Source organism: Heptranchias perlo, chromosome 26 (assembly GCF_035084215.1).
Source record: "Heptranchias perlo isolate sHepPer1 chromosome 26, sHepPer1.hap1, whole genome shotgun sequence".
Lineage (NCBI taxonomy): Eukaryota > Metazoa > Chordata > Chondrichthyes > Hexanchiformes > Hexanchidae > Heptranchias > Heptranchias perlo.
The window spans coordinates 16,089,537-16,161,625 of NC_090350.1; positions in this window are offsets into that span (position 1 = coordinate 16,089,537).

The following is a 72,089-nucleotide window of genomic DNA, read 5'->3' on the forward strand; positions in this document are numbered from 1 at the left end:
GGATAGGGTGGATGGAGAGAAACTATTTCCGCTGGTTGGGGATTCTCGGAGTAGGGGGCACAGTCTAAAAATTAGAGCCAGACCTTTCAGGAGCGAGATTAGAAAACATTTCTACACATAAAGGGTGGTAGAGGTTTGGAACTCTCTTCCGCAAACGGCAATTGATACTAGCTCAATTGCTAAATTTAAATGTGAGATAGATAGCTTTTTGGCAACCAAAGGTATTAAGGGATATGGGCCAAAGGCAGGTATATGGAGCTAGATCACAGATCAGCCATGATTTTATCGAATGGCGGAGCAGGCACGAGGGGCTGAATGGCCTACTCCTGTTCCTATGTTCCTATGCTGTTGCATCACATGTAATTTCACACAAGTGAATCAAAGTTGATTTTTAAAATTTTATATCTGCAATCAAAAATTCTATGAGTGCTAAAATTACCAACAAACCCTTGAGTAATTATTGTTATTTGCCAGGAGACGGAAATAGAAAACTGCCCCCAGTGTCCTTTGTTAAGAAATGGGTCCTTATGCAAGTATATGCGATTTTAAACAGTGTAGATAAGCACTGCAAGGTGAGTCAAGGTACTAGAACAGGCAACATAGGACAAGATTGGTGAAAGCACTGTTAGGAAGAACATCTTCATGTAAGGCGTGATCGAGACTCTTCTGGATAAGTACTGGAAGCAAAAATCCTCAATGAATTCATGATACAGTTAAATCGGGTGGTGGGGGAATGTAAGATTTTTATTCTGGATGATGAACCAAAATGGGCCAAATGACCTTCTTCCTCAGTGCCTATCTTATGTGATCTTGTGAGATATGGCAACTTCATATTGTCCAGAATCACCTCAAATGGAAGCATTTCTGCAAGTTTCAGGTCTATGGGGTGCAGCTGTTTAAAAATCCCACTGGGAGTCTCGTTTTCTGGCCCCAGACCTTCCCCGGTCTTGAAGCAATACCAACATCACACTGGTGGCCTGTACGGGTGGTCTGAATGCTCAGCCTGTGCATGGGTAAAATAAACTGGTAACATACGGAGTCCAGTGTCAGTGGCAGCAGCCAGTTATGATTGTGGCCAGTGGTCCAGTTCCTCTGGCAGTGTAGGGAAAAATTGCCATTTGAGAGGTTGCCCTGTGTAATTGGAAGTAGTACTAGTGCCTTATTTATAGTACAGAACTGCTGACAAAGTTGGAGAAGCTGAGGGTGGCAGCAGTGTAATATAAATGCAGCAATAACTGAGGCAAAAATCATGCAGAGACAAGGAGCCTTGTATCTTACTGAAGCATTTAGAAAAGCAGAGAGGATGGACTGAAAACATTGAGTGGGTGCTGATTTAATGTCAGCCTTGGCTCAGTGGGTAGCACTTGTGCTTCCTAGCCAGAAGTTCATGGGTTCAAACCCCACTCCAAATATTTGAGCACATAATCTAGGGTGGCACTTCACTGCAATTCTGAGGGAGTGCTGCACTATCTGAGTTGCCACTTTGGGAATGAGACGTTAAACCAAGGTTCTGTCTGCCCTCTCAGGTAGACATAAAAGATCCCATGGCACTTTTCGAAGAAGAGCAGGAGAAATCTCCCGGTGTTTGGCCAAAATTAATCCCTCAACCAACATCACCAAAAACAGATTATCTAGTCATTATCACATTGCTGTATGTGGGACGTTGCTGTGTGCAAATTGGCTGCAAATCCTACATTGCAACAGTGACTTCACTTCAAAAGTACTTCATTGGTTGTAAAGCACTTCAGGACATCCTGAAGTCATGAAAGGCGCTATTTAAATGCAAGTCTTTGTTTTTTTTCTTTTCAAGTTTAATTGATAAAATTTCCATATTCACGAGGGATGCAGAGGATTAGTGGGATCAGAACAATGACATGACTGAAAGTGTTATGCAATAAAAATCTACAAAGTAAGGGCCAATGTGGAACTGAGCACTGGGGAAAATGACTATTTCTGAATGAAAAGTAACTGTACCTGTTTTTTGCTTTATCATTACGTCATTCATCTTATAAAATTATCAACTGCGAATAATCTAGACTGATGAGAGAGAAACTAATACAGTGCACATAAACAAAAAGCTAAATAAAAATGAGCTCATTTATTGACATGCCATAAAGCTTTGTAAGTAAAAATATAGTTGATATCTTCTGCAGAACTTTCAAAAATCCTACCCTGATAATGCATCTTACAGTCATATGCTCATAATTCATACTTTTGTATCAAAGTACCAACATACCAGTTCAAAACATAATCCTCAGAAGCAATGGAAGAAGCATGTTGGATTAACACTTCATTTTTCATTACTTATGCGTTCCTCCCCTTTTTGCCAGAAAACCAATTAGAAAGTCAAATTGAAAACGGTGCAATCTGTTCAGTGAGGAGGTTGTGCACCCAACACTTCCACTTGTTGGAGTGTTCTTGGTCTTTATCCTACATGTCCTCGCTCCCATACTGCAAAGTGTGCCGAGTCACCCATGAACAGTTACATCAAGGGTGATTTTTTTTTAGAAGTTGATACTTTTCTACTCGATAATGTACTATAACCAATTCAGATAGTTTTCAAGACTGTACAATGCTAAAATCCCGTTGTGGTTGCAGCATAGTGAATGATCATGAATCTCACCAGTTCTCTGTAAATCACTGCAATTTGATATGTTGGAGAACAATGTATGCAACCTGTGGCTAAACTTTTGGGAAAAGATTGGGAAGTGTCAATATTAATTTTAAAGTGTCTTAAAATACATTTATTAGTGCAGAATAAGCATGGAAAATTGGCGTTTGGTTTATTTTGGTTAGGCTATCCCTAATTAGTATTTTAAGCAATGTATATTTGACCATTATAACCATATTTAACTAACCGCAAAAAGTGAGCTGATAGCAATTTCATCAAAAATAGGGGTCTTGTCAAATGAACTACATTACTAGAAATGGAAACCAAGTAGCAACATTACTCCAGACAGGATATTTGTGGTTAGGATGCTATGCTCATTTTTATTGTAAGGCATATAGTACAGAACCAATAAATGACTGTATATGTAGAGTTAACAGGTACATAAATCAGCAGGAAACAGTGCACACTGACAACAGAGCAAATTATCACAATGTAACTGTAGAGGCTTGTCGTTTATATATCGAGTTGTTGTGGACCTTAAATCAACAACATCTATCCTGCCAAGCAAAACCTAACAATCACATTTTCAAGAAGCTGTTTAAGCATCTATTAGAGGTAATTAGCATCTCTACAATTAAGGGCATATCTTTTCTATTCAGCTTCAGTAGCAAAGCCTTCCTTTAAAAAATAAGGGCTGAGACTTTATTCTCTTTTACACAAATGTTCTCGCTCTCAAGGCAAGAGATCTAGTGCCAAGGAACCCTATATTTTATCTTATTTTGTACACTGATCTACATACAGCTGTAAGTCTTTATGGTCATTATGAGATTATATAATATATATATATCAATAAGTACATTCTTCCAACATATGTTAATTCAACATCCCATTGTGGAAGAATTTCTCTTCAGCCCTGAAGTCAGGAACACGTGGAAGCCCAATTCACCATGTCTGAACCTCAAACTACCCATAATCTGTCGTCTTACAACATTTATTTTCTGTTGATTGGTAGATTTTGCAATATCAGGAAATAAATATTTGGTATACATAATTCAAAATCAAATGGTGAAAATAATAATGCTGTTTGGTAATTGTTTGCTCAGTTTTTAATTGCACCAACGAGATCCCACACATCTCTTGCATCAATGATTTAATCTCAGATGAAGTTTGGGCAGGTGGACTGTGTTGAAATTGGAAGCCACTAATGAAATGGGACGAGAGCATCCATGAGTGTGAGCAGAGATTACACAGCAATTTTTGAGAGAGGTAAGAAGAATAAAGGTATCAGGAATACAAGGGCAGGAGGAGGAATGAAGAAGTCTGCATGAATTTATATATCAGAGGGCATGTTGTACCCAGTTTCTTCATAGGACTACAGGTCCTTTGAGAGACTAATTAGATGAAGTAACAAAGTTCCCTAACTTCTGAAACAGGCCAAGACACAGTCTCTGTGATGTTTCTTTAAGGCTAAAGTGTCCCACAAACTCCTAACCCACAACAACCTCTTAATTTTTATATAAGTGTCAACTTTCTGAAAAAATCCTGAAAACTTAATAATAAATTAAATCACTCTGCTTCAGCAGCATTAGGCTACCAGCTACTATTGAGGCTCTTAAACTTAATTGAGAAGGCTCGTCTTCCCAGTTTGACTGTGAGGAGATCTTAATTGTGACAAGGGCACGTCTGCTCCTATTTAACGTGCCATAATTATGCTGCAATGAGTCGCGTTTGTGACAGGCAGATGAATCCAATACAGCACTGAAACTTCAATAACGAGATGGTGAAAACTCCTTTAAGTATGTCACTTTTAATAAGAAAAAAAGTTTGATACATTAGAGGTAGGTCTAAGATGAGAAGAAGGTTCGGATGGATGGCCATTTACTTGTACTTGAGTTTCAGACGCGCATTATTATAAATAAGTTAATTTTAATACCCAAGAGGGTCATTACTGACACCCATCCAGAACACAACAGCAGCTGCTAATAGTCAGTTTCAGTAATTACATTATTCCTGGACCGCGTTCGTGCTGGAAGGTTGTGAGAAACAATTAAAAGTGAACAAATTGAAAGCACTTTATTAAAACAGTGAAGCACTTTGGGGTTGAAATTACTCATGCATTATTTTTAACAAATTGGTTATCAACTTCATTATATTAACGGATATTGGAACTTTATCAAAACACACAAATTAATTTATTAAAAAATAATGCAGAGTTATTCAAATTATAATTTTACCCACATCATAATGTATAATCAATGAAAATACAACAGCACATTAAGAACCTCAAAGTCTAATTGAAACATGTAGTAATTTGTTATGTTGTAGCTGTGAATGAAGATGCAATTCTTTAGGTTTAAAAGGCCATGCCAGGTAAGGTTGAAAGCGCCACTATTGTTTGAAGTGTTCTGAAAATTGCATTCTAATGATTAGTTCTGTGTCAGTTTTGGATAGCAGCAATACAGCTGTAATCTTTTTTTCTAAGTAATGCCATTACATTATTTTACAATAATTAGCATTGTTTTTACACAACACAACATTTGCTTAAGATCATTGTGAGGTTACGGATGGAATACGATTATGAAATGAACTGACAAGTTGATCCAGGCAAATTGTTCACTAGAGTAAAGGATTCAAAATACCAATGGGCACATGGGGGTAAATTTTAACAGTGAGCCGGGAAGGGAGCGGGGGGGTGGTGGGGGAGGATTTCCAGGTGCGAAACCCAGAAGGTAAGTGGGGATCGCGACCTTAATGAGGCCAATCAATTGCACGTCCAGTTTCTCGCCCGGCAGCCAGCTTGATTCGGGGGTGGGGGGGGGGGGCCACAGGAACAGATCGGGAGGCTGAGGAACAGATCGGGGGACGAGAAACAGATCAGGGGCAGGGGAACAGATCAGGGGCAGGGGAACAGATCAGGGGCCGAGGAACAGATCGGGGGGCCAAGGAACAGATCAGGGGCAGGGGAACAGATCAGGGGGCAGAGGAACAGATTGGAGGGCAGAGGAACAGATCGGGGGGCCGAGGAAAAGATCAGGGGCAGGGGAACAGATTAGGGGGCAGAGGAACAGATCAGGGGGCAGAGGAACAGATTAGGGGGCAGAGGAACAGATTAGGGGGCCAAGGAACAGATTAGGGGGCAGAGGAACAGATTGAGGGGCCGAGGAACAGATCGGGGGCAGGGGAACAGATCGGGGGCAGAGGAACAGATTAGGGGGCCAAGGAACAGATTAGGGGGCAGAGGAACAGATTGAGGGGCCGAGGAACAGATCGGGGGCAGGGGAACAGATCGGGGGCAGAGGAACAGATTAGGGGGCAGAGGAACAGGTTGGAGGTTGCTGGAGGTCGGCTGAAGAGTCGGAGGTAGGTGGGGGTCCACCATGGGGCGGGGGGTAGGGTCCACCATTGGGATGGTGGGGGAGGGAGGGTAGGTCGATCTCAGGGGTCTTGTCAGTCAGGTGAGCTTGTTGGGCAGCACTCCTGCTCCTCCGGGCCCACAACCAGAGCAATAAAGGCAATTACGTTATGGATCTGGCCCTTCCCGCCTTCTATCACCTGACATGAATGGGAAGTGATGGGAAACCCGAACAGGTAAGGTTAAAATTGTTTATTATTCCCATGCACAAAATATTAAATACCTCAAGTATCTTGATGAGGGGCATTGCCCTTTTAAGTATTGGCCCGCCGGCTTTAAGTGGGGACGGGACTTCCTGGTGTCTGCTCTCCACACGCAGACAAACCTGCCTGGATTAAACCCAAAAGTGGGCGTATTGGAGCCGGGATGCGGTCCCACTCTGAAAATGGACGATTTTTACTCCCCACCCGCCCCGAACTCACCTGTTCTTGGAAGTTAAAATTTACTCCATGTTACAAAGTTAGGGAGCTCGGAGTAAGAGCAGAGAAGCAGAACTGTTCAACCAAAAGGTAATAAAACTGTGGAATAAATTACCACGTAAGGCCTTTGAAGTGGACAGTAAGCTCAAGAGACAATTAAATGTGTTTCTCGAGGAAGAAGGGAACGCGGGCTATGACGAAAAGGTGAGTTGGTAGAGTTGATCTATCCAAAAGGGACATGCTGTTTTAGCCTAATGGCTTCATCCAGTTCCTGAAAATTCTTTTGTTCTTAGGGAAGTCATCAATTTGTAAAATTGATTGTGGGATACCAATCATTGTCCATTTCCGTTTCTAATATCTCCAATCTGCCTTTGCTGTTTAAAATGTTAAAAGGATTTGCTAGGACAGATACGGAGAAACTATTTCCTCTGGTGGGGAAATCCAGAACAAGGGCGTACAATCTTAAAATTAGAGCTAAGTCATTCAGGAGTGAAATCAGGAAGCACTTTTTCATACAAAGGGTAGTAGAAATCTGGAGCCCTCTCCCCAAAAAGGCTGTGGATGCTGGGACAATTGGAGCTTTCAAGACTGAGATTTTTGTTAGATATGGGTATCAAGGGATTTGGAGTTAAATGGTGTTGAGGTACAGATCAGCCATGACCTAATTGAATGGCGGAACAGGCTTGAGGAGCTGAATGACCTACTCCTGCTCCTAATGTTCCGATGTTCCTTTTCAATCTCTCCTTCCAACAAAAAAACAGATTTACACAATCTGTGCACTTCCTCCTTTAGCTGGAAGGCGGGACACAGGAACACTCTGCAATCAACCAACAGAACAGAACTATAGTGGAATACTGGTCCAGCCAATTTTTGCTTCTCCCCCTTCTCATTATTAGACGGGACTCCATCTAACTACGTGGCCAAGAACTGCTGAACGTTTCTCACAGGGAAACAATTTTCAATGTTTGCCAAAGCAGAGATGCTTAATTTAGGCCTTCTGCCTGGGAGACCAAACGCTATTGCTAGTGCTACTGGACCGATATTTCTTCTGACACATTTTTTTTTTTTTAAATGCACATGATCAAGGACAAAAGAAATACATTATTACAAAGCAAAAAAGCATGCCAGAAAATATCTAGAAGTTATTCAAGGGTTGTGGCTTCAAGCCTCACTTCCAGATGAATAACTAAACCACCACCACCAGAGGCAGATTAACTAGTTATTCATCTCATTGTTGTCCATGGGATCTTGCTGTGAGCAAAATGGTTGCTGCATTTACCTGCATAACAGTCACTCCACTCCAAATGGTAATTAATTGCATGAAGAGTTCAGAGGTGTTTCTCAAGAGCTTTGATAACGTGCCAAATAGGCAGTCTTTCCTTTTTCTTTTATTCCCAATCTTCAGTGAAATACAGTAGTGAAACAGATAAAAGAAATATGATTCTCACTCCTGGGATATAACTAAGTTTACAAAATAAAACCTTGATTTCTTTGGTTTGCAATTAAAATGAAAAAAAAAATTGTGACCACTTGGCGTAGAAACATGGTGCGTGACAGATGGGTATCACATGGCTTTGGTCTCAAGTCCTTACAGGGTGAATTTTATATTTGGTTTAGTGATCGGGGGAAAATCATTGAATGAGACTTCTCGGGCCCCCATCACGGAGTCACAGTGTAACACAAGCAGGGACCTGGAAACTGGTCACCTGTCAAAACCTTCTCCTGGAGTCATGTGCTGCTTGGGAATACTTAAAGGAGCAATAAAAACTCAGTATATAAATAAGTAGAAATCAAGGGAATAAAGCATGTTTTTGATGCACAAACTGGCTAAATATAACTTGTACCATTTGTATGAAGCTGTGGATTCTTGTTTCTTCTGCTTTTATCAAATTAATCAGTTAGTAATGGAGGGAATCAGGTATATTTCTGTTCCAGAGATAGATTTGCAAGGGAAGCATTCCTCAGTATAGTGAATCTTCAGGAAACTTAGTGATTAAAACCATACTTCTAGTTATTTTGGGGCAGAAACCCATCTTTATTGAAGATAGTGGGGGGGGTGAAATTCAACTGCAGCGGAGGCACAAAACAGGCAGTAATGGATCGGCCGCCCATCATACACCCGCCCGATTGTCCTTTTCCAGTGAATTCAACGGAAAGGAAAATCGGGCGGGTGGATTTTAGGCGGCAGATCCGCGATGGTCCATTTTGCGCCCTCGTCGAAGTTGAATTTCACCCCCAGTAGCTTTTCAGTGCCCGAGGAGAGCGAAACTGGAGGGCCACTCTCAAGACTGAGGTGCCTCCTGACTTGACTGTTGCACCTTTGAAGCTACTGGGCTATCACCATTTTCTGACACACTCTTAGTATTTTTAGAGGCCGCTGGAAGGTGAAGAAAGCTGTGTTTCAAGATTTGTAAAGTTACACGAGCTTTATTGAGAAGGACACGATTTTGTAGAAAATGGCCCCTTCAAAAACCTGTTGGTACAATGTCAAGCAACTCGAGAAACATTGCTGACACGTTGTTCATGAGAATTGAAAGACTTGTGACAAGCGGTGCAATAGAGACGGTGAGAGGTGATGGGAAAAGAGATCAGCTGCAATGCCTAAATTAGCACAGCTGCCAAGAATGAAAATTAGTCCGGCGTCAAACAGTGCTAAAGATTAAGTAGATATGTGAAGTCAGCAAGCTCACCTTAGGAAGTTGACATTTGTGTTTATTAATGTGCAGAATTACTATGCAGTATTCTTGCAAGAGACCAGATTCTCAGCAGGTTCATTTGAAAGGCCAGAAGTGTGTAATTTAATCATTAATTTGACCCAGAACTGAGAATTTTTTTTTGTTGTGCTAAATCTTCATGTGTACAAAGAGACCTAATTGATTCTTGCTCCCTGCAGCCTGTACGTCTTAATTTCCTGTCACTTCCTGCTGGTGGGATACCACAGTAATCCAGAGTACAGTAATTTCAACAATGTGGTAATTTCCCAATTGAAAATCACGGGTTTTGAAATAATCTCCCACTTATTATAGCTGAGTCTTTCTCTGCTAAAGTGGGCAATTACCATTGATTGTTCCCATCCATGTGTGATGTCTATTTGAATGTTAACATCGCTGAAGTTTCGATAGTCACATCATGTACAAACTTTTCTTTGTAGGTTTTAAAAATGAAATACATTCATAGAATACAATTAAATGCGGATAAAAAATGTACAATATTTTATCATTTGGAATCTCACTTATATGGACGTTGTACATAGAAAGAAACAATTAATTATAATTACACTCTAGCTGCAAAAGGTTCAGTTACAATGAACTACAGTGTATCGAGATATAACGTAACATTTTCTAGTTTTAATGGAGAGAATTGCACTACAGTAAGAGTAATGGAGTAATATTCCTTAATTAAATCGCGCCCCACAGGAGTAGATAACACTCTTCAGTTCTGATGGACACATACTGTTGGCCTTTTTATTCTTGGCAGAATCAAACTGTTTTCCATTCAATGCTTTTGTTTTCCCATCAAGTGTTACTTGTAAACAGCTGTTGCTCAGAAAAAAATAATTCTGCAACAGTCTGCAAAAGGTTTTCTTGACCACAACTAAATAAAAAATGTTGGGTTTATGAGGGGGAGAAGAATTTTTGAAAATGACACGTAAAATAAAGTTAATGAGATCTATTAATTTTCTCCCGGCGTGGCGACTGTCTATAGGTCATAGTTATTTATACAGTGCGTGTGGATTACTGCAGCAGTGGCTTACAGATGGTGATTTACAGGAAGCTCCCATTGCTTCTGGGTCGACAAGACCCTTCCAAACATTACCGTCTCATTACTGGTATCTGAAAGCAGCTTTGTCTCAAACAAACAACAATTTTTCACACGATTTTTTGAAATTAGCCTTGGTTTTCCCCTCCCACTCAAAAAAATATCAGAGTTGCTTAACAATACAAATATACCCAGAATACAACCAATACACATCCAACTAATCAGATTACTCAAAATGACTACCCGATATGTTGTCTAAACTAAGTAAGAGGTTAGACTATCAGAAGAGGTTGTGGGGTAAAATCTATTCATCAAGTGAAATGTTTTGGAAATATAAATATAATTTATTGACGAATTGTGGCAAAAAGTGCAGCTTGCTTAACGTCACTTCAGTTCCCAGTACAGTCCCGAAATCTATTCCACCCGACACTGATTGGCTTCTTGAGCCTGTTTCCTACTCACTGTGTTAATCAACATTCAACAGGCAGGCAGAGCTTCAAAACTTTGGCATAAGCCATGTCCAAATCTGCAAACAACAAACATGGAGCGCTGTTACAGGCCAGACTTGAAAGGCCCAAATTGTATTTCTCAGCACAAAGTGGTCACATTCACAACAGGACAATTTGTTTCATTTTCCCACCCAGGATAAATCAGCGTGCGACCCAACTGGAAACCAGTTTATTTGTCTCCGCGGAAAAGCATGCACTGTACAAAGTTACCAATTTCAAGAGAAATTCCAACAAAAACTAAGACAAAATAAAACTGCAGTTGCTGGAAATCTGAAATAAAAAACAGGAAATGCTGGAAATACTCAGCGAGTCAGTCAGCATCTGTGCAGCGAAAGGGCAGGCTGGTGTTTCAAGTGCAGACCCTTCATCAGAACTGGAAGCTGGAAGATAAGCAAACATCTTTATGGCACTGAACAAAACAAAGTGGGGGAGGGGAGCAATAGGTCAAGGTAAAAAGTAAGGAATGCTGATTCCCGTCTCAGAGAGGCAGTTCGTGGGCTTAACGTCCAACAAATGTTCTTTTTTGGAGCGGCTCGAAATAGTTGAAAACTGATCAATAATATACAAAGATAATCTCAGTGAAGCAATGAAAAAGCAGTAAAAGAAAAATGCTGATTTTCACCACACTACCCATGATATATTTCCAATGAATTATTCCTCTTTAAATCCCTTGTGTCGTACACCATGCCCTGATTGAGAGAACAGGCAAGCAGCCTATTCCCGCACCTCTGCCTAATGCTCTGCAATCAGTCACTAGGAGGTAACTGACAGTGACTGCAGAATCTCATCTTTTCTGTGTTGAAAGCATCATCCACATTCTGAGGAGTAGATGGCTGTTTATTGCATAGGTTTAATCAGGATAGAACATACTGTTGTGATAATGGTGGAGAAATTATGAACGTGTTTGTATAACCTTCCTCTGTCCTCTATTTTAATGGAGGCCTTAACCCATTTAAAACAAATGGGTCAACAACTTTGTTAAAATAGTGGACATATGAAGGTCAATATCCTTCGAAGAGTGAGGAAGCTGGTTCCTAAGGTATAAAGAGAAAACTCCTGAATGCTGGAAATCTGAACAAAAAGTGCTGGAAGTAAACAGCAGGTCAGCCAATGCCTGAAACAGAAAGACAGATTAACCTTTCATCAGAACTCATTTCCAACATTTTCTGTTTTTATTTATTACAGCATATTAGGTTTTTTGTTTTGCTTAGATTATAATCATGTTTCCTAGTTCTCAGCTGTTAGCTCAGCACAAAGAACAAGGCCACCTTACTATTTCTCTTCAGGATTTTTTAGAAATGTGTATCAAGTCTTTCTCTCCCAAGTCTTGCCTTTTCTAGTAAGAACAAGTTTATATCCCTTAATCTGTCATCGTAGTTCAGTGATTTTAGGCCTTTTGCCTATCCTCATTGCCCTTTGAATTCTCTAAGACCCTGAACTAATGTTTAATGCAGTTGTCTGAAGTTTCTCAGTTGCTATTTTAGTAGAGGTGTCAACTTATTTAAATGAGTTAATGCCTCCATAAAGAGTGGAGAGAGGAATTTCAGGTGAACACGTTAAGCGTTCATGTGCTAGCATCCCTGTGTCTTTCCAGGGCCCATGTCACCTCATAGCTATCGTCATCAAAACAAGACAGAATACTCCAAGTTTGGCTTTACATGCTTGAACTTATACTGTAAGGATCTATTTACAACAGAGAGTGCCACTCACAGAGGCTGAACGATGGGAAATCACAGATGCTCAGCTCTTGATTTCCTGTCCAATAGTGAACAAAAGAACGACGAGCAGCATCCTTGGGATTTCCCATCATACGTCCCTGCAAGTGCAGGAACCCGGGATTAGCCCTATAGAGTCAAAGATCTTTCTTAACATCATATAGTTCCACAAAAAGCTTTTCCTGTGGTTAAAAGATTCTTGCAAAGGGTACAAAGACTCACTTGTTTTTTAAAGCTTCTTAATTTGACAACGTTTAACAAGAATCTTTGTTGAAAGAAAACTTTGGCTGTGGCTGATTCATTCCTTTCTAAATGGAGGGATTTCTGGCTTGTGGGGACACCTTAGACTGTGGGAACTACTTTATTGGTACGAGTTTTAGACAGTTCCATTTTTTGATCCAAGTGCTTCAAACAAAAAGTAAGAGTCAGAGCTTAGTCTGTATTTAGTTTATCAGATAGCATGAATGTGTGATGAGTTGTAATAATAGAAGGGCACCGAAGGCAGCGAGGGATTCACCCCCACATGACAAAACAACTCACTCCTTATAAACAAATTCAGCCTCAGAGTCTATGGGAGTTGGAGCGGAATGTGTGATATGTACAACATTACTTAGATATTCTAAGACGTGTATGATATGTTGTATCAATGTATCCAGAGTAATTTACACAAGTACATAATATTGCATTTAATAACAGTACAATACCCTAACGGATAAGTGTGCTTATTTACTCATTATGTGCTATCTGCTCACTTCATAAAACAAGGAGAAGCCAGTTACCCTCCAACTAAATCTGAAGAATACCATTCAGCAAGGCACCAACTGTCAACCCCCCCACTAGGATCAGACACCAATACAGACACACACAGTATGCAAGAAATAGCTTTTCATGTTGAGGGAGAAACATAAGGTCATTGAGTACTGTTGGGGAAGGGGTTGACGAAGGATCAGCTGGTTTGGACCAGGGTGCTGTAGGTCCCTCTTTATTTGCGTGATGATACAGAGCTCAGTGAGTCGACTTTCCTCTGGAGGTTGGCTCAGCACACTGTATTGAGAAGCCACTTTCCTCCATGCACAAGTCAATGCAAAGTGGTCTGAGTAGTGCAGAGACGTACAACATCCAGATATGTGCCGCTATCTCCCACGAGTGATGTAACGGAGCCACACTTGTCAACATTGCTGTCACTGAGTCCATCAAACAGCATCTTCAATTCTCTTGGAAAACAGTTACAGACTGCCACGAAGGAGGGATTCTGGGATGCTACTGATACTGGCTGCACTAAGCTCAGACAGATCTCATGGGGAGATGTCCTCCAGTATGCATTTGTCAGGCACGAGCACCTCACTGGTATTCAACTTAGCAGCTGTTCTGTGCCACCACATACCCTTACAAAAGTGAGATGAGGCATTACCTCTGAAATCAAAAAATCCACTGTGACTCCAGCAAAGTAGATCCCCGGCACTAAAACAGATGCATCAGGGTTAGTTGCAGGTACACGGCCTTCTGTAACCCATGCATCTTGCAGTTGGCTATGCAGCCAGTGCTGCTCATTTAACTAGGACACCACTTAGTAAAAATATAGATGGACAACCAGCATGAGAAGTTCATGGCACGCAGGAGGCAAATGCTCCAGCAAAACACGTACATCACCACCAATGCACAATTCAGTAAAATTAAATAATTTTTACCTATCTTGCAGTCTGTCAAGAAGAGAGCACCAATTGTCCAAAAGGCAAACAAAGAAAGTGACTGAGATGTCCCTTGTGGCGACCTGGAAGATCCCTGTTGATATGGATGGTACTTGCATATTGTTAACTAGATGGTCCCCTGATGGGTGTAAGCACATCGTAGCAATTACACTGCTCTTGTATTCCTTTATTATTCTTTGATTGAAGATTCTGGAGAGTCTGGAAGTTAAAAAAAAAGCAGTTAAGTTATTACCACACCAATATGAGTGGTTATTCGGACATGACACCTGTGGCATTGAAGTTGAGGGCAGATGTGTCCTTCACCACCATAGATAGTGCCCTGTAGATGACCGACTGTTCCTGCAGATCTTTGTGGACCAGTGGCACACTTCAATCACTTCCTCACTGCCTTGCCTATATGTCCTCAGATGACTGACTCTGTTGTGATTGATCCAATGTGAGCTGTGCACACTCACATTCATCAAGTTTGTAAACGCCAAGTCTAAAAAGTTTTAAAAGTCACTTTTTGGTTTGACTGCGCTGCTGTGGAATGCTGAATGGGTTCATCCTTAATGGTGTTAAAGCAAAAAAAAACAAGTTTTTATTCACTTGTTATTGTTGTTTCATCCTTGGAGGTGTAGGAATCTGCAGAACATTGCTCGATATGGGCAAAACGTCTGTCAGCACGATACACCGACATTCCACCATGCTTTACTCATGTCATTTTTTTTTGCTAAATTAGTGACCAGAGGAAAATATAACCCCAGGTTTTTAATAAAAAAAATAATATATCTAGCCTGATTGCTTGAGCGTATTTTGTTTAACCTCCTGTTATTGCCACAGAACAGATTCAGGAACTTAATAAAGCAGTTGTATACCTTCTAGTCAACTAATGTAAGCCTGCTGTTAGAGATGGTTTAATGACTTTAGTTCTTGGCTACTTAAAAGGCACGTACATGGGTGCCAGTTAACAGCAGTCCATATACTTTTATTGGTGCTTGCACAATATGAAACAGGCAGAGAAAGGTAATGTTCTGTTTGACATTCCTATTAAGTGACCTCTGCTGTGGTGATTTTGCCAACAATCCAATTCAGGGAACAATATCTAGAGTTAAGAACAATGTTGCTTTACACACGCACAGTACTAGAATCACTGTTTTTGCAAATGACTCTGCAACCTGGCTTGCTAATAAAGTCATATTGCTTTCCTTTGCCCTCCTTTGCACATTGCTGCCCTCATTAAATGCAGATGGCAGATTGAGTCTGCCTGTGTAATATAGAAAATCTTTATGACAGGGCAATTTTAACTTTTTCTGGTTGATTTTCAAGTAATTTATCATCAGTATGTTTGTTGGGTTGGAAAATAAATATAAGTAGTATTACCGCACTCAAACTGGCCGTCTGCTCCTTCATTCGTTTTCTCACTTGTTCATTTACAGAAGTTCTCGAATTTAAACAAAGTGTAACATTGACTTCCCCCATTCACAGCTGTGGCACATAAAACATAAAAACAAATCAATGGCCTTTTTGGATATAATATATTAAACCATAGGTAGTTTGTGCTAGAACTGTGTGGTGCGATGTCTGCACAACCAGCCAATATTGGACAACATTACCACGTGCAGTAATGCAATCCTTACAAGTCTGCATTTCCCACACACTGCTAAACACAGGTGTAATAGATTACTGCACATTGACCGAAATACCAATTAAGGTTAATTCTGACTAAAATAAATCAGCATGGTATTTTCCACATTTCAAAAAATGTCACTACCAAATACTCAATCTTCCTACATTTGTTTTGGAAATGTCTCATGTGAATGCAGTATTCACTTTGTTCAGTGAAGCTTTACAACAGCAGAGACAGAACAAAGGGAGATGAAGAATGAGGAGTATCTGGAGCACAGATAATTCTTTCCAGAGGATTTACAGACCAAGAACCAACTACTTTGCCTTAAATGAGCAGCCAAGAACATAAATTTAAATTACTGAAAAGTAAATTTAAAACAGATATTAGTAAGAACTTCTTTACTCAAAGAGTGGACAAATGTTTGAAATAATAATTCAGGTGAGGTATTACAGGCAAAAATATTAGGGATATTCAAAATACACCTGGATAATGTAATGGGCGAACCAGTGACTAGAAAGTTGATCAGCAAAGTCAAATGGACTTTTCTCATTCCATGACTGTTCTTGTGTTCTAATCTAAGCAGATGTGTGCTCACTGACATGGGTCACAGACTGAATGGCTATCTGCCATTCTGTTCTCCAATGGTAAGAGCAAAGCCTCTAGCTGTGAAGGTAAGGGCAGCTTCTAATTTCTCTACCACAAGCTCCTTTCAGGAATCAGTAAAGTTTTATACTGGAGTTGCTCAGTCCACAGCATCCAACTTTGTCAGGAGGTCATGGATACACTGGTAACATGGTCATCCAGATGTCTCCATTTTCCAATATTCAAAGAACAATATCTAAATACTGAAGAGGGCAGAGAAATTAGAGGCTGCAATTACTTTCACAGCTACTGAAAAAGTGTTTTGTGGTGATTGTTGCATTTTCATAGGCTCTGAACTTCAATGATAATATTCAGGTGAAGAAACAGGCACCCAGACACAATGCATTGGGGTACCAACGACTAGAAGAGATATCACTTGGTTATTATGACCTTCAATGGCACCACTATTCCGAGTCTCCCATTATCAACATCCTGGGGGGGTCATAATTGACCAGAAATTCAACTGGACCAACCACATCAATAATGTGGCTACAGAGAGGTGGCTAGGTACTTTGCAACAAGTGACTAACCTCCAGACCTCTCAAAGCCTCAGCACTTTCTACCGGGTTTGAATCAGAAGTAAGATGGAATATTCAGCCCTCACCTGAATGGGTGTGGCTGCAATAACACTCTAGAAACTCAACACCATTCAGGACAAAGCAGGTGGCTTGATCTGCACCACTGCCACTGGACCCAATATCCATCCCCTTCCCCACTAGTTTTGACTTGGACTCATTCTGCCATTCCGTCATGATTACTGGATCTAAATCCTGAAATTTCCTACCTGACACCATTGGTGGAGCATCATCAGCAGAACGACTGCAGAAGTTGAAGGAGAAAGACCACCTTCTCCTTTTCAGGGCAACTAAAGACGAGTAATAAATGTTTGCCAGGGTCGCCCACATCCCAGGACAATTTTTTAAAAAAAGTATGTCATCACCAAAATCTCATCCAACAGGTAATTGGAAATTTCCCTTACTCTACAATTGACTCTTTACTCATGAGTTGATCCTGAAACCTGGCTGATGATATCCCTGTATGATCCCGAAATCCATGCAGAACAAATCTACAATAAGGAACACAATCATCCATCAAGAGACTGTGCCTTGTTTCAAGATTTTCTGAGAGATTAACAAAAAGTATAAGTGGATTTTGGGATTTTTCACCATTTTTCCACAGAAAGAATTTGGAAAAGTATGACGTTTAAATCTTGAGGTTTTAAAGCAACTGTACTCGCACAAGTCGAAAAAAAGGACTGAGATGAAAGGCGGTAAAAATATTAATGTGATAGGCAATGAGAGTGTTTCCTCACAGACCAAAAACAATAAGCACTCACACCTCATACCCACTGTGTTGGGATGTCACTGGTCTAAGTGCTATACAGGGGTTGTCTGACATGGGCTCTCCCATTTGGCTGTGGATACAGGGAGATAAAATAGGGACAGAAACACACACCGACTATCAGGTTTTTAAACAGAAAGCTGCAAGGGCAGGATTTTGCCCACACAGAGGTTAGGATTCAGGTTAAAAGTTATTTGGTTTAAGTCAAGCAAGACAACCCACCAACATGGGCAAATGAAGTGTGTTCATTATTTTGCATTATTACAAAAAGACAAACTGCTTTGATTGAGTTAAGTGAGTCTGATAATATATGTTGCTTTGTATATTCACTTGCTGTCTGAGAAATAAACAGCTTAATGTTTTAGTTTGGCCTTGTCTCACTAAAGTGTAAACAATCCAACCACTGAAAGATTGGAAAAGCATGCATGAGGGCACATGCAAAAGACATGCTGTCCGGTTGGCATGTCAAGAGGCATGCATTGTTACACCCTCTAGATTATGATAGCATACAATAAATATTGGGCCAGAAATTACTCACCTGAGGACACTGTCCCATAATGGTGTCCTCTCCAACCGCTGGCGAATCGATTGTGCAAGTTCGTGAATGCGCACATGTGCAGTAAAACCCCGAAATCCCGAAATTGCTCTCATTGGTTCGCCGAAGTTTTGACAGGTCTGAATTATAGGGCCACCGAAGCTGCAATCAATCAAATCATTAAATGTTTGTAAACTTACCCATCTGCCCAGCTGGGATGAAGATACTTACGCCACCAAAAGGTAGACTGGAAAATACCAGCCCTACACTACTTTTTAAAAGCGCAGTGACTGTTAATAACTGCGAAACAACAAAAAATTAAATTTTAAAAATGTGGAATGTCAAATTACTCTTATTTTAATATTTTTTGATCATTAACATTTTTTTTAATTAAAATATTTTTCATTTTTTTTTATTTTTAACTTCTGTAAGTTTCATTAAGTTAAATCATTTGCTTGACTTTTTATAATAAGGTATGTTAAATTTTTATTTACGCTAACGTAGAGAATTTCACTTTAAATGAATGAGTTTTACTTGCCTGCTTGTGGGCGTGATTTCTCTTCTTGACAGATTCTGTGGGCGTGGCTTCCATTCTCACAGAGTCTATCGGTACGGAGGAACCTGCACTGATATCACAGTGCTGAACTGAGAAAAAATTTAAAACGGAGCAAGTGGACGTCGGAGACGACGAGGTAAGTATTTTCGTAGTCTTTGTCCACAGGATGTGCGGACAGCCTTGCCAAGCAAGTTCCGGCCCAATGAGTAATGTGAGTCTGCTCCAGGATATAAGGGACAATGGGATCAACTTATGGGAGTGACTGACATGCCTATACTGGTTTGCTGTATATTTTGGAAAAGGAAGAATGCAAATTCCAATAATCTGCACAATAAGAACATGTCCTGGCAAAATCATAAAATATGAGCCAATCGCTCTTTGTTTTGCTCAGTTCTACAAAAGGGATCCATTGGGCCCGATATTAGGAGGGCGGCGGGTTCTCAGTGGGGGGTCGACTGGGCGCGTGGGTAACGGGCCCAGTGAAATCGGGGTGCTCCGCAGGCTAATTGGAGCCACTCACCTGTGCTTCCGGGTTTCGCGCTGGAAAGCTGCGCAGCATAGGCTGTCAGCTGGAGGAGCCCTATTTAAAGGGGCAGTCCTCCACTGACTGATGCTGCAGGAAACAGGAAAAATTACAGCGTGGAGCAGCCCAGGGGGAAGGCTGCTCCCAGGTTTAATGATGCCTCACTCCAGGTATTATTGGATGGGGTGAGAAGGAGGGGGAGGACAGAGATTGTCCCCCCGGCGGGCAGGAGGAAGCGGCCTGCCTCGGCCACCAAGAAGGCCTGGCTCGAGGTGGCAGAGGAGGTTACCTGCACCACCAACATATCACGCACCTGCATACAGTGCAGGAGGCGCTTCAATCACCTAAGTAGGTCAGCCGAAGTGAGTACACTTACTCATTCCCCTACACTCCGTCTGCCACATCACCGCCCCCACCCCACATCTCCTTCTGCACTGCCAACACTACTCTATCACATCACCCCTCACACACACTCAAAGCTCATCCTCATCTTACCTGCACTTACTCACCTCGCCAGTACTCATCCCGCCATTACCACTCAACCCAATCCTCATACAATCTCATGGCTCTATCTCATACTCACCCTCTCATGCATCTCTTTCATGGTCAGCCTCACTCAACCTGCCACTACCTGTGCTGCAGCCACAGGGCATGCATCACATATGTGCAGTAGGAAGCGTAAGGCAAACGTGTCGTGAGCATGAAGGGGATGCACAAGGGTGTTTGAGGGTTTGTCATGGTTTTTACCTATATTTAATTTCTGACCAACTCACATTACATATTATATTGTCACCACTACTGCCACGTCTTTGTGAATCTTGTCTGGTTTGTGCAATAATGCCCTTTCCTGAGGATCACTATGAGGACCCACAACTGATGCCACCCATTGTGTCACTGCAGAGTGGGTGTAGGTGTATTTGCAGGGCTCTTTTGTGCAGACGACTGAGAGACGTCAGCGATGTCCCCGGTGGCACCCTGGAAGGATGCGGAGAAGTTGTTGAGGGCAGTGGTGACTTTGACAGCAACAGGTAGGAAGATGGCGCTCGGGCCAGCCGGGAGGCTGCAGATGTCCACGACTACATGTCGAGTGACTCTGAGCCTCCGTGTGCACTGCTGCTCAGAGAGGTCCAGGAAGCTGAGCCTCGGTCTGTCGACCCTGTGGCGAGGGTAGTGCCTTCTGTGATGCATCTCTCTCTGCGGTTGCCCTCCCTCCTGCTGTGCAGGTGGATGTATCACAGCACTGTGTTGTGCAGCTCCACATGTCGGAGGTGGACGGTGTGGCCGGCGAGGCTGGTGATGCTGTTTGTCCTCCGAGGAGGTCATGACTGCAGCTACAGCGGCCCCCATCTGGAAGATGTACATCTGAGGGGGTCCGCAAGGTAGCTACATGTGTCTGGACACCGAGGTAAGTGTGCAAGTTGGTGAATTTTATTGTGAGGAGGAGGGTGGTGGAAGCCAAACTTTGTCCAAAGTGACAGAGTGGCCTCCTGCAATGAGTGACGGTCCCCACCCCCCAAACCTTGTCAAATGGACCTTTGCAGCTGCCACAGGCTGATGGTTGCAACATGTCCATTTGAACTGGGAGTGTTTCCCCAGTACGGGAAACAGTCCCAGTTGTTTGCAAAATCCCACCCCTCCTAAAATGTCATGTTAATCAGGTCTCTAAACGACCTGAAATACCTTAATGATTAGTTTAAATGGCACCCTGCCGGCTTTAATTGCCGGCGGGAGTCCCACATGCTGGAGCCGGGCTCCAGACCCTCCCCAGGAATCTCCGATTTTCACAGCCCCCCCCCACCGCCGACACGAACACACCCGCTTGGGGGTGCGGAAATCAAGCCCATTGTCTTTCTTTTCCCAATTCTAAGGAAAGCTCTCTATCTCAGAGTCAAAGTGCTCCTGTGCCCCTAGCATGGACGTGCCCTCAATGGGAGCACAGGTTGGAGACAGGGCTACAGCAGTGATTTGGAGATGCGCACAGAATTGTAGAATTCATCCTCTTAACCCATCTTTTTGCTGCATTGCAATGTGGTATTTCTTTCTATCACAGGTTAAAAACCAGACACACTAATAGAAAAATGACCCAGCTTGTATTGACACACAAAGGCAAAGAACATAAATGCTTTATTTGGTCGTGTAGCCAAGGGGGGGGCCAAGACATTCAATTTAAATACAAATATATTGTGGGTTTTATTTGTATATATCATTCTTTAAATATTTCTCAGCCTATCTTGTTCACATTGGTAGTCTTTCTGAAGCCATCAAGAAGAAGAGAGATTCTGTGGATGGTCAGCAAACCTCCCATGTTAACACTCAGGGACCGTAGCCCCGATTTTAACCTAACCTGTCTGGCGGGAGTGGGCGGATTTGAGTCAGATGCCCATTTTACTTCATTGGAGCATAAAATTGGGCGGGGTATAAAACGGGCATCCATTCCAAGCCCACCCATTCCCACTGGGCAGGCTAGGTTAAAATCGGGTCTCTTGCGTCTGGTCCAGTTTACATTATAGCTTGGCATAGCAGGTGCAACTGTTAGTTATCTTTCTGTCATCATGGAAGGATAGTTAAGCCTGTAACTACTGTAAGTCTGTAGCACGTCAGTGCTTCTGTTCACATATCCATTTACTACTTAATATATTTGTCAGCTTAAGCTACATTCCAATGAAGTGTTTATTCTGCTGCCGACCAAAGTCAAGGGAGATCATGTGAGGGCACATAGCAGCTGAGGTACTGTAATTAAGGTTTTCTGTTCTATCTCTGGGCTCACTACAAATTACCTAGATTTTGGACAGGTAATGGTCACACTCCAGGCATAAGGAATCACCTACATGAGTGGTCAGATAAATCAAATTAGAGAAAAATATCTAGAGTAAAATCCCTAAAATTTAATGGGGATCTTCTGTGTTCTTTTTTTCCAAATCTAATAAAGAATCTCTACCTGAAATTTTAAGTGCTCATGTGTTCCCGGCGGCGAGCTGTACTTGAAGTGAGCATGGGTCAGAGTTAGGGCGACAAGACTGCAAATTCTCAGACATACTGCACCTCGCTGTGAGCACTGGGTCACTGCATTCATCCTTTTGGTGTCAGCCATGGCTCCGTTGGTAGCACTTACACCTTTGAGTATCGAAGGTTGTGGGTTCAAGTCCCACTCCAGAGACTTGAGCACGTAATCCAGACTGATACTGCAGTGCAGAGGGAGCGTTGCACTGTCGGAGGTGCTGCACTGTCAGAGGTGCTGTCTTTCAGATGAGACGTTAAACCAAAGCCCCGTCTGCCCTCCCAGGTGGACATAAAAGATCCCATGGCATCATTCAAAGAAGAGCAGAGGCGTTCTCCCCGGTGTCCTGGAAAATATTTATCCCTCAACTAATATCACTAAGAAAGATTATCTGAGTCATTATCAAATTGCTGTTTGTGCACAAATTGGCTGCCGTGTTTCCTACATTACAACAGTGACTACCCTTCAAAAGTCCGTCATTGGCTGTGAAGTGCTTTGACACCTCCTGAGGTCATGAAAGGCATGATATAAATGCAAGTCTTTCTATCTTTCTTTTATCCTGTGCTTTCTCTTTTTGGATGTTCATAGACCTGTTACTATTATTTATTATATTTACTGTTTTTATGTCAGATTCCCAGCGTTTGTATTTTTTACATCTCTCTGTACCTTAATGATGCTTACCAGAATCAGTGATGGTCTCTCCAACTCCTTTCAAACCCAACCTTCATAGAAGGCTACTGACAGAGAAATCGTTCCATCGGATTGTTATTCTTCTGCAAATATTGGGTTTTATTAGATATTATGCACAGAAAACACACATAAAAGCAGATAGAAGCATTTTTAAGTAGAGATAATTTACATTATAGTAAAGAGTGATGAAGGAAATCAGTGCATCATCTATATGAAATCAAACATAAAACTTGATAGTGGAAGCATCTCTTTACAATATGTTGAGTACATATTTCTGTGGGAAAGAAAAGGCAAAATCTAAGCCAAGTAGATATGGCACAGCCCAATAAAGATATGGATCCCAAGCTGCATCAAAATGGATATGCCTGGGTTCCGGGATATAAAAGGAAAATGTCAAAACAAATAAAGTTGCTTTTCAGAGAGAACTTTTCATGACCCCAAGATGTCCCAAAGTGCTTCACAGCAATGAAGTACTTTAGAAATACTTTTGCTGTGTAGGCGCTGTTGTATTGTCGGGAAATACTACAGCTAATTTGCACCCAGCAAGGACACCATTTTACATCCACCTGATCGGGCAGACGGGGCCTCAGTTTAATATCTTATCTGAAGGATGGCACTTCCGACAATGCAGCGCTCCCTCAGTACTGCACTGAAGTGTCAGCCTATGTTATGTGTTCAAGTCTCTGGAGTGGGAATTGAACCCACAACCTTCTGACTCGGGCAAGAATATTACCAATGAGCCAATTAAAAAAAGGTTTCCATCTAGGTTATGCTATGAGGTAATGTGAGCAAAGGACCCCTTGTATGAGGATTTTAAGTATTATCGGTCTTGAAAAAGGGCAATTGCTATCTCTCTGGTTCCGTGAAAATTCCAACATAGAACTACACACACTTCATTGAGAAAACTTTATCACTTTGAACAAAATAAACTTACAAATGAATAGGCACTCTTGTGAGTTAAACAAAACAAGACTTAACACAATAGTGCTGGCATTTGTTTTAAATCCTAATTTGGTTCGGGTTCTGCTGATGATGCTTGGCTGTGCCTCTGCTCTAAACAGTTATCCTAATTGATTTCCACAGGACCTTGGAGCCAGTCACATGCTTTACGCACATGCAGATTTCAAGAAACATCCAAATTGTTGCACAGTATCAGCAGAAACTGTTCTTTCTCTTCTGACAATAATGCATCATATATGTTTCCAGTGGGTGCCCTAAATATTGTTGTGCAGGGTAAGATCCTTTGGCTGATTGGAACTACTCTTGTGCAGTTTTGGATCTGGGTGAGTGCCTGGTTTTTGCAATTTTTTCAGGAAAAACCCTGCAGGCAAACTGAATGGAGGAATGAAATAAGAGTTTCTTGTTCTCAGATCCTGCATGTTAAAGTGGGTTTCCTTAATTGTAGTTGCTAGCTAGTAAAAGGAGCTGTATTAGGGTAGACAGAGTAAGAAGACAGATGTGGTTGACATGGATTTCCATCCCAAGCAATTTGTTGTGAGTGAAATGCATTATATTGAAAATAGACCCACTGTAAATTTTAGTCTTACTCTGGAAGACGTCAATATTTAGATTCAGGAACCAGAGACTCTTCAAACTCTGAATGGGGAGGATATTAAAGATCTTAGAAATGTGTTGAAATATCTTCTAATGGAAGTGAATTATTTCAACCAGTTTCAAGGGTTTCAGGTCTTTCACCAAACAGCTTTTAAGTATACTCTTCAGTTGAATAATTGATCTCCAAACCAGAAGACATAGAGAGATTGAATCCCACTTCCTTTCATGTGGAGGGATGAATGGAAGGAGGCAGAGGACAGGCCATCTTCCACCTCTAACTGAATTTTGTCACAGATCGAGCCTAGGAGAATTGAGATTAGCTCCCTCCCCAGTATCTCAGGCATTATTTTTGAAATACCAGTTTCTTGGGTCCAAGTATACAAAAGAGTCCACAGTGTTTATAGCAGGTGAGGCAGTCCAGGTCATGTTGTTTGGCGGGCTGTCGCTCATTACACAGCCAGACAGCTTTGATAAAACAGTCAGAATATCAGTAGTTCAAAATGGAAAGCAAAGCATTATCTCCTGGGGATAGAGAGATCCAAGTCACCCACATCAATATCTTATTGCAGCCCTGGAAAATAAATTTTCACCCCAGGCAGCAAGGACACCTGCCCAAAGCCAGTGGGGTCCTTTTTAACATATGCCTGTCAGGTCCTGATGACATCATTGGGACCCGACTGTAATTTTTACAAGTAGGTCTGAGTGGGAAATGGCAGTGAGTTTCCTGCCATACCTACCCAGTGAGGAACTGGATCGGGGCCAGAAGAGGTCCCAAAAGGTAAGTTTAAATTTTTAAAAATTATCCTTGTGGGGCCAGTAGGATCAGGCATTGGACAGGCCCAGCGATTTTAGCTTCATTACCATTCTGCAGGACAGGTTTCCGTCCAAACCTGGCAGGAATGATGAGGAGGCCAGCGTACAGGGCAGGATTTGGGGCAGCTGGAGGCTACTGCCTGGGACTGGAGGGAATGGTCCCCAGCATAAGGTAAGTGGTCGGGGGGAGGGGGTTCCGGAGGCCAATCATGGACAGGACAGTGGGAGAGAAGCCCGGGGCAAGGGAGGCCCAAGGCATTCCTGCTTTTCTTGCATATGAGGCAACTACAAAAAATTTGAATAAACCTATCTTGCTGGCCCTAGCTTTTGTTCCTGGCAGGCCACGAGAGCTTTCCCGTGCAGGTTTGGGGTTAATCCTGCAGTTGGGTTCCGATCTGCATATTTAAACAAGGGCCCCACGGCTTGGTTCGGGAGTCCTTGGCGCCTGCAATTTAAAGTTGCAGACAGCAGGAGACCAGCGGCTAAGTCTCCCACTCCATTTCCGCCGGGGGGAGTTAAAAATCCCCCCAAAGCCTCAGCGTGACACTGGAAAAATACTGCCTGTTGCATGCATTAAATATTCCTTTTATAAACAAGTTCTGGCCAGGGCCGTTGAGTTGAGGAGACAAAGTTCAAATGGGCAGCTAATATTTCAACAAATATCTGCAGTTAATTTTGATGAAGACTTAGCTTTTGCCAGGTATCGGATGCCATTGATTCACCAGTAAGATAAGTAAGAAACAAACTCTAAAAGGGAAACATTTGCATGATTCCAGATACAGAAAGACAAAACCACATTAATAGTAAATTAGTGTCCTACTCTTATGTGAGTCGGAGGAAAAAAACAATGAGTAATTTAATCTGATCATCAATGGGTATAACCAGACAGTAATCATAACAGGCAATAAAAGTATGTTTAAACAAAGCACTCTAAGTTTATTAAACACCTCAGAGCCTTAATAATCATCGTTAGTCCTGCTTAAAAACTAGAAGCATTTTTTGACACTTTTTAAAAGGAAATTGTAAACATTGATGGTCTAGATTTTCTTTTTGCCATTCAAGTTACTGCCTGATGTTTAAGCAAATTTAACCTTCTGCCCAGCAAAATTATCTTGTACCTGATAATACAAATATCAGTAATTACAGTACTTACTGAGAAGGTTGTGGGGGAGAAGAGGTGATGATAATAAAATTAACAACCCAACTCCTATTACCAGTTGTGTCTGAATTGAACATTTTAATAGAAAAAATGTATTTACAAACACATCACAACACTTTGCAGCAGTTTGTCACCATGCAGGTTTTCTGACTGTTAAAATGGGTGCTGTAAAACAAACTTTTCACCATGTGCTATTCCTGACTGTTTTGGAAATTTTTGAGCAAAACCCAGTTCCTTGAAGGTCAATAATGACTTTTTACAAATTTTGGGTCAGCACTTGACATTCTCTTGGGTTCAGCATCACTGTACGTGTGCCCCATGGCCACTACGATCAGGACACACCCAACTTAGCTAAGTCTAGAGACCTTCAGTGCAGGTACACAGAGCTATGCAGGGGTACTGCTGAAGTTTAACCAGTGAAAACCCCTGGCAAGCTTCCTGCTATTTATCCAGATAGTACCACCCACCTGTTAGGGCACTGGCTTCCAGGATTGTCTGGAGTCAAGTGGGGAGAATCGCAACCTACAGTGATGGTTCTACCCCTCCAGATTCTATTAGTGAGCCAGTCTAGTTAGTTAATTATCAATAGTACCCTGTAGTGCTGCGGACCTGCCTAGTTCAGCTATTGAATTACTTAGGCTACCACAGAGGCTTGACTTAGTTCCAAATTTTGAACAGCAGGTACGTCATTTCAAAGCCGTTTCAATCCTAAAGAGTCTGTACTTACCTTTCCCGTCCCCACCAGGAAGGATATCTGGACATTAAACAACTAACAAAAATAACTTGCATCTATATAGTGCCCTTAACATTGAAAAACACCTCAAGGCACTTCACAGAGGAGTAATCAGGCAAATATGGATGCCGAGCCAAAGAAGGAGCTATTAGGTGACCAAATGCTTAGTCAAAGGAGTGGGTTTTAAGGAGGGTCAAAAGAGGAAAGGGAGTTAGAGGGGCGAAGGGCTTTAGGGAGGGAATTCCAGAGTATGGGGCCAAGATGGCTGAAGTCACATCAGCCAATGGTGAGGTGAAGAGAGGGGAGTTGCACAAAAGGCCAGAATCAGAGGAACAGAGTTCGGGGGGAGGAGATGGGTGTAGGGTTGGAGGAGGTTACAGATATAGGGAGGGGGTAGATTGCCATGAAGATATTTAAACATGAGGATGAGAATTTTAAATTGGAAGTGTAGGGGACTGGGAGCCAATGTAGGACAGCAAGGACAGGTGTGATGGGTGAGTGGGATCAGTTGCAGGAAAGGATACTGGCAGCAGAGTTTTGAATGAGCTGAATGTATGGAGGATGGGAGGCTGGCAAGGATAGCATTGGAATAGTCAAGTCAGGAGGTGACAAAGGCATGGATGAGAGTTTTAGCTGCAGATGGGCTGAGGCAGGGGTGGAGGCAGGCAATGTTATAGAGGTGGAAGAAGGTAACATTTCTGATTGAGAGGATATGGGGTCGGAAGCTCAGCTTGAGCTTGACTAGGACCTGGGGAAAACTGTGGCAAGTACAATTATATTCTGGACTTTCAAGGCCGTAAAATCTCTCAGATAAAATGTTGCAGATAAACATTACTTTTTGGCTTAGGACAAAATACAGCTAAGCATATTTTTAATTTAGAAATTTATTTTCAAGTTATTTTTGCATAATGACTGGTCTCCAATTCCCAGGAGGCTTTTTCGCACCATTTTTGGAATGCTAGGACATGCCTTTACTATCTAGACTTGGCTTCCATTACCCTCCTGCTGCTCCTCCAGAACTAATGAGCTGTTAGAAAGGAGGAGAATGGTGGTGATAGCAGCCAAGGATTAACTGCTAAAACATCAGACAGGCTTCAGAAACAGGGTGAGAGAAATGACAGCTCCAATTGGGAAGTAAACCACTGACTTTTTTTCCCCCCCTTATAAAACAAGGGAGTTGTATTTTGTGCACTGAAACTTGAGGAGTAAAGCTATGATCAAAGCATTTCTGAGAATATTCCTTTTACATTAGTATGCAATCTTAATGTAATGATAAAGGCATAGCAGGTTTGCCAGAAAATGTTATGCTTGAATCAGAGTTATGCCCAGATCAGTTTTTCTACAAACTAGATTAAAAGCAGCCGATTTTAAAATCTTTGTATCATAGCTATTTAATTAGTTATTCAGTAACTCAATGTAAACAATATCCACAATAAACACTAAACCAAGCCACATTTTATACAGAAGTGATGACATTTCCAAACCTTGCTACTGACAATAGGTAGTAGTAGATTGATCACAGTTAATATGCCAAATATTGAAAGTAGTTGATAATCTGGAAGCAGTTTTTTTTTGTTTGGATCAAGATTTTATCAAGAATTTTATATAATAGGAGATAATGGGGAACAATTTGGTACATTGGAATTCTATACTTGGATCATGTGTGAATGTAAACTGGAGTCATCTGTATCCAAATAATAGATGTTGGCAAGCTCAGAAGTAAATGCAGTGTAATGTTGGTTATGTTTGGTGGGGTACTTCTGGAAGGCTGGTTCAAATCCAGCAAAGATCTTAATGGGATTAAAATTGCCTCTCACTTGGTGGCATTGTGACCCCAAGTGAATTGAATTTGGGTCAACCACAATCATGTTCCTGGAGTACGCAAGTCCACAGCACAAAACTAGCCATGGGACTAAAGCAGCAGTTTCTCTGAAATGGACCACAAATGGACCATATTGGGGGAGGTGAAAATGTCACACCAGTAAGTAGACACATTCTTGGGTGGTGCAGAAAGGGTGTGACCCTGCAACTGACCAATGTTGTACCTGACCTGGGACTGGTTCATCTTGATCCTGGGTTCAAATGGAAAAATATTTCATTCTCATCTCAGTGAGCACTTAAATTCAATAAAAACTTCAGAATTAATAAGCAGTTTTTTACAAATCTTAGCATGAGAAATAACCACTAAGCTCAACGGTAGAAGAATGATATGTTTAACTGGTGCTTACTTGCTCCTTTGCACTTGACAAACCTCCTACAATACAGGAGCTTGAGAGCAGTAGCATTTGTTGAGAAAACCCCTGCTGAGTTTAACACTCCATATCAGACATTGTTCTCCTACTCAGTGATCTTTTTTAATACTGTTCCTGCTGGAATGAGAATTTCACAATGATGGAAATGTACATGGATGTTGGCTTCTGAATCTGTTCCCCCAGAGTATTGCACACAAGATTTAGTGTGGCTGTAAAGCAATTTATATTATCATAACCTCCTTCCAGCATTACTTTCACTCTGTTAGCACAATTGTCTGTGACAATTATTCAGACTGTCAAACCATAAGATGGAACTACTCATCAGACAGGTCAGCAGTTTTTTGGCAGCAAAAGTGAGTTTCCAGATGGCTTGAAAAGTGCAAATCCTGCCATTTTCTTTTCATTTATTATGTTTTCTATAAAAAGCTTATCTGATTGAGACTGAACCAAAACGAAAGAAGCAGCAGATAATTTCACATGATTTTCATCCTTCTTAATTGTGTACATCTTCAGTGAAAAGAAAGTTCACAACCTGTTCTATTAAAACTTGAGGCATTTTGGCGCATTATTGTCCCTTTCTGTTCTTTTACTCCCTTTTTTTTTATTACTTGCTTTTGGACATTTTTTCCATCCCACGAGCCATGCTATCCTCCTCAACAAGGAAGGCGGGTGGTGCAGTCTCTTGATGTGTCCATGAAGGTCACCAATATTACTTCACAGACAACTGATAAGAAACTCATCTGAGCTACATGGAAAGCAGCCTCTCCCATTCCATGTTAATCTTCCTTCTTCCTTCAAATGACTGGGCCAAATCTATGAAACTCACTCCTTAAGGAGAAACCTTACTGATTATGTCAGTGGATTCTGAGATTGCGATTGTTTTCATTTAATATCATGCAACAGAGCTTTAGCTATTACTGATTTATTGATGGAGCTCCTACACGTGCGTTCAGGTATAGGACGGGCCCCATAGTCTTAATAGTATATTTTCAGAGCAGATTATGGGAGTACCCACTCTGGTATCTATTAATGGCAAGAAATTCCCATGAGATAAATCCATCACATTAAGGAATTTCGAGCCATATCGCAGTTTATACTTGTTATCATTGTAAAAAGCGTCACTTTGTGCTGATTGCTAACTTTACATACTTGGGATTTTAAAAAAATTTACTTCACGTTGCAGTAAAGTAAAGCTGTTTTCTCTATATCCTGAAAATTAGGAGAGCCATTTTGGATAACCGCTACGTATTTTTATCATGAAATGGAGCCAGTCATGGTTTCCATATAATGAGATGAACTGTCAACCCAGAAACAGTTAAGAACCTGAAGAAATTGTTTGGAAATAACATGTTAGTTCTGGTGGTGTGATGTGTTTGTGCCACTCCTTGTACCACTGAGCAGGATAATGGTTGCCCCTATGATGCACTGGGGAGCAGTGAGGTGGGGTGGGGGGAGGACGTGGTACAGTTTTAGATCTCAGCTGGGATATTAGCATGAAAGAAAGGCACTGTACAGAGGTGAGGCATTTTCCCAAATGTGGGGAGGAGGTGCAAAAATTCCACATGCACATTCCAGTGACGCGCTACATTGTGGCATTAGCGTAAGGCTTGGAGAGCGGGATGCCTGCCTGACTTCATGGCCTGGGTCTGGCACTTGGAAGCAGATGGAAAATGGGTTTTAAAAGCAGGAGAACAAAAAAGCATTACAACTGCAGATTTTATTGAAATTCACTTAATAAGCTACCATTATTATTATGACAGCACAAGTATATTTAGTTAACACACAGACCTCCAGTAAAAAGTAAGTACAAAATTGACAGACAAATGATAAAGTTACAGTAAATATTTACCAAGCTAATCAATGACAGAAGAAAATAATACTTAAAATTAGGATCCATGAGGGATTAGAAAATGGATAAAAGTTACAATTTACTTGACAAAAACTGAAAACAAAAGATAGTATTCAGTGACAAATTATTCAGAGAAGTTTTGACTTCTTCAATTTTCCTTCTCTACTGAACAGGATGCTACTTAAACCAGTATCTTCATGTCACAGCTAGTAGCTGATATCAAATATTCTCTAACATTGATGAAAGTTGATTGAAACATCTTCCTTTAGTAAAACATATAAGCCCTGCTTTTAAAACACTGTTTTTAATAATCTGTATCTGTCAAACTTATACCGTCTTGAATATAATTTAACATGTGCAAAAAGGATCACAAATTTAAAGCAGATTGAGTGCATTCCTCTGTCTGAAGGCCAGCTAAGTGTTTCCATGTGTCGTACCACATAAATAAATCTTCGTTGCCAAAGGAGATTTTATTATGGGTATTTATTTCTTTACCGATATCCACTGTGGTTTCATCAGCAGGATGAGGACCACATTATGTGTCCCATTCTTTTTCAAACTCTCACCACAACAACAGGTGCCGATACTAGGGCTGTGTTATAAACAGGATATCATTAACATCTTTTCAGACAGATGTATTACGCAGCAGAGCATCCCACAAACTAAGCTCTGACGGCAAGTTAGGTTCAACAAGATCCTTAGCGAGTATTGATCCATGTGCGTCAAGATTTTAAAAAGAGCTTTACTTACTGCATAGGGCATATCTTTTTGAAATTTCATTCGTAATTCGTTGCCCAGAACACCATTAATTTGAAGGTGAAGCCCATCCAACGAATCCCTTTTAATAATTGAGATATCGTGAGCTGCAAATTAGTTTTTCCTTTGGAGCTGTCCACGAGCTATTCTGGGCATATTCAGCTCCACAAGCAGCTGCCAGCTTGGTGGTCATGGTCCTATGGCCTGAGCATATAGACAACTGACAGCTTTACTGATAAACAAGTTCAACAAACAATTCAGGTGGTTATATATGAAGAATTAAAGGGGCATTTTTTTCTATTTTAAAAATAATAGTTAAAAAATCATTACGATGTACCTGTTTATCACTCAACTAACTAAACCAGATGGGGCCTACTTATGTATCTTTTGTTCAATAACAGGCCAATGGAAGCTGATAGACCTACCCAGCATCCTTGCAAGTCTGGGAGTAAACAGGACTCCAACTCTCTGGTTACTTTATCTTGACATATTTTTCTTCACCACCGGTGCACCGTGGCTGCAGTGTGTACCATCCGCAGGATGCACTGCAGCAACTCGTCAAGGCTTCTTCGACAGCACCTCCCAAACCTGGGACCTCTACCACCTAGAAAGACAAGGGCAGCAGGCATATGGGAACAACACCACCTGCATGTTCCCCTCCAAGTCATACAACATCCCGACTTGGAAATATATCACCATTCCTTCATCGTCACTGGGTCAAACCTAACAGCACTGTGGGAGAACCTTCACCACACGGACTGCAGTGGTTCAAGAAGGCAGCTCACCACCACCTTCTCAAGGGCAATTAAGGATGGGCAATAAATGCTGGCCTTGCTAGCGATGCCCACATCCCATGAATGAATAAAAAAAACATATTTTTCTTGAACAATTTTAGTTGAAGTCATTTCCAAATACTTTGAAATGAATAAGGAAAATATACTTACCTGTAGGTAGTCTCCTGATCAGGAGCCATGACTTTGGTTATGCTGATGTGTTCGTGACCAGTTAGCTGCTCCGAGCCTACCCTACTGCTCACCAATTCTTATTGGTTGTGTCTCAGCCATTGGCAGGTTCATTAGTCAGGGCACTGTTCAAAGTTGTCCTATTGATTGTAAAAATCACAACAACAACTTGCATTGATATAGAGCCTTTAACATAGAAAAACGGCCCATGGCACTTCACAGAGGTGTAATCAGACAAAAGTGCACATGCAAAATGAATTTTGCAGAACCACTACGTTTGGTATAAGTCTTCTTTGCCAAAGGAGATTTTTTTAACGTGTAAAATCAAGTGGCCTTTAATTAACATAATAAGATGTTTTTTTGAATGTATGTATTTAGTTGCCCATTGAAAAATATCATTTATCTAGCCTTATGTGTTATGAATAAAAACTTACTTTTAAAATAAAAAATTTACATCAAAACAAAACTGACTTAAAAGAGTGAAAATGTAGTAGTCTCAAAAGTAGTTCCTTGCCTCTGTTTAAATCCCCTGCTACCCCTGCCCCCGCCACAATATGCAAAGGAAACTGTGCAGTTTATTAGATACCAGTTTTCTCCGAATGGTTTATCGTTTGTCATAACAAAGCCCTAGGAACCTGGCAGAAAGCATAACACTGGGAATGAGTGTACAAGGAGTACTTCTATTATACTTCTGTTAAATTAGTATTAGAATCATAGAACGTTATGGCACAGAAGGAGGCCATTCAGCCCGTCGTGTCTGTGCCGGCCAAAAAAGAGCTATCCAGCTTAATCCCACTTTCCAGCACTTGTTCCATAGCCCTGTAGATTATGGCACTTCAAGTGCACATCCAAGTACTTTTTAAATGAGTTGAGGGTTTCTGCCTCTACCACCCTTTCAGGCAGTGAGTTCCAGACCCCCACCACCCTCCGGGTGAAAAGAATTCTCCTCGGCTCCCCTCTAATACTTCTACCAATTACTTTAAATCTATGCCCCCTGGTCACTGACCCCTCTGCTAAAGCAAAGAGGTCCTCCCTATCCACTCTATCTAGTTGGGTCATAATTTTGTACACCTCAATTAAATCTCCCCTCAGCCACCTTTTGTTCCAAAGAAAACAACCCCAGCCTATCCAATCTTTTCTCATAGCTAAAATTCTCCAGCTCTGACAAGATCCTTGTAAATCTCCTCTGTACCCTCTCTAGTGCAATCGCATCTTTCCAGCAATGTGGTGACCAGAACTGTACGCAGTACTCAAGCTGTGGCCTAACCAATGTTTTATACAGTTCCAGCATAACCTCCCTGCTTTTATATTCTATGCCTCGGCAAATAAAGGAAAGTATCCTGTCTGCCTTTTTAACCACTTTATCCACCTGTCCTGCTACCTTCAGGGATCTGTGGACATGCACTCCAAGGTCCCTTTGTTCCTCTACACATCTTAGTATCCTCCCATTTATTGTGTATTCCCTTGCCTTGTTTGCCCTCCCCAAATGCATTACCTCACACTTCTCTGGATTGAATTCCATTTGCCACTTTTCTGCCCACCTGCCCATTCCATTGATATCTTCCTGCAGTCTACAGCTTTCTTCCTCACTATCAACCACATGGCCAATTTTTGTAAAATTTGCAAACTTCTTAATCATGCCCCTACATTTACGTCCAAATCATTCATATGTACCACAAAAAGCAAGGGTCCTAATAGTGAGCCTTGCGGAACCCCACTGGAAACAGCCTTCCAATTGCAAAAACACCAGTCTACCATTACCCTTTGCTTCCTGCCACTCAGCCAATTGTGGATCCAACTAGCCTCTTTCTCTTGGATCCCATGGGCTTTTACTTTTTTGACCAGTCTGCCATGTGGGACCTTGTCAAAAGCCTTGCTAAAATCCATGTACACTACATTAAACACGTTACCCTCATCGACCCTCCTTGTTGCCTCCTCAAAAAATTCATTCAAGTTAGTCTGACACGACCTTCCCTTAACAAATCTGTGCTGACTGTCCTTGATTAACCCATGCCTTTTTAAATGACAGTTTATGCTGTCCCTCAGAATTGATTCCAATAATTTGCCCACCACCGAGGTTAGACTGACCGGCCTATAATTACTCGATCTATCTCTTTCTCCCTTTTTAAACAATGGTACAATGTTAGCAGTCCTCCAATCCTCTGGCATTACGCCTGTAGCCAGGGAAGATCGGAAAATGATTGTCAGAGCCTCCGTTGCTTCTCTTAACAGCCTGGGATACATTTCATCCGGGCCTGGCGATTTATCTACTTTCAAACATACTAAACCGCTTAATATTTCCTCTCTCACTATGTTTATCGCATCCAATATTTTACACTCCTCCTCCTCAACTATAACTTCTGCATCGTCCCTCTCTTTTGTGAAGACAGACACAAAGGGCCCGATTTTACCAGGGGTGTGGGTTCCCGGCGGGTGGGCCAGCGGGCGCATTTTCAACGCGCCCGGTGAAATTAGTGGGTTGCCCGCGCGATCGCAGCAGGCAACCCACTAATTGGATTCACTTACCTGCTCCTCCGGGCTCCCCGCTGCTGATCTGTGCGTCGGGCGGGCTGCGCGTGCGCAGTAAGATCTGTCAGCTGGAGGCGCTCTAAAGGGGCAGTCCTCCACTGACAGATGCTGCCACAAACAGCAAAAATTACAGCATGGAGCAGCCCAGGGGGAAGGCTGCTCCCAGTTTAATGATGCCTCACCCCAGGTATCATTAGATGGGGTGAGGAGGAGGGGGAGGACAGAGATCTTCCCCCCAGCGGCCAGGAGGAAGCGGCCTGCCTCTGCCACCAAGAAGGCCTGGCTCGAGGTGACAGAGGGGGTCAGCTGCGCCACCAACATATCGCCCACCTGCATACGGTGCAGGAGGCGCACCAATGACCTCAGTAGGTCAGCCACAGTGAGAACACGTAGTCTTTCCCCAACACTCTGCCTGCCACAACACTGCCCCCACCCCACATCTCCTTCGGCACTGCCAACACTACTCTGTCACATCACCCCTCATACCCACTCAAACCTCATCCTCATCTTACCTGCACCTACTCACCTCGCGAGTACTCACCCCGCCACTACCACGCAACCCAATCCTCATACAATCTCATGGCTCTATCCCATACTCACCCTCTCGTGCATCTCTCTCACGGCCAGCCTCACTCAACCTGCCACCACCTGTGCTGCAGCCACAGGGCATGCATCACATATGTGCAGTAGGCAGCGTAAGGCAAACGTGTCGTGAGCATGAAGGGGATGCACAAGGGTGTTTGAGGGTTTGTCATGGTTCTTACTTCTATTGAATTAAAGAACAACTCACATCACACATTATATTGGCTCCACTAGTGCCATGTCTTCGTGAATCCTGTCCGGTTTGTGCAATAATGCCCGCTCCTGGGTATCCCTATGAGGACCCACCACTGATGCCACCCAGTGTGTCACTGCAGAGTGGGTGAAGGTGTATTTGCAGGGCTCATCTGCGCAGACAACTGAGAGACACCGGAGATGTCCCCGGTTGCAGCCTGGAAGGCTGTGGAGGTGCCCTCACGGGCACCGAAACCCAGGGGACGTCGGCCCAAAGCATCTACCAGGTCAGGGCATGAACAGGAGCAACCTGCCACCACCTCTGCTGGAGCCACAGGGGTAGCACCACGTAGGGGTACCAGGAAACGAAAACCCAAAGTTCCGTGAGCACACAGGGATTGCACCAGGGTGTTTGTCTATTTGTTATCTTTTTATTTCCAGTCTTTGAATGGCAACACGAAATAAAGTCACTTTTTCTCACCAATGCTGCCACCTCTTGTCCATAATTCTGCGGCTTCTGCAATATGTCCCTTCCGTGCGCCTCATCATGACGACGACCACCCCGTCCCACCCATTGGGCATAATACAATGGGTGCAGGTGTACAGGCACCACTCTTCTGTGGAGGGAGCCTGTATGGACCCTCGTCTGTGCACGTTATGACATGTGAACGCCTCACACAGTGTGATGTTAGGAGAACCGTTGGCATATGAGTGCCTCCCTGGCCTGACGAGCACGCAGGTGAGCCAGTGTTCGGGCCATGGGTCGTTCCTCCTCCTCTCGCTCGTACTCCTCCTCTTCCTCCTCCTCCTCCTCCTCCTCATTGTCGTCCTCAATGTGGGTGGCGGGTGTGCATGGGGCCTCCTCCAGCGGCACCCCTCTCTTTAGTGCCATGTTGTGCAGGGCACAGCAGACAACTATAATTTGTCCCACTCGGAGTGGCGTGTATTGGAGCGCTCCCCCGGAACGATCAAGGCACCTGAAGTGCATCTTGAGCAGCCCTATAGCCTGCTCAATTGTAGACCTGGTAGCAATGTGGCTGTCATTATATCGACGCTGCGGCTCGGTAATGGGGTTCCTCAGAGGTGTCATAAGCCACGTGTGCAGGGGATATCCCTTGTCGCCGAGGAGCCAGCCGTTGCCGGTGTTGGGTGCGTGGAAGAGGGGCGGGACGGTGGACTCCCTGAGGACGAAGGCATCGTGGCAGCTGCCAGGGTATCTGGCGCACACGTGTAGGAATCTCTGGCGATGGTCACAAATGAGCTGGGCGTTCATGGAGTGATCCCCTTTCCTGTTGATGAACAGCCCTGGCTCATGTGGAGGTGCCCGTATTGCTATGTGGGTGCAATCGATTACACCCTGCACCCGTGGGAAGCCAGCCACATCATGGAATCCAACTGCCCTCTCCCTCTGGCTGTGCTCATCCATGGCGAAATTGATGTAGGTTAAGGCCCTGCGGGACAACCCATCAGTGACCTGCCTTATGCACTTGTGTGCAGACGACTGAGAGACCCCGGTGATGTCCCCCGTGGCACCCTGGAAGGATCCGGAGGCGAAGAAGTTGAGGGCAGTGGTGACTTTGACGGCGACGGGTAAGAAGATGCTGCTTGGTCCATCCGGGAGCAGCTCGTCATTGAGGAGGCTGCAGATGTCGGCGACTACCTGGCGAGTGACTCTGAGCCTACATATGCACTGCTGCTCAGAGAGGTCCATGAAGCTGAGCCTCGGTCTGTAGACCCTTTGCGGAGGGTAGTGCCTCCTGCGACGCATCTCTCTCTGCGGTTGCCCTCCATCCTGCTGTGCAGGTGGATGTGCCACAGCACCGTGTTGTGGGGATCCATGTCTCTGAGGCGGACGGCGTGGACTGCGAGGCTGCTGAGGCTGGTCATGCTGTTCGTCCTCCGAGGATGTCAACGCAGCACCCATCTGGCAGGTGTAGGTCTGCGGGGTTGTGCACGGTAGAAAAGTGTGTCCTCGCACAGGGGTTGCCCTTCCACGCCGGTGAATCTTCTTGCTTGGAGGAGGGTGGTGGAGGGCAGGCGTTGCCCAATGTTACAGAGTGTCCTCCTGTGTTGGTGAAGGCTCTCCCCCCCCCCACCTGTGGAATGCACCTTGGCAGCTGCCAATGGCTGCTGGCTGCAACATGTCCGTTGGGAGTGTGAGTGTTTCCCCCAGTATGGGAAACAGTCTCATTTCACCGTAAAATCCCACACTTGTTAAAAAAACAGCTCAATCAGGTCATTTAATGACCTGAAATAGCTAGATAAATACACTCAAGTGGAACCCCGCTGGCTTTAATTGCCTGCGGGATTCCCACCAGCGGGGGCTGCGCACGCACCCCCGCACGTCAGCGCGGAACCCGGAAGTGGGCGGGATCGAGGCGCGATCCAGTCCCGCTCCTCGATTTCGGGATTTTAGAGGCCCCCCCGCCGAGACCGGGTGCTAAAATTGGGCCCAAAGTATTCATTAAGAACCATGCCCACATCTTCTGCCTCCACACATAGGTTACCTTTCTGGTCTCTAATCAGCCCTACTCTTTCCTTAGTTATCCTCGTGCTCTTTATATATTTATAAAACATTTTTGGGTTTTCTTTAATTTTACTTGCCAGTATTTTTTCATGCCCTCTCTTTGCTTTCCTAATTTCCTTTTTAATTTTGCCCCTGCACTTTGTATACTCCTCTAGGCTTTCTGCAGTATTGAACTCATGGTGATTCCAGTCCACTTTTGCTAAATCACTTCTCAGCTTAGTAAAATTGGCCTTTCCCCAATTTAGAACTTTTACTCCTGTTCTATCTTTGTCCTTTTCTATAACAACGCCAAATCTAACTGAATTATGATCACTACCACCAAAATGCTCTCCCATTGATACTCCTTCCACCTGCCTAGCATCATTCCCGAAAACTAAATCCAGAACTACCCCAGCTTTTGTTGGGCTTGCGACGTACTGGCTAAAAAAGTTCTCCTGAATGCAACTTAAGAATCTGCACCCTCTATACCTTTTGTACCGATTGTATCCCAATTAATATTAGGGTAGTTGAAATCCCCTACTATTACTGCCCTATTGTTCTTGCACTTCTCAGAAATTTACCTACATATTTGCTCTTCTGTCTCCCTCTGACTGTTTGGGGGTCTATAGTACACTCCCAGCAGTGTGACTGCCCCTTTTTCATCCCTCCTCATAGTCATAATTGTTTCTTTAACCAATATTGACACCCCCCTCCTTTTTTTATCCCCCTCTCAATCTCATCTGAAAACCCTGTAACCAGGAATGTTGAGCTGTCAGTCCTGCCCCTGTTTATGCCATGTTTCTATAATAGCTACGATATCATACTTTCACATGTCTATCCATGCCCTTAGCTCATCCGCCTTATTCAGTATACTCCTTGCATTGAGGTATATACCATTAAGTACTGCCAAACTCCTCTGTTGTCCAGTTTCTAACCTTTGTTTCCTCTGCCTTCCAAACTCACTTACTAATTTTCTGCCTTCTATTTCTAGCTCTGCTTCTCTCCCTTCTGAATCTATGCTTAGGTTCCCATCCCCCTGCCAAGCTAGTTTAAACCCTCCCCAACAGCACAAGCAAACCTCCCCATGAGGATATTGGTCCCGGTCCTGTTGAGGTGCAACTCGTCTAGCTTGCACAGGTGATGTGATGGAGGACACTTGGCAAGACAAAGTGAGAGGGGAGGTGTTGTACACCACAGGATGTAGGTGAATCAGCAACTTTATTCACTTTTCCTGACCTGGTTTGGTCATTAAAGCACTTCCTGCACTGCATCCAATGTTCCTGCTACTAACTTCCTCAGCCACCTCCAGTCGCACTATCTTTAAATAGCGGACTTCAGATTGCGTCAAGTGGGTGCACGTTACTCGCTGCACGGCTTGGAGATACAAAACCCGGAAGAAAAAATGAATTAGGTTGCGATCACAGAATCTGACCCGTTAACTTCACTTCTGGGGTTCACGTCTGAAAAACTTCGCTCCCAATCTCTTCCCGGCTCCAAGTAAATATCGGGGCCAATGTGTTTCAAATTTTATTTTACCATGAACGTCTCTGATCGTATTGTTCTTTGATTACATCACATCACATTACAACCGAAAATATTTCTCTCTCTCTCCTAACCAGCAGGCCATAAATGCAATATAATTTCTATAAATCTGTCAAATTCATGAGATTAACAGCCCTGATGATTGGCTGGACATACCAGAATGAATTTTCACGCAGCAGCCGATGAATCTTAAAAAAGATATATGTTCATTTCTGGGTGTTCGAGTCACTCAGCTAAACTTTTATGGCTCACTGATGCAACAGATAATACTCTAATAATAGGAGAGCTTATTCTCAGCGTGCTGTGTCAATCCAAAGCTTAATCTCCACTTGGAGGATTTTCAAGATGGCTGCAAGTCATTTGTGGAGAGTAGGAAAAAGCAGATGAGATAACTTCAAGGAGAATATCAGAGCACTCTCCAAAATCATCATGCCCCTTATTAAAATTATTTTAAAGATTAAACTTGTTACTGTTATTATTAGTATCGTGCAGGTGATGTGTTTTTAAAAACAGAAGCGTTTAAATTTTTTTGAGGTGAAGGGTGTGAGCACTGGTGAAAGGAAAGGCCCTTGCCATCCATAACCTTATTGTAGATGATTGCATTGACATCATAGCCTTGATGGAAACTTGGCACACCGGTGATGACACCTTCCCTCTTACTGAAGCAGCCCTGCCTGGCTATACCTTCCACCACCTGTCCCGCCCAAACCATCGCGGAGATGGTGTGGCCCTTATCACCAAATCTCACCTTGGTCTGTCGACCAAGTAGCTTCTCAGCCTTGGTGATTTCAATCTCCACCTCAACTCACCTTACCCACTCTCTTCTGAGTTCAGTGCCCTCCTGTCCTTCCCTTAAAGTTGTTGTTCCAATCCAGACACACGGGGGAGTGATTTTAAACCCAAAGAACGGGCGGGCTGGGGGCGGGTGGGTGTTGAAAATAGTTGTTTCTTGGGTCGCGACCACAACCCGGCTTTATTTCTGGGTTTAACGTTGGCGCGGGAAAGTACAGGCTTCCCACTGGGAATGCAAAGTCCAAAGATTTTGCGGTTGCGACCCAAAAAACAACTATTTTCAACTCCCACCCACCCCCTACCCATCCGTTTCTGGGGTTTAAAATCACCCCCACACTGTCAGTGCTAACCAAAAGAAGAAAGACTTGCATTTAGATAGAGCCTTATGTCTCTCACAAGTGTCTCAAAGTGCTTCAAATACAATTAATTACTTTGGAGTGAAATGTTACATTTAGACAAAAGAAAAGCCTTTGTCTGCATTTAACAGCTGAAGAATGTGCCTTCACCCCCAATTGTAGAAACGTACCCATGCTTTCCATCTCAGTTATTCTAGCATGCATTCTGAGTGAGACTGCCAATTTTTAAGTGACCGTTAATTCTAAATTACGAGCAATTCTGGACTGCGGATTCAAGCACCCAATGAAAATATGGTCAACATTACCCAGATTAGTACCACGGCTATCAGAGAATCGTGATTTTAATTACATCAGTCTCGATTGGAATTGAACGCAGCTTGTAGAGGTGCAGGACAATGCTTTAATTATTGCACCAACAAATCCCCTAACATGTGTTTTATAAGCTGAATACACAATGCTGAACAATACAGTGCTCAATTAATTCTAACTAGAAGGAAGGACTTCACAATCTGCTCATGATTTTGTTGCTCCTGAGTAATGAGTTCTTTCTGACTCCTGGAATAAATGGGGTACATTACCAATTTCACAGTGGGACGGGGATCAGGAGGCCGAGTCCGGCGGGAATGACATCACTGCAACGGAGTGGGGGGCGGGGCGGGGCGGGGGGAGTCAAAATTGGTGGGGACTCTGACCACAATGGACCAAATTGCCTCCTTTGTGCTGTAAATTTTTACAGTTGAAAACACTTTGCAACCAAGACATTGTTTTTGAAGTGCTGTTGTTCTCACCTAGACAAGTGTGGCAACCAATTAGTGAACAATTTTACAACACCAAGTTATAGTCCAGCAATTTTATTTTAAATTCACAAGCTTTCGGAGGCTACCTCCTTCCTCAGGTGAACGATGCGGAAAAGAGGAAGGAGGTAGCCTCCGAAAGCTTGTGAATTTAAAATAAAATTGCTGGACTATAACTTGGTGTTGTAAAATTGTTTACAATTGTCAACCCCAGTCCATCACCGGCATCTCCACATCATAACCAATTAGTGCACAGTGAGGTTTCACAAACAACAAATGAGCACTTAATCTGTTTTTACTGGCGTTAGTTGAGGGAGGAATGTTTGACCAGCACACCTAAACTCTTGCTATTCTTAGCATACTGCCATCTCTTACATTTACCTGAAAAGGCAGATGGGGGTCTCAGTTCAACATTTCATCTGAAAGACAACAGCTCCTTCAAGACCACATCTCCGAAAATGCAGCACCCCCTCAGCACTGCACTGAAACTGTTAGCCTAGATTGTATGCTTGAATCTTGACTTTGAGGCAAGAATGCTATCAACTGAGCCAAGCTGTCACTACTTATTGGGAATTATTATGTTTCAGGATATACACACTGCATTTTCACATCAGGTTATATAGTATTCACACCCTTAGATTGTTATCCCACTCTATTAAATTGGGTGTTGCTGATGAATAATGGAAGGAGGGAATTGTATTCCAATAAGTGGTTCCTTACATTTATGGTGGGGGACATTATTTTACGGTCAGCCATCAGAAGAACCACTTAGAATCATAGATTCATAGAATGGTTACTGCACGGAAGGAGGCCATTTGGCTCGTCGAGTCTGTGCTGGCTCTCTGCAAGAGCAATCCAACTAGTCCCACTGCCCCGCCCTATCCCTGTAGCCCTGCAAATTTTTTCCCTTCAAGTACTTATCCAATTCCCCTTTGAAAGCCACGATTGAATTTGCCTCCGCTACCCCCTCGGGCACTGCATTCCAGATCATAACCACTCACTGTATAAAAAGGTTTTTCCTCATGTTGCCTTTGGTTCTTTTGCCAATCAGCTTAAATCTACATTCTCTGGTTCTTGACCCTTCCGCCAATGGGAACAGTTTCTTTCTATCTACCTTGTCTAAACCCTTCATGATTTTGAACACCTCTATCAAATCTCCTCTCAACCTTCTCTGCTCTAAGGAGAACAACCCGAGCTTCTCCAGTCTATCCACGTAATTGAAGTCCCTCAACCCTGGAATCATTCTCATAAGTCTCTTCTGCACCCTCTCTAAGGCGATCACATCCTTCCTAAAGTGCGGTGCCTAGAACTGGACACAATACTCCAGTTGAGGCCGAACCAGTGTTTTATAAAGGTTCATCATAACCTCCTTGCTTTTGTACTCCATGCCTCTATTTATAAAGCCCAGGATCCCATATGCTTTCTTAACCACTTTCTCAACCTGCCCTGCCACCTTCAACGATTTGTGTACAAGTACCCCCAGGTCTCTCTGTTCCTGCACCCCTTTTAGAATTGTACCCTTTAGTTTATACTGCCTCTCCTCATTCTTCCTACCGAAATGTAACACTTCACACTTTTCTGTGTTAAATTTCATCTGTCACATGTCCGCCCATTCCACCAGCCTGTCCATGTCCTCTTGAAGTCTATCACTATCCTCCTCACTGTTCACTATCCTTCCAAGTTTTGTGTCATCTACAAAATTTTGAAATTGTGCCCCATACACCCAACTCCAAGTCATTAATATATATATCAAAAAAAGCAATGGTCCTAGTACCGACCACTGGGGAACAATACTGTACACCTCCTTCTAGTCCGAAAAACAACCGTTAACCACTACTCTCTGTTTCCTATTACTTAGCCAATTTCGTATCCATGCTGCCACTACCCCTTTTATTTCATAGGCTTCAACTTTGATGACAAGCCTATTATGCGGCACTTTATCGAACGCCTCTTGGAAGTCCATATACACCACATCAACCGCATTGCCCTCATCGACCCTCTCTGTTGCCTCATCAAAAAACTCAATCAAGTTGGTTAAACACTATTTGCCTTTAACAAATCCGTGTTTGCTTTCCTTAATTAATCCACACTTGTCCAAGTGACTGTTAATTTTGTCCCAGATTATTGTTTCTAAAAGTTTCCCACCACCAAGGTTAAACTGACTGGCCTGTGGATGCTAGGTTAATTCTTACACCATTTTTTGAACAAGGGTGTAACATTTGCAATTCTCCAGTCCTCAGGCACCACCCCCTATCTAAGGAGATTGGCAGATTATGGCCAGTACTTCAGCAATTTCCACCCTTACTTCCCTCAGCAAACTAGGATGCATCCCATCTGAACCGGGTGATGTATCTACTTTAAGTACAGCCAGCCTTTCTAGTACCTCCTCTTTATCAATTTTTAGCCTATCCAGTATCTCAACTACCTCTTCATTTGCTGTGACTTTGGCAGCTTCTTCTTCCTTGGTAAAGACAGATGCAAAGTACTCATTTAGTACCTTAGCCATGCCCTCTGCCTTCATGCATAGATCTCCTTTTTGGTCCTGAATCGGTCCCACCCCTCCTCTTACTACCCGTTTACTGTTTACATGTCAAGAGAAGACTTTTGGATTCTCTTTTATGTTTGCCGTCAGTCTAATCTCATACTCTCTCTTTGCCCCTCTTATTTCCTTTTCCGCTTCCCCTCTGAATTTTCTATATTTAGCTTGGTTCTCACTTGTATTATCAACCTAACATCTGTCATTCGCCCCTTTTTTCTGCTTCATTTTACTCTCTATCTCTTTTGTCATCCAGGGAGCTCTTAGTTGACTTATATTTGAAGCCGGCTTGGCTAGACCTTGGATTAGATTTGGAATCAGTGGTGTAATAAGCTGCATTTTTCAGACCACAAATGTTCTTTTAACTGGGAATAAACTAAACTGGTGACGCTCAGCTGTATGCTTGTAACTGGCAAGGTTTGCTACAAAGTGTACAGTGACTGACAGTCCTGTGAAATGTTCCTACAGGCCTCTAGAATGTGTTGAACACTGTTTTCTTTGCAAGTTGTGGTTAGGTGATGTAACATTGAGTGCTGATTGGTTTTGAGTGGTTTTGAGGAGAAAAATACATGGTATTAACTACTTTAACATTTATGTGGTTTAGAACAGACCAAACATATAAACAATACATCTTTTCAGAAAGAGCCCAGTAGAAATATGTCGATCATTTAGGCACCCTGTGTACTTGAGGTTGGTTTGGTGCACAGCATCTGCGTCTCAGAGGGTCACAGTATCTTTCCTTTTATATTTTGACTTGGCTCGGCAACTGAGCCCATTTTCCTCAGCTTAAATTACGAGGCACACTGTGGACAAATTTTTTACATTTCATTTTTGTTTAACCGGTGAGCAAGCAGAAGTGATGATTTATACAGGGAGGAAGTGAGTGATGGCGAGAATTCAGTGACCCAGAGAATGAAGAATTTGTTGGTCAGTGTGGGGAGGTGGAGTTCGTCGCAGTACAGAAACAAGCCATCAAGTCTGCAAGAGTGTTTTTCTCTGCATGAGTCATAATCGCTGATCCCACCCTCCTGCTCATTCCCCACGCGCTTTAATATTCTTGTTTTTCAAGCAACTTTCAACTTCCTTTTTAAAAGTACTGTGAACTCTGCTTCAACAATGGTTTATAGCACATAATTCCACATTTTAACTACCCTCTGTGTGAAGAAAGTTTCTCCTATCCTCCCCTTTAATTCTTTTTGTGTTTATCTCAAATTTTTACCCCTGCATTGTCGTCATACCAACCTGTCGAAGCAATATCACTATTTTCCTTATGGTTGCCCTTCATACAAAGTCTTGACCCCTTAACCTTCTCAGCTCTAATGAAAAAAGCCCTAACTTCTCAAGAGTTTCTTCATAACAGTAACTCCTCATCCTGGTTAACATCCTAATGAATCTACACTGCACCTTTACCATTGCTTTTACATCCTTCTTAAAATGGGGTGCCTAAAACTGTACACAATATTCCAACATCAGCCTAACAAAGGCCTTGTACAAGTTCAGCATTACCAGCTTACTTATGCATTCTATGGGTCTAGATATAAAACCAAGCAGTTAGGTCACAAGACTGCTGCCAATTTTTTAACTGACAATACATCAACTTGGAGGTGGTTTTGGTTTAGGGGCTTGTAAATCAGTTTATAATGGCAAATTGATGATGAACATGACCTATGTTTATTACAATAGAGTCTTTATCATATGGTAGGACAATATGTTCTGTTTATTCCTTTAACAAAACATTGGCATAAGACAGCTCATCTTCCTTGTTTGGAAATATCTTTACTGGCTGGTACTCCACTGAGGAACACACACACATGCCTAATGATAACTGCGTCCTCTGTATCATTCACATCAAGTTGATGAAGTTTCGAAGCCAAGTGTGAGTCAGTGACTAATGGTTCAACTAGAAGAGAATATTCAATGGAATAAAACCCTTTGTGTCACGGTACAGTTTCAATTATCATAGAATCCTGCAGCACGGAAGGAGGACATTCAGCCCAACGTGCCTGTGCCAGCACTTTCAAAGAGCAGTCCGATTAGCACCACTTCCCTGCTCTTTCCCCATAGCCCTGCAAATGTTTCCTGATCACGTATATATCCAATTCCCTTTCGAAAGTTCCTCTTGAATCTGCTTCCACCCCCCTTTCAGGCAGTACATTCCAGATCACAAAAACTCGCTGCATAAAAAAAATTCTCCTCATCGTTCCTCTGTTCATAAGGCATTTTTTTTCTCCTGTGTAATTGATGCCTTGGGGGTAATTTTAATCCCCAAGAACGAGTGGGTTAGGGGCGAGTGGGAGGTGAAAATGTCATTTTTTTTCAGCACGACCGCAACTCGGCTCCAATGCGCCCACTTCCGGGTTTAATGTGGGCACGTTTGAATGCGCGCACAGCTGAAACCCAGAAGTCGTATCCCCAATTAATGCTGGCGGGTAGATCGTTAATGAGGCCATTTACCTACTTGAAATAAGTATTTTTTAATGGATTCTTAAACAGAAACAAATTTTACTTTTCCTACACGAGTTTCCCATGGCTTCTGAATCTCGTGATTGAAACGGAGGCAAGGTGCAGCCGGAGGTTATTTGGCCCTTTAAACCTGTGATTGATACATCTCAGTAAAAGCTCAGGGGTTGCACCTCTCTCAGTTCTTTCAGGCAAACATTTAGCTGAGAGTTCTTTGTGTTGAGACAGATTTATCACAAATTTGGAGACTCTTAAGCTGACAAGATCAGGATAGGGGACACAATGGATGTATTCCAGAGGACATCTGAGGAGGATGAAAGTGACCATCCACAGCAGCCATGTCGTGCTGTGTTGGGATCTGTAGGTGCACAAGACAGAGGTGCGCAACAAGAATCTGGAGAACAGCAGACAGCAGAGCAACAGAGGGGCCGAGGTCACAGGAGGCACTACCCAAGTGAGAAGGCCTACAGACAGAGGCTGAGCGTCCTGGGCCACACTGAGGAGCAGTGCCTACGCAGGCTCAGATTGAGTCGGCAGGTGGTTGCAGACATTTGCAACCTCCTTGAGGAAGAGTTGCTCCGTGCTGGGTCTGGTGGCCACGCGTTGCCCATTGCAGTAAAAGTAACCACTGCCCTCAGTTTCTTTGCCTCCGGGTCCTTCCAGGGCACCATGGGTAACATCTCCAGGATAAGTCGATTGTTTGCACATAAGTGTATAAGGCAGGTGATGGTTGGGTTGTTTGCCAGGGCATCCGATTACATGAACTTCCCCCGGGACGACATCAGCCAGAATGAGCGGGCAGTGGGTTTCGTTTCTCTGGCTGGCTTCCCACGGGTGCAAGGCGCAATCGATTGCACACTCGTGGCAATCGATTGCACACTCGTGGCAATCCGAGGACCACCACATGAGCCAGGAGTCTTCATAAACTGAAGGGGCTATAACTCCATCAACACACAGCTGGTGTGCGACCACTGGAAGAGATTTCTGCAGGTGTGCGCCGGCTGTCATGATTCCTTCATTTTGCACCAGTCCAACATTCCAGATGTCTTCCAGACAGGAGACAGACTTAAGGGCTGGCTCGTTGGACACAAGGGATACTTCCTGCAAATTTGGCTCATGACACTAGAGAGGAATCCCACCAACTAGGCACAAGAGCAAAATAACCAGAGCTACATGACCACCAGGTGTGTCACTGAGCAAGCCATAGGCATGTTGAAGATGCGCTTCAGGTGCCTGGATAGATCTGGAAGCACCCTTCAGTACTCGCCAGTGAGGGTCTCCAGAATAATCGAGGTGTGCTGTGTCCTGCACAACATAGCGCAGCACACCTCGATTACAGGTGGAGGAGGACGAAGGTGCTCGTCGATCATCTTCTATTGAAGAAGAGGAGGAGGAGGAATATGAAGATGGGGCACCCATCGCCAGACCATCCGCGCGCATTGCTGCCTGAGATGCCAGGGATGCCCTCATTGCTTACGGATTCTCATAATACCATTGGCAAATTAAAGAAATTGAGATGCTCAGGCCGCCTGGCACAACCACCACTCATGCCACCACCAACCCCCCTGCACCACCCCCCCCCCACCCGCCTTTGCACAAAACAGTCCTTCAACCACGCATACACCCATTGCACAACTGCAAAATGGCTATCGTCATGTATTGGCCTTCATCGTGAAGCAAATGAAACGATGAATTAACACTCGGGATGCAATAGTGGCCAAGACGTGGAAGTGGGGATAATCAAAAATTTTATGTGCCAATATTAAAAAAAGGAGACTTACTAACACATCTTCATACACCCTTATGCATATCCTTGGTGAATTATGATTGCTTAAAGTTAAGCTTCCTACTGCTTCTACGTGGTGTATCCCCTGTGCCTTCAGCAGAGGTAGAGGCAGGCTGCTCAGGTCCCTGCCCTGACTGCTGAGATACTCTTGGCCGATGACCTCTGAGTTTTGGAGTCCGTGAGGGCCGCACCATAGACTGCTCCACCTGCTCTTGTGCAAGGTCAGACTCAGCCAGCGGGAGAGGAGGCAGCATTTTGGGTACTGATTGAGGGTGGAGACGGGGGGCGCTTTGAGTGGAGTTCCCACTTCCATGTCCCCTTTCACCTCGGCACATTGTTCTTCTATGTGTGAAGGCCCTGAAAGACAATAGAAAGCAATATCAATTGGTCATGGCAATGTAATAATCTTGCCAAAAACCATACTCAGGTTTCTCATAGTTCACTCATTGATGACATAAATTCATCATGTGTGTGAAAGATGTTTAAGTTCTGTCACTAGGTAGCTACGGGTTCCCGTCTCTCCATCTCCGATGGATAGGGATGCAGGTGTCGCACAAATCTCCGTGGCATCCTCCTCCGGATCAGTGAGATGCACAATTTGTGGAGGTCTACATTGTCCTCTCCCTTGCTTTTAGTGCTCTCTTCTCCTGCAAGGGGCAACAGGACAGACCTGTGAGTGACTGAAGGTGCCGTATTCACCCGATGAATGCAGTGCATTGGGTGAGGTTGACTATCAGGTGCATCACATTGCATCAGGATTTGGGGTGAGTGGCAGTGGTGGGTGAATAAATGGGGAGGTGAGCAAGCGCATAGAAAGTGAAAGATGGTTGTGGTGAAACTTAAGTGGGCATGGGGAGTATTGTGATGGTATAGGCTTGCCAAGACTGAGTGAGAGGGGGCGTGTTGTACACCACAGGATGTAGGTGAATCAGCAAATGTTTGTGTTTGGGGTGGGGGTGGTCTCCCTTTGCTTCCTGCCCATTTTTGATTTCCAGAATTGAATGGAATTTTGCTGTAAAGACCAACCAAATCTTTGAAACTGTCTAAGGGGATATGTTGAAGACTGCCTCTGATGGTCACCCTCTGATGCACCTGTCGGATATGTCACTTTTCCTGACCTGGTTAGGTCACTAAACCGCTTCCTGCACTGCAGCCAAGACCTGGGCACTGTGCTCCTGCTGCTCCCCGCTCCTGCCACCTCTAACCACACCTTCATGGTGGCAGAACCAGGATTCTTCCTCCCATCACTTGGGCAAATTACCTCCCTCCTGGTTCTCACTGCACCCAGCGGTACTTCTAGTGAAGCATCAGTAAACCTGGGTGCTGCCTTTGGTCTCCTTGATCCATTCCTCTATTTCCTCCTTCCTCCTCCAAAATCCATTTTTCATTGGCCCTTTAAATAGTGAACTTCAAAGTGCCTCATGCGGGTGCTCACCACGCCTGCTGCTCAGCTTTGAGACAAAATTAATTGCTTTCAATTCAGTTGCGATCGCAGATTCCAACGCACTCACTTCACCTATGGGTTTCCCACGCGGAAATCTACCCACCTGCTGAGTTCCTGGCTCCAGGTAGAAATCATGCCCCTTGTATCTGTCCTCCGTCCTATCGTAGAGCCAGATACAAACAGTCCTCAGGAGAGTTGAGAACCACCCCCTGCCCAGACACACAGCTCTTGGGATACTGGAGCTCCTGTCTCCACCTCCCCCCCCACCCTACAACAACTACATAACCTTCAGAAGAGTTAAAGCCCCTCTCTGTGACTCGTATTTCTGAAAGGTTAAGGCTCCCACCCCCACTGACGGAGACAAATTCACATAACCTTCAGGGCCAATTCTTCCCCTCCCCCTGTTCTCCAGTGTGGTTAGGGTTTTGTCAGGGAACCTATTGAAAAAAAAAGTTCCTGTATTCTAACAAATCCTTCACAATACATGACCAATGGTGATTAAATACAAAATACTATTTAGAATTGGTCCTTTTGAGACTCCTGAGGATGGGTGGGTGAGTGTCTGTGTGTGTGTGTGTGTACGTGTAGGAAATCTTAAATTTGATCCATTGGCAAATCTACCCTTGGACAAGCCACAGTTAACCCCCTCTCCCCTCCCCCACTTATAGCAGCGGTAGCCTTAATTAAATTCCAGCTACTTTGTTCTGCAAGTGGAATAATATTTTTGCTTAGTCTTCCCTAGTTCTCTGATTTAATTTGTGCACTAAACTAATTCAGTGCTGCAGTATCTTGAGCTGCAGTTTCCCTTATTACACATTGACTTAAGCTGATTTGAACTGGGGGTCGCACTTAGGTATGAAAGAAGAGAAAAAAAAATCTGAAATATATTTCTAGCAGGTTGTGTTTCTTTCCTCCTGAACTGATGTTGACGTTTTATCCATTTCAGCTGGTTAATTGAGTTCACAGATTCTGGAATGCGTGACCTATACTCAATTAAAAATAGTTGAAGTTGGTTCCAATATCTTAAGATGCAGCTTAATGATTTAAATAGGCATCCCAGAATTAAAGAGCAACTGCTTCAAATCAAAGGCAGAAAATGGATTTTGATATTCTCTCAGAAAAATGAATAGATTGGAATTCTGATTTTAAATTTTTGGTTTCAGCTTCAGAAATAATGATTTCTGGATTTTCCTCTGAGCGGTGAACGAATGGCGCCCACTGCTCGTTAGATTTGCACTTACCCATAAACTTTCCTCTTTTTATAGCAAGTTCCTCTCATTGGATGCTAAATCCAACATGGCACCCTCTACAGGGCATCTGGGACCTGTGTGAATGGGTCAAGCAACTGTGTATCCCCTGAACCACTCAGATGTTAATAAGCAGAACCAGGAAGTATAAGTTAGAATAGTGAATTCAAAGTCGGATCAGGTACAGAACATGAAATAAAGAGAGGGTAAAAAATATTAAATTAAAAGACAGAGATAAAAGAGAACGAAAGAAAAAGTAAAAAAAAAAATTTTATTAAATGTCCAACAATAATTAAAATCTGAAGGATTGAGACTCCACACTTGTTAAAGTTAATTTTCAGTGCCAGGGAGGTTGTTTGGCAGTCATTAAGACTTAAATGTGTGCTTAGACTTAAGTAACTTGACGTACCATGTTTGGCCAAGATTAGTTTGTTTCCATCGGGTCAGTGCAGGAATTTCACACTGTTTCATTCATCTGAACGGTGAGTCAGCCGGCAAGATGCAGTTCTCGTAAAGCTTTCGGAGGAGCAGGGTATCTGGTAGAGCAACTTCTGGATTTCCGCATTTGACTGCGCATGTGCGGTCGCCGAAAATAGCTGTACCAGATGCACAGAAATAACATGAGCCCTGTTAGCCTCGCTGTTATTTTCAGAGCAAAATCCGTCCCATGGAAAGGAAGTCCCACAGGTGGGAGGCTGCAATTTAATTAAACGTGACTATAATTGTAATGTCTAGAAGATTGCCAGATTTCCTGGGGTACAGCCCCTCCTTGAAGAATTCATTTGCTCGGTGCACCATGCATAGGTTTTGGATGATGTGCCAGGGCCTTGCAACTACATACCAGACACAAAAATAGGACAGTGAGGAATCTGACAGCCATTTTGAACTGAATATTTTGGACTAGACCGACAATGGCGATGCTGATGGTAGCTCCCATTGACAACTGGGAACGTCTGCATATTTTGGCAACAATGGTGTAGGATTTAAATGTTTTGATAAGGTTACTTTGGCAAATCTTTCTGATTTATACTTACCTGATGCAATGAGAAAATGCATTAGCGAGTCACTTGTGGAACAAAAAGTGATGCTCTTCTCTTACCCAGCTTTTAAAAAAGTGCACCAAATTCTTGCCAAGAAGAAAATGGCCTTTTAAATAGAATGTTTTATCTGGGACCTACTGACACCCTGTAGTGCCTTTAAATGTCTCCCTGCAGCAGTCAACTTGGAAATAAGCAGCCCTGTTAAAGTAACTTGAAGTAAATAATTCAACGTGCAAGTATTTTCCATCTCCTTTATGCGTGACACAGCAGTCAGCTGACCATTATTATTCATACACGCAGAGGCCATACACTCAGGTGGCTACAGAAGCAACTTGGATGTTTGTCTTTAAACCACCAGACCCATCCGGGTATGGTGCACCTAGCAAAGGAATTCTTCAATAGCAAAGGAAGGGCTGTACCCATGGGAGATCTCACAATATTTTTAGACATTACTATTATAAAGCTATGCTTATTTAAATTTTGACTTCCCATCTGTGGCGTTTCTGTTAATTATTACAGGAGTACAGGAGTGTAACGAGAGTAGCAACCTATCTCATGCCATTACACCCTCAAGCACATTGGTAGCACAGTATTCAGTTGCTTACCCTCTGCTACGAGTGGGTTTGTACAATCATAGAATCCTAGAATCATACAGCATAGAGGGAGGTCATTTGGCCCATCTTGCTGGTGCCGGCTCTTTGAAAGAGCTATCCAATTAGTCCCACTCCCCCACTCTTTCTCCATAGCCCTGCAAATTTTTCCTTTTCAAGTACATGTAGCCAATTCATGATGAGAAAAAACTCACAAAATGCACTATTGTAAACATTACAGATTTTGAACTTTAATTTTTGTCAAGTAGTGTCCTTCAGGGAGATGGGTAGACGATATTGTGCAATGTTTCTTACATTTATATTTGATTTTAGCAGTTAAGATGGGATGCTCTTGTCAGCATACAACTGTTAGTAACCGCACTGGCTGTTTACATGCACTTCAATGGATATGGGAAAAAAATACAGACCACATTTTACTTATTAGAATGTTGCAACAAAGTTTAAAGCAATGTTGCACAAACAATACACATCGGAAGACAAGATGTACCACAGAAAATAAGTTGAACGAATGGCCCACACAACTAATTTTCTATAATCTGTAATAGTTCACTTATACCATTTGCCCTAGTATCTTTGTTTTAAGAACATTAGTACAGGCACGAGTTATGGTGGAGGGTATTTTCGTGGTGGTTTGTGCTGTTTGGAAGTGGGATCATTGACAAGCTAATACCATTGGTGCTCTATTCTGTCAGCGATCGATCTCGCTACTGATTTTCACTGTTCACATCAAAGAGCATTGGAAATTGAAAGTGGAGTGGAGAAACACTGGGGAAGGAAAGATAGATAGAAAGAGGGTGGGAACAAGGGCATGGAGGGACCTGCAGAGAGACAGGTACACGCAGGAGCAGAACAAGCCAGATAGGCAGGCAAAACAGTTGGGATCTGGGACATGCATGGTAACTTTGCAAATAGTTCCTTAAATGCCAATGGGACCCATAAACCAACACATTTAAACTATTGCTACAAAATCCACACAGAATATAAACAGAGGATATGTCCTAATCATCCATGAAAAAGAATGCGTCACTGCACGTGAGATGTTCAATTTGTTAATGGGAGACATTTGTCATATATCAGTGCTGGGCACAATATTCTGTTTATACTTAATATTTAATATCTTTTTATTATATTACAAATATGGAGATAAGAAAATGATCTCCAGAGTTTCCAGGCAGGTGTGAGGTATAAAATACTGCTGTTTGCTTGTCCACTATTTGCTGATATCTGTGTGAAAGCCTACTCTTTTCCTGCTGCTTGCTGAGTTTCATTTACATCCACATATACAACAGCTGCTGTTTTCCTGCTGTGCATTAACCATCACCATTAATGAGCTGAATACTTTATGTTAAAGTAGTATTCTTGGCTGAGATTTATATTTAATGAACTAGACTGTATCACAACCATAGCACCATGGAAGTTCATAGCACAGAAGGAGATTAATCGATCCTTCGTGTCTGGGCCGTCTCTTTGCTAGAGCAATCCAAAACAATCCCACTGTTCTGTTCTTTCCCCATAGCCCTTTATCTTGCTCTGTTCAACATGTTTATCTGTTCTTCCTTTGAAGATGATGTGGTCACTGCCTCAACTACTAACTGTGCCAAAGCATTCCATACTCTAACAACTCTCTGCATAAAAAAAATTCTCCCAACCTCTCTCCTAACTCTCTTAATGACAATTTTAAATTGATAACTACTTGTCCCTGACTTCCTAACTCACCAGTGGTGACAATAATAAGTCTGCTAAGGTTCCCCCAGTAGTTCTTCATGTTTATCCAATGATAGGCCGATCGGTGCGGACCAAGAAGGTTCAAGGCTGTGCCAAATTAGTTGATGTTGGTCGGGATGATACAACTGGCCTCAGTGCCCTTTGGTGTGGGAGGGGATAACTGGCCAGGATCCCAATTCCCAATCATTGTTTAGTAACCCCTACTGGAAATGTGCAGATGTCAACATCAGGTAAGATTAAGATTGGCCTCAGCTGTGATGAACATGGTGCCGCTTTAATGGAAGCTAGTCATTGGGTGATGTCATGGCATAATTTTTCTATGGTGCAATCGCAACATGTGAAGGGATCCTCCAGTCTAATCTTCTGTGATGGAAGTAAAATATTTCAAGCTGAACTGAGAGGGAAAAGGCCGACTGAGAGTGGCAACCTGTAACAGAGTGTCAGCCAGCCACCTCCTTCAACATGTCAACAGCATTGCAGGGTCCTTACAGCTGTTTGTGTTGGAGAAGTGGCAGTGGTGGAAGCCATTCTGCAAAGCTGTAAAGGACCTGGAGAAACAAGATCACGGCTGAAACAGTAATTAGCTCAACATCAAAATGCACCATCACGTCACTTGTGCACAATGTTATCGAAAGAAAAATGACATGTTCTTCCAGCATTTCTGCCTCCCTTAAAAAAAAATGAACACATATTCTTTTCCTCAAGACAAAGTATCCCCTTTAAAATGTCCCCTTTAACAGATGTGAGTACAATGGGTGGAGAGAAAAAATAGTTCAGGATCTTCCATTTCTGTTCAATTAACAGAGACATTTACTTATCGGCTATTCTCTTAAGTGGAGCTGACTGTAAACTATTTACACAGGATGAAAGCCCTAAGAGCCAATGGCTTGTTTACAGAGAGGCCCTGTCGATGGATGGCAGTGACAAGCAGAAACATAAATACAACAAGAAAAGCACAAAATATATAATATCCAGAAAAGTTAAGTTTACCCCTTAAAAATATTTACACTTGAAATATCAAAGAGAATTTTTTTTTAATGTACTATAGCACACACTTGGACTTGTCAGAGAATCCAGGCAGTGAGCTCCTGAATATAAGACCCTGTAAAATTACCACAACATACAACATGCACTGTTTTATATGGTGGCTACCAAGTTGTGTCTGATGTATAAGGTCTGGGAGTTCTGCAGCTTGAAGCTATTGTACAGATCTCTCACTGCACTTCCACATCATTAGTCCATAATGTGCCTTGCAATGAATAATTAAAGTTGCCCCCTCCCCCTTTCCACATTACTACATGATCTGTGTCGGGCACCTCACATTATAATGTTCCATTACTGCTGCAAATGGTTCCTGGAGAATCTCATATGGATTTAAGGTTTTATGACTGAATCCTTTCAAGTGTTGCTTCATACCGAACACAACCCACCTACAATAAACCTCCTGTGAACCTTAAGTCATGGAACATATCCCCAGTGCAATTTTATTGCTATTTTTGCACGAATTCTCTCCCTTGGCTCCAAGTTAATCTGAAGTTACCCGTTGTAACATGGAGTTAAGTGCCTGTGCCAGGTTTACCTATGTTTGGACATCTGGAATTTATCAGGCAGAAAGCAAACATTGAGTAGCAGTTAAAAATACTGAATATTTGGAATAACAGGAGGAATATTTTGCTTTTAACAGGGGATAGAGTGTGAGTTCATAGCCAATACTTTGCCTAATGAAAGAGAATTGCTGCAGAATGAAAGCATTTCTTCCATATTGTCCAGGAATCAAAGAACACAAATTGGTATTGATATTATAAAAACAAGAAAGACTTGCATTGGATGTCCCAAAGCGCCTTACAGTCAATCAAGTACTTTTGAAGTGTAGTCACTGTTGTAATGTAGGAAACGTGGCAGCCAATTTGCGCACAGCAAGGTCCCACAAACAGCAATGTGATAATGACCAAATAATCTGTTGATTGTTGAGGGATAAATATTGTCCAGGACACCAGGGAGAACTCCCCATCTCTTTTTCTAAATAGTGCCATGGGATCTTTTATGCCCATCTGAAAGAGCCTCGGTTTAACGTCTCATCTAAAGGATGGCACCTCCAACAGTGCAGCATATGACCTTACATATTAGTAATATTAATTTGTTATGATTCCTATGCAGTTAAATAAGAATATATAACAGAGAGAATAACTTATCCACTGTGTTGATCATTCACTTGGTTCTCCTTCTTTTAGATTTTCGTACACCACACACTGACCCCGATATTTCCGGGAAGACGGGGAGAGGAGGCGACTACCAGCAGCCAGGAAACCCCGAAATACATGGGACGCAGAGGTCCAGCACAAAGTAAGTTAGACATGTTAAGGTTGTTGATTTTCAGCTGTTAGACTGTTTAATTTGATCATCTTCACCTAATTTCACTGGATGATTTAAGCTACAGCTGGTGGTAAATGTGCATTTATAAATAGACCTGAATTGTATGCTATCACTGAGGAGACAAACACTTGAGTAAGCACAGTTGGTTATAAAATACTGACATTTATAATGGCCTCAGAGACTGCCTCTAATGCAAGTGGATTACAGTAATGGGATAGTAGCCTCTTTAAAATTCTATTCCACTAAGCAGATGTACTTGGAGCAACAGAGTCAGTCAATGTATATTAAGCAGGACTGAGTATTGGTTTTTTTCACAATTTCATCCATTTCAGACTGCTCCAGCCTCTGGATGCCCAACCCTTTAGAAATTGGTTCTTATGAGAAGTGAATAAAAAGGTCTTCTGATGAACATGCTGTCAATTAGCTTTTTCTGCTGGAAATTTCCCCATGAGCATCCCTATTTGTAGCTGGATACAGAACAACCACAATGGTGTTTTCCCCCACTCTTGGCCCTGTTGCTCTAATGTATGAAAATTCAGTTTCTCGTAGAGTATGTGTCCAAGCTGGTCTGAGGTCAGAGGAAGAGAGGCAGGAGTTGGGGGTTGACGGGTGACTTTATGGTTTCAGAGTAACTGTATACTCTCAGGTGGCTTAGTGCAAGAGGTGGATAAGGCTGGTGGTAATGGTGCACTGCATGATCCAGTTAGTTTAATCTCGCTGGGAGAGGAACCATGACCTCAAAGTAGTGGTGGGTTCTTCTGATGCATGTAACACAACTCAAAGTGGTGTCAAACATCAGATTTGATATTTCATTTCTCAAATAACCTGGATTCTGGAGTTTCAAAGTTGAATTCAAAACCACGAAAATGCAACTCATTATTGGTGCCAAGTATATATCTTTTGGGAAAAAAAACAGCTTAGTTTTGTTCCTACTCTGAAGCCTCAATCAGAAAAATGCTCCGGGGCACTTGACTGTTTCCAGTAATCTGTTCCTTGGGACCTGCATGGTCAAACTGTAATGGATCACAGCTGCCAATGGAACCTTTTTGTTGCCTTTAATAGTTAAAGCAAACTGGACTTTCCACTCGCTTTCAGCATCATTGAACTTGCATTAAAGTGCTGCATCATCCAAAAATATTAAGTCTTTCATACCGCAAATCAAGAAAAAATAACAAGAAATAAATCAGTCGGGCCATGCTGATTTACAATAATCCTTAAAGTAGTTAAACTGCATCTCTCCAAACTCATCTGCCTGGCAGAACCTCTCGTCTTCACAGGGATTAAGTAACTGAAGGATAGTTTATTCGCACAGGGGCTGTGAGAATGTGGACTGCTTGCCTCGGATGGCCATAAAGGCAGAATCAATTGTGATGTTTAAAAGGGAGATAGATATTTGCATGAGAAATAAAGGTATTAAAAGATATGGAGGAAGATATGGGATTGAAAAGATGAAGAGCTGCCTTGACAAACAAAATGGCAGAGCAAAATCAATGAGGTGTGTGAACTTCTCCTGTTCCTATGTTTGAAGTTCATCCTATGGAGGTTTGGTTTCCTCCAGTGACTGCAATAGGGTTTCGACCAGGATTGGAGATAAACTTGTAATAAGAGGTTTAAAATAACAAATGTTGTAAAAATGGGGTTTGATTTTTATTCAGTGGCAACAATGATCAAAAAAGATCATAGAATTCTTTTGTTCTTATGAAATACTGTGGCTAAGTTGCACCTTCACTTAGGTTCTTTAATGATCTGTGTACTTGGGGATGGAACTTATAGAATCAGAGAATCAAAGAAGTTTACAACATGGAAACAGGCCCTTCGGCCCAACATGTCCATGTCGCCCAGTTTATACCACTAAGCTAGTCCCAATTGCCTGCACTTGGCCCATATCCCACTATACCCATCTTACCCATGTAACTGTCCAAATGCTTTTTAAAAGACAAAAAACTTGTACAATGTTATGAGTAAATCCTTTACCATTTATCTGCACATTGATTTTTACAGAACTCCAACTTTTCCATTGTATTTACAGATTTAAAAATGTTCCTTGTTTCTGTTTGCACTGAAGGTCATATTTCGACTCCTGCATTTCCCCTTCTGTCATCTCAAACACAAAGTTACGGGAAACAAACATCACTGTGTCTGTCGTCAATGTGCACCCGAGTTTGTGAGCTGGCTTATAGCATGTGTTTTTTCACTGTTAATGAGGTGATACAAATACAGAAATGTGAAAAAATGCCACTTGAGATTTGGTGCAAATATGACTATAAATGCAAGTTACACACAAGATTGGAATGGGACATTCCACACATACAAAAGCCTCTCCTCTAACTGTGACATTTGAAAAGTTTTTATTCCCTAATATTTTTTATGTTACATTTGATGGCTGATTTGCCTTAGACAGGAGTGTATTTGTCCTGTCCAATAGTAAGTGCCCAAGGTCATCAGGAGATGGGAAGCTGGGCACAAGGGTTGTGCTTGCTATTGCTACTTCCCTCATTCCCCTCACATATTGGGCTCGATTTTCACACTCCCGAGCGGATGCGTTCGTGGCGGGGTGGCTGCGAAAATCGGGGATTCCCGGGGCGGGTCTGGAGCCCGGCGCCAACCCGCCCACTTCCGGGTTCCCCAGTGACGCGCTGACATGCGCGCGCAGCCCCCGCATGTAGGACTCCCGCCGGCAATTAAGGCCGGCAGGGTGCCACTTAAGGAAATCATTTAGGTACTTCAGGTCGTTTAGAGACCTGATTAACATAATATTTTAGGAGTGGGATTTTCCAAACAACTGGGACTATTTCCCGTACTGGGGGAAACACTCCCAGTTCAAATGGACAAGTTGCAGCCATCAGCGTGTAGCAGCTGCAAAGGTCCATTTGACAGGTTGGGGGGGTGGGGAAGACCCTCACTCATTGCAGGAGGCCACTCTGTCACTTTGGACAAAGTTTGGCCTCCATCACCCTCCTCCGAACAATAAAATTCACCAACTTGCACACTTACCCGGTGTCCAGACACATTTACCTACCTTGCGGACCCCCTCAAATGTACATCTTCCGGATGGGGGCTGCTGTAGCTGCAGTCATGACCTCCTCGGAGGACGAACAGCATCACCAGCCTCGCCGGCCACACCGTCCACCTCTGACACGTGGAGCCCCACAACACAGTGCTGTGACACATCCACCTGCACAGCAGGAGGGAGGGCAACCACAGAGAGAGATACGTCGCAGAATGCACTACCCTCGCCACAGGGTTGACAGACCGAGGCTCAGATTCCTGGACCTCTCTGAGCAGCAGTGCACACGGAGGCTCAGAGTCACTCGACATGTAGTCATGGACATCTGCAGCCTCCTTCATGCCGAGCTGCTCCCAGTTGGCCCGAGCACCATCTTCTTACCTGTCGCTGTCAAAGTCACCACTGCCCTCAACAACTTCTCCTCCGCATCCTTCCAGGGTGCCACTGGGGACATCGTCGACGTCACTCAGTCATCTGCACAAAAGAGCCCTGCAAATACACCTACACCCACTCTGCAGTGACACAATGGGTGACATCAGTTGTGGGTCTTCATAGTGATCCTCAGGAAAGGGCATTACTGCACAAACCAGACAAGATTCGCAAAGACGTGGCAGTAGTGGTGCCAATATAATATGTAATGTGAGTTGATCAGAAATTAAATATTGGTAAATACCATGACAAACCCTCAAACACCCTTGTGCATCCCCTTCATGCTCACGACACGTTTGCCTTACGCTTCCTACTGCACATATGTGATGCATGCCCTGTGGCTGCAGCACAGGTAGTGGCAGGTTGAGGTTGAATGGTAGTGGCGGGATGAGTACTGGCGAGGTGAGTAAGTGCAGGTAAGATGAGGATGAGATTTGAGTGGGTGTGAGGAGTGATGTGACAGAGTAGTGTTGGCAGTGCAGAAGGAGATGTGGGGTGGGGGCGGTGATGTGACAGATAGAGTGTAGGGGAATGAGTAAGTGTACTCAATTCAGCTGACCTACTTAGGTCATTGAAGCGCCTCCTGCACTGTATGCAGGTGTGCGATATGTTGGTGGTGCAGGTGACCTCCTCTGCCACCTCGAGCCAGGCCTTCTTGGTGGCAGAGGCAGGCCGCTTCCTCCTGCCCGCCGGGGGGAAGATCTCTGTCCTCCCCCTCCTCCTCACCCCATCCAATAAGAGCTGGAGTGAGGCATCATTAAACCTGGGAGCAGCCCTCCCCCTGGGCTGCTCTATGCTGTAATTTTTCATATTTCCTGCAGCATCAGTCAGTGGAGGACTGCCCCTTTAAATAGAGCTCCTCCAGCTGACAGCCTATGCTGCGCATGCGCAGTCCGCCCGCTGCGCAGCTTTCCAGCGCGAAACCCGGGAGCACAGGTAAGTGCCTCCAATTAGCCTGTGATTGCGTGCGGAGCACCCCGATTTCACTGGGCGCGTGGACCCCCGCTGTGAACCCGCCGCCCTCCTAATATCGGGCCCATTGTCTTCATATTGTCTAAATGTGTGCTTGTATCATGGTAGAGGTATAGAAGACAGACCACTTAAATCCCTGAACAAAAATGTGGGTGTGCTTCATTAAATTGTGGGGACATTGCATTGAAATGGTACCAAATATGTCTTAAGGGCAAAAGTCATTTTGCAATGGCATTTCTCTCCTCGTTCCCTTTCCAATTCTTTACACGTTTCCAATGATTTTCCTCTGTTGACAATGCACCTGCTTGCAGGCAATTTTCAGAATTTGCTCTGAAATGCAAGTAAGTTGAAAAGCTTTCAAGCTTGGTGTTCTCTTCTGCATTAATATATCTTGTTCAAAAGGTTGTTATTGATAGGCAAGGCAGGCCTGTAACTGGAGAGCAGTGGATTCCCTGGCCCAGAAGCTGCAAGTTCAAGTACCATAGCTCAATCCCCATCGGATGAGTTTTACCAGTTCATAAGTGGACCAGGCCCACAACATACATATTCCCAAATCCAAGGCCATTGGTTGATAACTTACCTCCATAGGAGTTGAAGAAATAAAATCTTGAACAGGCCCATCACAGAAAAATGCTGGCAGGGAAAGTACTAAACTCAGATTTTGATTAAGTTTTATTTTTATACTGTGAACTCCATTGTTCAGCGCATGAGATAACACCATGAGATACTGAAATGTTTATTGTTCCATATTTGGACAAGTTTGCTGTTTACAGATCTTCACCCTTCACACGGACATGGGCAAAGCTTGTGCTGGTCAACAAATATTTTCCCCTTGCAACCACACGGCTGCCAGTGAACACATGACCTAAACTAACCAATTGGAAGTGCAACTTACAGTCACTGACAACTGCCACAGAACCAATGGACTTTTCTGCTGCTAATTTGGGATGATGGCTCATCTTCTGTGATGTCATGATGTTTCTAAGTGCTTGATCACCTTTACGCTCACTTTCATTCCGAATTTTCTGAACTATTCGAAGCTGAAACAATAATGGGGTAAATTTTATGAGTTAGCACTCCTGTTGTGTGAAGCTCTACACTAGGACTGCTGGCTGGTACATTTTCCGCAATGTAAGTCTATGGAACAGACTCCCTAGGGAGATGGTGAAAGCAGATAGTGTTGACTCATTCAGATGCAAATGAGATAGATTTCTTTCAAAAAATAGTATTTTGAGTTACAGTATTTGAGTAATTTGAGATGTGACATATGGGAAGTGTAGCATGCTTGGGAGGAACAGGTGACTTTGGATCTATGGGGCGTCATTTTAGCACCTGCTATCGGGTGCGTTCCTGGCGGGGGGGCTCCAAAAATCGGAGAATCCCGGCGCGGGACCGGAGCCTGCCCCGAACCCGCGCACTTCCGGGTTCCCCGCTGACGCGCCGGCGTGCGCGCGCAGCCCCCGCTGGTGGGAATCCCGCAGGCAATTAAAGGCAGCGGGATGCCACTTGAAAGTATTTATTTAGTATTTCAGGTCATTAACTGACCGGATTAAGGGATTATGTGAGGAGGGGTGGGATTTTAGAGCAAACTGGGACTGTTTCCCACACTGGGGGAAACACTCCCAGGTCAAATGGACATGTTGCAGCTGTCAGCCTGTGGCAGCTGCAAAGGTCCATTTGACAGGTGGGGGGGAGAGACCCTCACCCATTGCAGGAGGCCACTCTGTCACTTGGGACAAAGTTTGGCCTCCACCACCCTTCTCCTGACATTCAAAGTCACCAACCTGCACACTTACCCCGGGGTCCAGAGACATGTACCTACCTTGCGGACCCCCTCAGATGTTGCGGATGGGGGCCGCCGTAGCTGCAGTCATGACCTCCTCGGAGGGCGAACAGCATCACCAGCCTCACCAGCCTCGCCATCCACGCCGTCCACCTCTGACACGTGAAGCTCCACAACAGAGTGCTGTGACACATCCACCTGTACAGCAGGAGGGAGGGCTACCGCAGAGAGAGATGCGTTGCAGAGGGCACTACCCTCGGCACAGGGTCCACAGACCGAGGCTCAGCCTCCTGGACCTCTCTGAGCAGCAGTGCACACGGAGGCTCAGAGTCACTCGACATGTAGTCGTGGACATCTGCAGCCTCCTTCATGCCGAGCTGCTCCTGGCTGGCCCGAGCACCATCTTCTTACCTGTCGCTGTCAAAGTCACCACTGCCCGCAACAACTTCTCCTCCGCATCCTTCCAGGGTGGAACCGGGGACATCGCCGACGTCTCTCAGTCGTCTGCGCAAAAGAGCCCTGCAAATACACCTTCACCCACTCTGCAGTGACACAATGGGTGGCATCAGTTGTGGGTCCTCATAGTGATCCTCAGGAGAGGGCATTATTGCACAAACCAGACAGGATTCGCGAAGACATGGCAGTCGTGGTGCCAATATAATATGTAATGTGAGTTGCTCAGAAATTCAATATAAGTAACACCCATGACAAACCCTCAAACACCCTTGTGCATCCCCTTCATGCTCACGACACGTTTGCCTTACGCTGCCTACTGCACATATGTGATGCATGACCTGTGGCTGCAGCACAGGTGGTGGCAGGTTGAATGAGGCTGGCCGTGAAAGAGATGCACGAGAGGGTGAGTATGAGAGAGAACCATGAGATTGTATGAGGATTGGGTTGAGTGGTAGTGGCGGGATGAGTACAGGCGAGGTGAGTCGGTGCAGGTAAGATGAGGATGAGGTTTGAGTGGGTATGAGGGGTGATGTGACAGAGTAGTGTTGGCAGTGCAGAAGGAGATGTGGGGTGGGGGTGGTGATGTGGCAGATGGACTTTAGGGGATAGACTACGTGTACTCACTTTGGCTGACCTACTGAGGTCGTTGGAGCGCCTCCTGCACTGTATGCAGGTGGGCGATATGTTGGTTGCGCTGGTGACCTCCTCTGCCACCTCGAGCCAGGCCTTCTTGGTGGCAGAGGCAGGCCGCTTCCTCCCGCCCGCCGGGGGGATGATCTCTGTCCTTCTCTTCCTCCTCACCCCATCTAATGATACCTGGAGTGAGGCATCATTAAACTGGGAGCAGCCTTCCCCCTGGGCAGCTCCATGCTGTAATTTTTGCTATTTGTTGCAGCATCTGTCAGTGGAGGACTGCCCCTTTAAATAGAGCTCCTCCAGCTGACAGATCTTACTGCGCATGTGCAGCCCGCCCGATGCGCAGATCAGCAGTGGGGAACCCGGAGGACAAGGTAAGTGGATCCAATTAGTGGATTGGATGCTACGATCGCGCGGGAAGCTGACTAATTTCACCGGGCGCGTTACCTACGCGCCCGATAGCCCCCCCCGCCGAGAACCCGCAGCCCTGCTAACATCGGGCCCATGGTTCCCAAAGCTATCCACCACTGGGGCTTTTCCTCACCTCATGTCTGGCTCTGTTGTAGACTAATTGATAGAGATTGATTACCTTGATTAGTCAACAACTCCATTATTGCTGTATCATGTGACTACCAGGATGGTAGACAGCATACGAGATGAATCTTGTTTTTGTTTCTGTAGCAATTCCTATGTTCCTAAACAGGAGGCTTGTCATGCACTCTTGCATTGTTCTTTGGATAAATATTATATCCAACTCGTTTCCTCTTTATCTACAATGTCTTTATAAGGTTGCCTGTTCCTGCCACAAAAACACAAGCATGGAGGTAAAGTTGAAGCTGCTTTAAAAAAAGAGATACCCAGGTTAAGGTCATAGCTCATCGTGCATTGCGAAGGGTAGCAGAGAAGAATAATAAACAGTTAAGTGATGCCAAGCTTGGATTTCAAAAGAGTGTAGATTGTACAAGGTACTGAGGCAGTTAAGGAATTCCACAGTTTTGGGTTCCTGGGAAAGAATAGGTTGAAAAAGTTGAACTTATGCTGAGAAACTGAAATGAAGTGCATTGGGAATGGGGAAGATGCAATAAAATAAAAGACAATAACTATAAGATTGAGACACATGGGATAAATAGGGAGAAAATAAAAAGGGGTCTCGCAACCAGCTCAGGTTACTGGAAATTCCTGTCGGTCTTGGCAGTGTTGATTTGAATGGGGGCGGGGGGGTGTCAGCGGGGGTGTCAGGGGGGTGTTCTACCCCATGGAGTCTCCCATTTGCCACCTGTTAACTTACTCTGTTGATTCCCGAGAACTCCTGATTTCAATCATTACCTCACAGTGAGACTACTGTTTCGTAACACGAGCAGAAACAACTTATTTTATGAAAAAGGATTAACAGGCTTCAGGTTCTGTATCAGAGCGAATAAATATGCAGAGATTAGTGAACTGTGTACCATTGTACAGTTATCTCTCTAAAATGTAATGCGTTACTGTTTCTTTCAACAGACCCTCTCTTCTTGTTATTTGAAATTGTTATCAACCTGGTGTGGTGTCAGAATCTGATAAAGACCCTGCCGTCGAACATGCAGTGTTCAAAAGGAGGAAATGCCATGGCTGAGGATTGTGAAGCTTTAAGTACTTGCTCCTGGGCAAGTACTGTATAAATTTTGTGCCTCAAAAATGTTATCAAAAAGTAATAAAATGTTACGAGTTCCTCTGTTGAAAACTGTGACAACAAACAGCTACAGATGGCTGAGAAGGGGAGAGTGCCATGCTAACATTTTTTGGACCTATGTGCAGCCTGGTTATCACAACTGACTGTTGTCTGGCTCTGGATTATTACCTGAGCCACAAGCAAATTGGCATAGGGTAAATAAAATTAGAGAGTTGAATTTGTGGCTCAAAGATTGGTGTGGGTTGAAATGTGTTTCAATTCATGGGGCACTGGCATCAGTACTGGGGGAAGTGGGAGCTGTGCCGTTGGGACGGCCTTCATCTGAACCGTGCTGGGGCCAGTGTTCTGGCGAATCGTATAACTAGGGCAGTAGAGAGGGCTTTAAACTAAATACTGGGGGTGAGGGATCAAGTAAGGGAAGATGTGATAAATTAAAGAAAGAAGACAAGGCAAGAGAGCAAGGTAGCAATAAGGGAAATGATAATCAGAGAGTGGCAGGAAGAGACAGCATGCAAACTTAAAAGTGTGCCAGTAGATAAGGCTAGAGGTTGCAAAAATAGTAAAAAGTCAGCACTAAAGGCTTTGTATCTGAATGTGCGCAGCATTCATAACAAAATGGATGAATTGACAGCTCAAATAGAAATGATTATGTACAATCTGAAAGCCATCATAGAGACATGGCTGCAAGATGACAAAGGCTGGAACCTGAATATTCAAGGGTACTTGACATATCGGAAGGACAGGAAGCTAGGAAAAGGTGGAGGGGTAGCTCTGTTAATTAAGGATGACATGAGTATAATAGAGAGAAATGACCTTAGTTCTGAAGAGCAAGATGTAGAATCAGTTTGGGTAGAGATAAAAAATAGTAAAGGCAAGAAGTCACTTGTGGGAGTAGTTTATAGATTGCCCAACAGTAACCACACTGTAGGACAGGGTATACAGGAAAAAATAATGGGAGCTTGTCAGAAAGGAACAGTGATAATCATGGGTGATTTTAATCTACATATAGATTGGAAGAATCTGATTGGCAAAAGTAGCCTGGAAGATGAGTTCATAGAGTGCTTTCGGGACAGTTTCTTAGAGCAGCACGTTCTACAGCCAACCAGAGAGCAGGCTGTTCTAGATCTGGTAATGTGTAATGAGACAGGCTTAATTAATGACCTTGTTGTAAAGGAGCCTCTAGGTAGCAGTGATCAAAATATGATTGAATTTCGCACTAAGTTTGAGGGAGAAAAGAGTAGGTCTAAGACTAGTGTTTTAAACTTAAATAAGGGCAATTATGAGGGCGTGAAGAGAGAGCTGGCTAAAGTGAATTGGAAATTAGGTTAAGGAATAGGTCAGTAGAGATGCTGTTGCAGACATTTAATGAGATATTTCATAACACTCAGGAAAGATACATTCCAGTGAGAAAGAAAGACTCTAGGGGAAGGACGTAACATCCGTGGGTAACTAAGGAAGTTAAAGATAGTATCAAATTGAAAAAAAAAGCATATAATTCCACGAAGATTAGTGGCAGGTCAGAAGATTGGACAGAATATAAAAAACAGCAAAGAATAAGGAGGGAGAAATTAGAGTACAAGAGAAAGCTAGCTAGAAATATAAAAACAGTAAGAGTTTCTACAGGTATTTAAAAAGGAAAAGAGTAAGTAAAGTGAGCGTTGGTCCTCTAGAGAGTGAGTCTGGGGAATTAATAATGGAGAATAAGGAAATGGAGGATGAATTGAACAGATATTTTGCATCCATCTTCACTGTAGAGGATACAAATAACATGCCAGAAATAATTGTGAATCAAGAGGTGAAAGGGAGGGAGGAACTTAAAACATTTACAATCACCAGGGAAAGGGTTCTGAAAAAATTACTAGAACTAAAAACTGACAAGTCCCCAGGTCCCAACGGACTTTATCCTGGAGTCTTAAAAGAAGTGGCTGCAGAGATAATAGATGCATTGGTATTAATTCTCCAAAATTCCCTAGATTCTGGAAGGGTTCCATCTGATTGGAAAATAGCGAATGTAACTCCTCAAGAAAGGAGGGAGACAGAAAGCAGGAAACTACAGGCCATTTAGCTTAACATCTGTCAAAGGGAAAATGCTAGAATCTATTATTAAGGAGGTTATAGCAGAGCACTTAGAAAATCTCAATGCAATCAGGCAGAGTCAACACGGCTTTGTGAAAGGGAAATCATGTTTGACTAATTTATTAGAGTTCTTTGAGGAAGTAACAAGCAATGTGGATAAAAGGGATCCTGTGGACGTGGTGTACTTGGATTTCCAGAACGCATGTGACAAGGTGCCACATCAAAGGCTACCACACAAAATAAGAGCTCATGGTGTAGGGGGTAACATGTTAGCATGGATAAAGGATTGGTTAGCTAACAGGAAACAGAAAGATGGCATAAATGGGGCATTTTCAGGTTGGTAAGATGTGACGAGTGGAGTGCCACAGGGATCAGTGCTGGGGCCTCAACTATTTACAATCTATATCAATGACTTGGATGAAAGGACCAAATGTATGGTTGCTAAATTTGCTGATGACACAAAGGTAGGTAGGGAAGTAAGTTGTGAAGAGGACATAAGACATCTCCAAAGGGATATAGATAGGATAAGTGAGTGGGCAAAAATTTGGCAGATGGAGCATAATGTGGGACAATGTGAACTTGTCCACTTTGGCAGAAGGAATAGAAAAGCAGTATATTATTTAAATGGAGAGCGATTGCAGAACTCTGAGGTACAGAGGGATCTGGGTGTCCTGGTACATGAATCACAAGAAGTTAGTATGCAGGTCCAGCAAGTGATTAGGAAGGCAAATGGAATTTGTTATTTATTGCAAGGGGAAAGGAATATAAAAGTAGAGATGTTTTGCTACAGTTGTACAGGGCATTGGTGAGACCACATCTAGAATACTGTGTGCACTTTTGGTTTCCTTATTTAAGAAAGGCCATAAATGCTTTAGAAGCAGTTCAGAGAAGGTTCACTCGACTGATTCCTGGGATGAGGGGGTTATCCTATGAGGAAAGGTTGGACAAGTTGGGCAGGTATACAGTGGAGTTTAGAAGAATGAGAGGTGATCTTATTGAAACATATAAGATCCTGAGGGGACCAGAAGGGGTAGATGCTGAGAGGATATTTCCCCTTGTGGGAGAGACTAGAACTGGGGGACAGTTTAAAAATAAGGGGTCTCCCATTTAAGATGGAGATAAGGAGAAATTTTTGCTCTTAGAGGGTCGTGAGTCTGTGGAACTCCCTTCCCCAGAGAGCGGTGGAGGCAGGGTCATTGAATATTTTTAATGTAAGGAGTCGCACAACACCAGGTTATAGTCCAACAGCTTTATTTGAAATCACAAGCTTTCGGAGCTTTGCTCCTTCGTCAGGTGAAGGACCTGACGAAGGAGCAAAGCTCCGAAAGCTTGTGATTTCAAATAAAGCTGTTGGACTATAACCTGGTGTTGTGCGACTCCTTACATTTGTCCGCCCCAGTCCATCACCGGCATCTCCACATCATGAATATTTTAAAGGCTGAGTTAGATAGATTCCTGATTAACAAGGGAGTCAAAGGCTATAGTTGGTAGACGGGAGAGTAGGGTTGAGGTCACAATCGGAACAGCCATGATCTTATCAAATGGCAAAGCAGCTCGAGGGGCCGAATAGCCTACTCCTGCTCTTAATTTGTATTTATGTTCGTATGTTCAAGCGAGAGCTGGACCAGTTTCTGGCTGGGTTGGTGATCACCTTGTAAAAGAGGTAGGTACTGTATAACATTAATCAGGACCAGAGTGTTCTCCTGGACTAGCTTCAATCACCTAAAGTTGGGGGTCAGAAAGGAATTTTCCAGATTTTTTTCCCCTATTTGGCCTCATTTTTTGCTTCTCCCAGGAGATTACATGGCTTCCGGGTAGGGTGGGGAGTGTCTATATTGTGAAGCATCAGACATCACAATTATATGGAACAGGCTGGATGGACAAGTGGGTCTCTTCCTGTCCATTACTTTTCGTACGTTTGTAGGTCCATTTGCTGAGTGAAATTGTGTAACAGAAACACCTCAGTGATATGTGCCGAGGGGGGTTCCATGCTTTGTATCCATTCTCCAGCACTGGCATCCCTGCTTGTGGTTTTCAGGCTGATTGAGTCATCGGTCCCGATTTTAACCCAACCCACCCAGTGGAAATGGGGCGAGTTTGGGTTGGACGTCCATTTTATAATCGGGCAGGACATAAAACGGGCCTCTGACCTGAATCCCTCCCGTTCCTGCCAGGATGGTTAGGTCAAAATTGGGGCTATCATCTTTTTAAAAGGATTTAACTCAGCCTGAAAAGATGACACATTTTAAATCTGTCTTTTCCAACCAAAAGATCAATATTTCCAACTTCAGGATCAGGCCGTGAACCCTATGTACATCAGTGGCTATGACTGAAGCTGCTCACTTTTTTTTCTACTGTGTGGTGTCTTATTAAAAAAAAATATTGCATCTTGACAGTCTCAGCTAACTCTCACATTTGGAGCTGTCTGGTGGATAAATTATGGTTTAGAGTTGCAGTCGTTGCCAAGTTAGAAGCAAAAAAACCAACTCCCTCAGTGTGTGCAACTATTTTCCAACCAGCTTTATGCGATGGGATTAAGGCCTCATGCCGCACCAGCAACAAAGAGAAATAGCATTTTGTATAACATGGTGGCCGTAGGAAAACAGATTGTGAGTAGTTCTCTTTTATTGCAGCTGTAGGCTCGTAGCAGCAAATCATTCTGCATGCATTCTGATCCTCATTTTCTGGAGACCTGGATTAGTCAAGGTTTCCATGCTTGCGTGTGGAACTGCCTGGAGTTTAATTGATGCACGTTTCACTTACTGTCAGGCAAGCTATAGTTCAATTCAAAGGTCCACAGGGAGCTTCTGAGTACATATGGGGAAGTGGCCAGCTGCAGCAAACTACTTATAATATTGTGTTAGTGTTGCTTACGATACACATAAGAAGAAGTGGATGTGTAATTTAAACATTAATAAAGTCAACTCTTAGGTGTTGTTGGAAAAAATTCCACTAGATTCCATTGTGGCTGGTAAGCTATCGAGCCACCCTAAATAAAATCTGTGGTTGGCACAGCTTCAGTCAGGAGCAATGGAACATCTGTAGTTCACTTCAGATCTCTGGCAAAAGATATACACACACGAGATGAGAGAATAAGCAAAGGTTTTGCTGGCAATGGAGAATGCAAAGCAGCACACTGACAAAGCAACACACGTATACTTTCCAGACCAGTCTTGACCTGGTGGACCTGACTTCTGGTGAATTGTTGTTCACCTGTATGTAAGCACTTCAGTCTAGCCAGACTCTTGGTTGCTCTGCAGGGATCTGGAAAACTCATGCACGTGCTCCAATCTTCCCACACTACCATATGGTCTCTAATCTGTAAAATCTGGATGGAAATGTCTTGGTACATCTTCCCTGAATCAGAACTTCAAGAAAAAACTCTTGCTTCATTGCTGTACTGCACAAAATGCCCAGATTCATATGATAAAATGTCTAGC